Below are 72,089 nucleotides of genomic sequence, written 5' to 3'. Positions count from 1 at the left end.
GATAGTTTAGCTCAATGTGAAAAATGTCATGATCTAGAAACTCTCCAAAAGGAAAACTTGCTACTTAAGGACACCTTGAAGAAATTTGAGGTTGGTAGCAAGTCTTTGAACATGATCCTTGCAAAAAAGGATCACATTCCCAAAAGAAGTGGAATCGGATTTGTGAGAAGTCCTCACCAAAATCTAACCACCTTCATAAAAGGCCCCATCTTACATGTTCGACACCAAAACAAATGCAACTTTTGTTGCAAACATGGACACAAAATGCATTAGTGTCCATTCAAGAAAATTAGTCCAAACAAATTAATTTGGGTTCCTAAAGGAACCATGATAAACTCTATGCAACATGATAAACAATGTAGATCAGTTTTTGAGGCACCCAAAAGCAAATGGGTACCTAAAAATTATCCTTTCTTGTAGAGACATTCACCATCACAAGCTAGGAGCAAGAGATGGTACCTTGATAGTGGATGCTCAAGGCATATGACCGGAGATCCATCTCAATTCTCTATACTCACTAGCATAGACGAAGGCTATGTCACCTTCGGAGACAACAACAAGGGTAAAATCATTGGCAAAGGAACTATAGGTAACAAATCCAACTTCTTTATTGAAGATGTTTTATTAGTTAATAGTTTAAAGCATAACCTCTTAAGCATTAGTCAATTATGTGATAAATGATATATCATCAAATTCGAATTTAATGCTTGCATCATTGAAAAACCACACAAAAATACATCTATGATTGCATTAAAACATAATAACGTATACACCATTGACATCAATGATCTTTGCAATGAAATGTGTTTCTCGGTTTTGAATGAGGATGCTTGGCTTTGGCATAGGAGATTAGGTCATGCTAGCATGAAACTAATCACTCAAATATCATCCAAAGAACTTGTACGAGGAATTCCTCGTATCAAGTTCATCAAAGATAATGTGTGTGATGCTTGTCAATTAGGAAAACAAATTAAGAGTAGTTCAAATCTAAGAGTCAAATAAGCACCTCTAGGCCCTTACAATTGATCCATATGGACTTGTTCGGACCAATCTCTACATCAAGCCTAGGAGGTAGCAAATACGCCTTTGTCATTGTAGATGACTATAGTAGATACACGTGGACTTATTTCTTGAAACACAAAAATGAATGCTTTAGATATTTTACCAAGTTTTGTAAACTTGTTCAAAATGAAAAGGGTTTTATGATTTCATCTATTCGAAGTGATCACGGTGGTGAATTTCAAAACCGTGATTTCCAAGAATTTTGTGAATCTAATGGATATAACCACAACTTCTCTACTCTAAGAAATCCTCAACAAAATGGAGTAGTAGAAAGAAAGAATAGAAATTTATAAGAAATGGCAAGAACCATGTTGAATGAACATAGCATACCCAAATATTTTTGGGCCAAAGCCATAAACACTACATGCTATATTTTGAATAGAGTTCTAGTAAGACTCTTACTCACCAAAACTCCCTATGAGTTATGGAATAATAAAAAACCCAATGTTTCATATTTTAAAGTTTTTGGGTGTAAGTGTTTTATCTTGAATGAAAAAGATGCCTTAGGAAAATTTGATGCTAAATTTGATGAAGGAATTTTTCTTGGTTATTCTTCGGTTTCTAAAGCTTTTCGTATCTTCAATAAAAGAACTTTAATTATAGAAGAATCCATTCATGTTGTTTTCAATGAGATTTCCGAAATGAAAAAAAATGATTTTGATGATGATGTTAACTTCGATTCTTTGAAATTAAATGAAACCCCTTCCCCAACTAGCAACTTGGATGCATCCACTTCCGAAACATCCTTACCCAAGGATTGGAAGTATGTAGATGCTCATCCTAAGGAGCTAATCCTAGGAGACACATCTAAGGGGGTTCAAACACGTTCTTCTTTTAAAAATTTTTATGCTAACGCTGCTTTTCTCTCCTAAATTGAACCTAAATGTATTGACGAAGCCATAAAAGATAATTCATGGATTATCGCAATGCAAGATGAGTTAAATCAATTTGAGAGAAATGAGGTGTGGAAGCTTGTTCCTAGGCCAAATGACCATTTAGTTATTGGTACTAAATGGGTCTTTAGAAACAAGCAAGATGAATATGGTATCATGGTTAGAAACAAGGCTAGATTAGTGGCCAAAGGTTTCAACCAAGAAGAAGGTATCGATTACGAAGAAACCTTCACTCCTATGGCTAGATTAGAAGCCATAAGGATGCTCCTTGCCTATGCTAGTAATAATAATTTTAAGTTGTTTCAAATGGATGTTAAAAGCGCTTTTCTTAATGGCTTTATTTCTGAAGAAGTTTATGTTGAACAACCTCCCGGATTTGAAAATAATAGCCTCCCTAATCATGTATTTAAATTAACCAAAGCTCTCTATGGTTTAAAACAAGCCCCAAGGGCTTGGTATGATAGACTAAGTACTTTTTTTATTGAAAATAATTTCACAAAAGGCAAGGTTGATACTATATTGTTTATCAAGAATTTTAAAAATAATTTTCTCATTGTTCAGATTTATGTTGATGATATTATTTTTGGTTCTACGAATGAATCTCTTTGTGAATCTTTTGCTAAAACCATAAGTCTCGAATTTGAAATGAGTTTGATGGGAGAATTAACCTTTTTCTTAGGCTTACAAATTAAGCAACTAAGCAATGACATCTTTATTAGTCAAACTAAATATGCTTTAGATCTACTGAAAAGATTTAATATGGATAGCTCAAAAGCTATTAACACTCCTATGAGCACCTCCACTAAGTTAGAAGTTGATGAAAGTGGAGAAAGCTTCGATCAAAAAACTTATAGGGGTATGATAGGAAGTTTACTTTACCTCACTGCAACTAGACCAGACATCATATTCAGTGTAGGACTTTGTGCTAGGTTTCAATCGAACCCTAAGATATCTCATCTCAAAGCGGTTAAAAGAATATTTAGATATCTTAAAGGTCCACAAATCTAGGATTATGGTATCCAAAATTCGAGAATTTTGAGTTAATTGCTTATGCTGATGCGGATTTTGCTGGGTGTAGACTAGATAGAAAAGCACATTAGGAATATGTCAATTTTTGGGACATTCCCTTGTTTCCTAGTCATCTAAGAAACAAAACTCGGTTGCACTATCAACAACCGAAGCTGAGTATATTGTAGCTAGTGTATGCTGTGCACAAGTTGTGTGGATGAAAAACACCTTAGAAGATTATAAAGTCCATCTTAAAAACATTCCTATTAAATGTGATAACACAAGTGCAATATATTTAACAAAGAATCTCATGCAACACTCAAGAACAAAACATATTGATATTAGACATCATTTTATACGAGATTATGCCACTAATCATGATGTAATCATAGAGGTCATTGATACTAAGCATCAACTAGTTGATATTTTTACAAAACCTCTAAGTGAAGAACAATTTGATTTCATAAGAAGAGAATTAGGAATGTTCATGTGTCCGAATGCATAAACTTATTTTTCGGACGTTATTGATTGAATGATCAAATCACTTGATTGCCATTACATGCCTAAACTTACATGTTGGAAATTATGTGTTTTGGATACAAAAATTTCATGATTGTATTTGAAAATCTATAGTATAGTCTTGTCCGAATGCATGAAAGTGTTAATTTCATTTTCGGATTCTCTTAACTAGTGGTATCCTAACAATCAGATTTTCTCGATACATTATTCTCTTCCGAACTTAATAAGCATATATCATATCGAGTTTGATTCTTATCATTGATTTTTGACATATAAAATCGACTAGCAAATATATCTCTCGTACACTCATCATGTGAAAAATATTTTTTGAGAAATGGATTTGATGAAATGATTCTTGCTTGTAAATTCCTTCTTGAAATATGGATGATAGTGTTTTTACTTGCAAGGATTTGTTTCACATACATATCTTGATCCTTGTAAAAATGAAGTATGATTTAATCTCTCATCGATTTTAACTTCATTCAAAGTAAATTCACAAATAGCTGGTAGCCTTCCTCCTTCATGCAAAAAGATAATAACAAATAAAAAGAAAGAAGAATTCAAAGCTATCTCCATATCATGTTTTCCTTGAGAGTTTGCATAATTGGTATCCTATCACTCACTGTTGGAAAATGACATGAACCTAGTTATGGCATAATTACCACACTTATGCTTAAAATTTGCTTATATCCTTCTCCTTTTTGTTGATGATAAAGGAGGAGAAATATATGAATTAATGCTATGAGTGCCATATTTGAATGAGAAATATATGAATTGATGCTATGAGTGTCATATTTGCATTATGTTATTGCCATATTTACACTATATTATTGCCATATCATGATAAAATATCAAGAACTTGCATAGCATCTTTACTTATTGATATCTTGCCATGTGATGCTACGATTGCTAAACACTTGAAATGTTTGCTTTACGTTAAGATATCAAAAGCTTAAATTGTAAATTTACATGTTGATATCTTATGTTGAACTGCTACCATCATTCATATTTAAAATATAAAACTTGAGAATGGATGTCAAGTCTTGACATCATTTTCAGTAAGATACATCATGATAGGAATCATGATGGGAGTAATTGATAAGGTTAAGAGTTCTTAACTTATCAATAAGTCTATTGAATTCAAAGGCCTTGAATTCAAGAATGACTTATCTCAAGTATAGCATATAGATAGGGGGAGTTAAAGTTAACTCCATTATCAATTGATTGTCATCATAAAAAAGGAGGAGATTGTTGAATCTCAGATTTTGATGATGAAATCAATTGTCATTTGTTATCTAATCCATATATTGAGATAAGTGTGCAGGATTAACTACGATGAAAGTAAGACATGCAGCAGGAGTTGTGTCGGAGTCAAGACTATGATCACGTTGGGAGTTCGAGAGTTCGACGGAAGTCCGGACGGTCGTCGGAGGTTCTGCGGGAACAAATCCGAGAAGTCCAGGAGCTTACCAAAAGAAGCTCGTTGGAACTCGCCAAGTGGATCGTCGCAAGTCTAGGAGTTTGCCGGAAGTCCGTAGGAGCATCACCGAAGGTTCATCGGATGATCGACGGAAGTTCGCCGGAAGAAGCGATTGACGCACCGGAGTAAGTTGCAGTAAATATCTTAAGAAATATCGTAGTTAGCATGATGATTAAGTTAGAAATGGGAGGTGATCCCGTTAACTTAATCTTGGGGCAATTGGGCCCTTGACAGACCCAAATTGGGTCGAATGGATCAGCCCATTCGGACCCAAATTTCTTGGCCAGCGGTGGCACCGCCTGGGGCTCAGTCTCCGAGCTAGGCTGGGCAGTGCAACCGCCCCTGATAGGCGGTGGAACCGCTTGAGCTCGGTCTCCGAGCTCTGCCAAGCGGTGCAACCGCCCTAGTCAGGCGGTGGCACCGCCTGGGCTCAGTCTCCGAGTGAGACTGGGCGGTGCAACCACCCCTGTCAAGCGGTGGCACCGCCCAAAGGCTCAGTCTCCGAGCTACCAAGCGGTTGTACCACCCTAGTCATGAGGTAGTACCGTCAGGACCTCGAAAATCCGAGAAATGATATTTTTGAGCTCCAAATTCAAACCAGTTTGGGGCCTATATATACCCCACCCTTTCCTACATGAAAGGGCACCAAAAATCCAATCTTACTCTGTGATTTTTAGAGCTCAAAAGTGTTGTATGAGTTAAAAATTCTCCTTCCTCTTTTCTTCCAAGTTTTGATCTGTCAAGAGAGGAAAGAAAATTCTATAAGGGTTGTCTCCTAAGCCCGTCAAAAGGAGTGAAACTGTAAAAGGGTGGTTGGCCTTCGCCTATTGAAGGAAGGCCTCTAGTGGACGTCGGTGACCTCGTCGGAAGAGGAAGCCAAAAGTGGATGTAGGTCAAGATTGATCGAACCACTCTAAAATTACGGTGCTCTTTGGTTTGCATTTATTCTTGCTGCTTACCTTACTGCAAACCTCCATATGTGCTTTACTTCCTCTTTACTTTTGCTACACTCCTTTACGAACTCGCTTTCAAGTTAAGTTTCCAAAAACGGTTTTACGTCAGAAACGATTTCATCGTACGAACGCAGTTTTAAACGTCGAAAGTTTTTCGCTGCACTAATTCACCCCCCCTCTTAGTGCTCTTGATCCTAACGGTGGCACCGCTTGGAACCAACCTCCCATGTTGTCTGGGCGATGGTACCATCCAGACATAGTCTTCAAGAGTGTGTTAGCTGGTGGTACCATTAGATTAGGTGATGGTACCGCCTAGTGTTAGACTAACTAATTGTAGTACCTCTAGTTATCAATCTATCAAGCGATGGTACCGCCTAGTACTGGCGATAGTATTGTCGATACCTCGAAAACCTGGGATAAGATGGTTTTGGCTCTAAATTTAAATTCATTTGAAGCCTATAAAAACCCCACTCATCTCTGCTCAATAAACACATGAATTGAGAACATAAATTGGGGAAAACACTATTGTATCTTGAGAGTTCCCCTCCTCTACTCTAAGAGTGTAATTTCTGTTTAAGGGAGGGTTGAGTGGTTATAAAGGTTATCTCCTAAACCTATGAAATGGAGAAAAGAGTTGTAAGAGGGTAGTTGGTCTTCACCCATTGAAGGAAGACCATTAGTGGACGTCGGTGGCCTCAACGAATGAGGAATCGGAAGTGGACATAGATCACGACAATTGAACCACTATAAACCCGGTGTACTCAATTTGCATTTCTATTCTGCTTTTTATTCTCATATTGCAAACTAATTTACTTGCTTACTACTCTCAGTATGCTTACGAACACACTTTCGAGTTAAACTCTTTTCGATATCGGTTTTCATTGAATGAGAATTTTAAAACCGTCGTTTTTATCGTAAGCACTAATTCACCCCCTCTCCTAGTGTCGATTCACGATCCTAACAGACCCTTCCTGATGAGCTCTTCGATCTAGTATCTTAGATCTCAATACTCTTTTGTATTGTGTCTGTAGTCCTAGTGGAAAATACAGTACTTGGATTTGTTCCTCTGCTTCGAAGACCCTCTCATGAGTCTGGGCTCCTTTAGGAGTGTTGAATCTCGGATTTTGATGATGAAGTCAATTGTCATTTGTTGTCTAATCTATGTGTTGAGATAAGTGTGCAGGATTAACTACGATAAAAGTTAGACAAGCAGCAGGAGTTGCGCCGGAGTCAAGTTCATGATCACGTTGGGAGTTCGAGAGTTCGACGGAAGTTCAGACGGTCGTCGGAGGTTCTGCGAGAACAGATCCGAGAAGTCCAGAAGCTTGCCAAGCGAAGCTCGTCGGAACTTGCCAAGTGGATCATCGCAAAGTCCAGGAGTTTGCCGGAAGTCCACAGGAGCATCACCGAGGGTTCATCGGATGATCGACGGAAGTTCGCTAGAAACTCGCCGGAAGAAGCGATTGACGCACCGAAGCAAAGCTGCAGAAATTGTCTTAGATCTAATCGTAGTTAGCACGTTGATTAAGTTGAAAAATGGGAGGTGATCCCATTAGCTTAATCTTGGGGCAATTGGGCCCCTGAAAGATTGAAATTGGGCCGAATGGAGCTAACCATTCGGACCCTGATTGCACCAGGAGGTGCAACCGCCTAGGCCAGGAGGTGGCACCGCCTGGGCTAAGCCTCCCAGCGAGATTGGGCGGTGCAACCTCCCCAGCTAGGAGGTGGCACCGCCTGAGCTCAGTCTTCGAGCAAGACTGGGCGGTGCAACCTCCCTGACAGAGAGGTGGCACCGCCTGAGCTCGGTCTTCGAGCTCTGGTAGAGAGGTGCAACCGCCTCAGTCAAGAGGTGGCACCGCCTGAGCTCAGTCTTCGAGCAAGACTGGGCGGTGCAACCTCCCTGACAGAGAGGTGGCACCACCTGAGCTCGGTCTTTGAGCTCTGGCAGAGAGGTGCAACCGCCTCAGTCAAGAGGTGGCACCGCCTGAGCTTAGTCTTCGAGCTCTGCCAGGCGGTGCAACCTCTCCAGTCAGGAGGTGCAACCGCCTGATCCCGGAATTCCGGGATTTGATCGTTTTGAGCTCCAAATTTGAATTGGGTTGGGGCCTATAAATACCCCACCCATTCAGCACTGAAAAGATACAGACCTACACCGAATTCTTGATCTTTTCTGTGATTCTAAGAGCTCAAATTTGTGTAAAGTCCTAAAGTTCTCCTCTTTCTGTTCTTCAAGTCTTGAGTTGTAAAGAGAGGAGAGAAAGGTCCTGTAAGGGTTGTCTCCTGAGCCCATCAAAAGGAGTGAATCTGTAAAAGGGCAGTTGGCCTTCGCCTATTGAAGGAAGGACTCTAGTTGACGTCGGTGACCTCGTCGGTGGAGGAAGCCAAAAGTGGAGTAGGTCAAAACTGACCGAACCACTCTAAATCTCTGGTTTGCGTTTACTTTGAGCACTTTATCATTACTGCAAACCTCCTACATAGCTACTGCTCTCTGCGCCTTTACGAACAAGTTTCTAAGTGCTGATCTTTCCGAATCTGCATTCAGACGTAAATCGGTGTTTTCATACATTACAGTTTACGATTACGTTTTGTAACTGCAAACTGTCTTCTGCGCTTTTATGAACGAGTTTCTTTGCAGTTTACATTTACATTTTAATTCTATTTATAACTGCAAACTGTCTTCTGCAATTTTACGAACGAGTTTCAACATTTAGACGTAAAACTGCATTTAGACGTAAATCGGCTTTCCTCGCACAATCATCAGATTTCAGTTTACGTTTACGTCTTGATTTCAATTGCATACTGCCTTCTGCGAGTCTACAAACGAGTTTCAAAGTTCAGACGTAAATCTACGTTTAGACGTAAATCTGCGTTTAGACGTAAATCTGCTTTTTGCAGATTACTTTTTGAGCTGTACAATAGCAGCACACTGTCTTTATATTTCTGCTTAAACTGCGCTTAGACGCAAACTGTGTTTAGACACAAACTGTGTTTAGACGCAAACTGCGCTTAGACGCAATCTGCGCTTAGACGCAAACTGCGCTTAGACGTAATCTGAGCTTAGACGCAATCTGTATTTAGACGCAAACTGTGTTTAGACGTAAACTGCACTTAATCATAAGTAATCTTAGAATCAGCTTTCACATCAAAATAGTTTTTATCGAACGAACGCAGCTTTCATTTTTAATCGCTGAAAGATTTCCGCTGCACTAATTCCCCCCCCCCCTCTTAGTGCTCTCGATCCTAACAAGGAGGCCCTTCTCTTTTATTTGGAGAAAAATCTTCATCCTCGTCATGTTATAGGCGAGCAACCCCATTCTCTCTCGTCGATTGTCTATTCGGGAACGTCTTCTCCGAGGCGACTACGGGGCTAGGACGCAAGGTTTATGGCACAGCCTCCTATTGCCCTCCTCTCGGCAACCCGAGATTATGGCTTCAGCTTATATGTAATGGTTAGCCCTTTGGAGCATCTCTAGGATGGTCGTGGGAGGCCTCTTGACCAATGACTAGAAAAAGCGAGCAGGCCTCAAGCCCATCATGAAGGCTTGGATTATTAATGAGGTGTCAACATCCTGAATCCCTCGAATCTCCCCGACGAACCGAGTGACAAAGCCGGATAGGGGCTCATCCTCACTTTGCCTAAACCTAAGCAAGATAGTGGCCAAGGGCTTTAGTTACACATTAGCAAGGAAATGAAGCTTGAACTCTTTGGCGAGTTGTGAAAAAGAAGAAATTGAAAAGGGCTTGAAGTGATTGTACCATTCTCTACTAGTCATAGGTGCCCTGCAAGCCAATCACATGTGTGATGACATGTATGACATAATATGCACTCTTTTTTCTTATTATTTATTTGATATTTTTTTTACTTTATTTTATCTATTATATATTTTGTGATGTCCATGGATTTGTGCAATAGGAATCAGATCATAATGAGATCATGATAATAAGACTGATTCGCCTTTAAACACAAACCCTAAATAATCCCGGTCATAGGTTACTCGAGAGATATATTAAGATAACTGGAAAGACTAGTGTGTTGTATACCCATTCATATGATGGAGGTAGCTAATATTATAGTTGCTCATATGGGGATACTAGGGATACAGTGCAAGTGCTCATCGGAGAATGAGTTCATTGATTGATCCACTCATGGAATGCTGGATGGTTGATGATACCTCATTGTTAAATAGTGACTCTATTATCCTAGTGATATATTTGATCCTTAGACTTGAGATACTAAGGATGTCCTATTGAATCTCGTATTTTGATGATGAAACCAATTGATAGTGTTTATGATTTAATCTGTGTTTTGAGTGACGTAGGATACTTCGATCAAGATGAGACAATTAAAGCATGAAAAATCATGTTGGGCCGGAGGAAAACATGTCATAAGATTAGACGTCGGGCTAGAGGATCGGTCGATGTATCGATAGAAGGCTTCGAGCCATGGATTCGGGCATCAGGCCAAGAAGAGCGGATATTGCGCTAAGGATATCGGAGTTGCGGAGTCAACTGGCCGATTGGGCAATAGGCTGCAAGAGAGGACGATGTGATGAAGAATCAGACAAAGTGTCGATGGACCAATGACATGCCGGACAACATGATTCAAACTTAGTAATAATTATCTAGATCGAAGTATGTTTTTATATTTGCAGGATTAACTACGATAGCAAAGCAAAAAGCAAAATAAAGTCCCGGAGTCAAGAACGCGATTTCGTTGGGAGTTCGAGAGTTCATCGGAAGTCCAGACGTTCATCGAAAGTTCTGCAGGAACCAGCCGAGAAGTCTCGGAGCTTGCTAGAGAAGCACGTCAGAACTCACCAAGAAGATCATCGTGAAGTCCAAGAGCTTGCCAGGAGTCTGCTAGAACATTATCGAGAGATCGTTGGAAGTTCGCCGAAAGATCACCGGAAGAAACTAGACTTACAGACTTGTTTAATTTAAGAAATATCTTAGAATTCGTAGTTAGCACGTAATTGGGATTAGATTTGGGCCAACCCAATTAGGGACTAGTTAGGCCCATGTAAGGATTGTGTTGGGCCTAATGAAATGCCCAAACAATGACCCAAGAAGTGGCATCGTCGTGGCATAGTCTTTAAGACTATGTCAGGCGATGGTACCGCCTAGTGGCCCAGTGCCAGGCAGTGGTACCACCCAGTGCAATGTTAGTGTCAAACTGACACTGGCGGTGGTACCACCCGAACCCAAGAAACCCGGGATGAGATATTTTTAGGCTCCAAGTTTGAATCAACTTGAGGCCTATAAATACCCTCTCATCCCTAGTTAACACACACAAGCACAGAGAGTTTAAAAGTAAAGAAACGCTATTACAATCCCTTGAGAAATCCCCTCCTCTAGTCTAAGTCTAGAATTATGTTTAAGAGGAGTGTTTGTGCTTGTAAAGGTTATCTCCTAAACCTGTGAAAAGGAGAAGAAGGGTGTAAAAAGGTGGTTGGTCTTTGCCTATTGAAGGAAGATCAATAGTGGATGCCGATGGCCTCGACGGAAGAGGAATCGGCAAAGTGGATGTAGGTTACGACAACCGAACCACTCTAAAATTTGGTTGGCATTTCATCTTGAGCAATTTACTTTACTGCAAACTATTTTACTTGCTTATTGCCTTCAATATATTTACGAACATGCTTTCAAGTTAAGCATTTTTTAGTTCGGCTTTTATCGTATGAAAAGTTTTCGGAACCGATGTATTTTACCAATGCACTAATTCACCCCCCGTTCTTCGTGCCGCTCTTGATCCTAACAGTTGGTATCAGAGTCTTATTTTTCATATTTGGTTTAACACCCAAATAGAAATGACTCTTTTCAGCTTTCAAGAGTGTCACTCTCTCATTCGTCCTCCCTTGTTCAATGGGATGGACTACACATATTGGAAAACTCGAATGAGAGTTTTCTTGCTTTCCTTGGATTTAAATTTATGGAATATTATTGAAAACGATTTTCGAATATCTTCTCTTCCAATGAACCATTGGAATGATTTGGAGAAGAAGAGCTATGAATGCTCTATTTTGTGCCTTAGACAAAAACGAATCCAATCAGGTTTCTTTGTGCAAAACAACTTTCGATATTTGGCACATTCTCAAAATCACACACGAAGGCACGAATAGAGTTAAAGAGTCTAAAGTCAATCTTTTATTGCATGATTTTAAACTTTTTCGAATGAAGCCTAGCGAAACCATTGTTGACATGTATACCCGTTTTACGGATGTAGTCAATGGTTTAAAAGCCCTTGGCAAATGTTTTTCAAAATTTAAATTTATCAATAAAGTTTTACGCTCACTTTCTAAAACTTGGGACTCTAAAGTAATGACTATACAAGAGGCCAAGGATTTGAACCGTTTTCCACTCGAAGAACTAATAGGGTCTTTAAAGACTATGAAATGAGTTTTATGGCACATGTTGAACATAATGAACTTGAGAATCACCTTCCAAAGAATATGAAGGATTTGACACATCGAATAAAAGAAGACCACTCGACTGAAAACTCAAATGATGATGAACTTGAACTTTTCACAATAAAACTTAAAAAGTACTTAAAGCAAGAATAAAAAAATAAAAACAAATTGAAGAACAAGTGCTTTGGGATGAAACGAGCTCCTTCGAAGATGATGAGAAAATCAATAAAGGCAAGGTGGCAAACTACACCTTAATGGCTTTCGACGATGAGGTAATCAAAATGCCTTTAGTTTATTTCGAAATTACATGATGCTTTTCATGAGTTATTTTTAATTTAGGAAAAAAATATAAAAAAATTACATGTTTAATAAATGAAAATGCAAAAAATTAGGAATCATGCTTATCTAGCAATTTTAAAAATAGTCATGAAAATTACATGCCTTATGATAAAGGAACAAAATGTTAGACTTAAATTATGCTATATGTTTTAATAATAATGTGTATCTTAATGATTTTCGTATTATTGAAAACACTTTATGAAATAATGCTTGATGAAATAATATAATGATGCATAATGATCATGCTTAATAAATTTATCTTTTTAAATTATGCATGATGATTTTAAGTAATGATGATTTTTGGGTGATTTATGCCTTATTGATATATATCGTAATAAATCTTGTACTTTCGGTTTTAAACATGATACATATTTTTATTTGGCATAAATGAAATAAAATCGTACGAATTGAAACAACTAAAAAGAGGAAAATATTTTTCTTGAAAATTATTTTTCTCTATCTTATTGATTTTGATGAATCCATTTGTATCATTTTTATGAATCTCTTGGATTTTGAAAATAATTTTGATGATTTAAATTTAAATAATTTTTTATCCAAATCATGATATAGATTCCTTGATATTTATAAATTAAGATTTATTATGAATCAAGATTTTTCATTAATCGTTCTCTTACTATTCTTCTTGGTATCTTATTTAAAGAAGAGATTAACTATATGAATCACGTCTTTTGATATTTAAGTGGTCTTATTTTTTATGACATGATTTCTTTTATTTATGACACGAATGCATTGAAATATTTTACACTATTATGTTCTTCCCTTATTCTTTCTTATTTACAATGATAAAAGGGAGAAAAGTTATGATCATAGTAGGATGTGATTTGATAAATTGATATAATCATGTGAAATATTTATGATTGAAAATGATACATGAAATACTTATGTTTTTTGTTATGATGATGTATGTGATGTATTAGATATGATGATTAAATTACTTTTTGATTTGAATTGAAGATTTATCATAATTATGATATTTTGAAATAAGAATGAATTCTTTACCTTTGTCAAAATTTTGAAAATTATTGTAAAGAAAAAAAATTACAAACATTCATCACGCGTGGGCCTCTTTGCCCTGGTCATAAGTGGGTCCCTGCTCTTTTCTTAAATCGGGTAAGGAACCGGAAAGGGATCCCTCCCCAATTGTGCTTCCTGTGTGTTCACGAAAACCCTCGAAACCACCCTCGCCTTCTTCGTCTTCTCTTCCATCTGAATCTAGCGACCAAGACACTACCAGGAATGGCGGAGCCTGGCGAGGTCTGCAACTTCTTCCGCAAGCCCACCAAGAACAAGAACATTCGCAAGCGCAAAACCACCGGTTCCGATGACGAAGACGGCGCCGCCGATGATGCTCCATCCACCGGCCCCGCCATCGTTAAATCCAGGAAATCGATCGCCGACAACAAGCTCATGTTCTCCTCTTCATCTTCCAAACCCTCCTCCAAGCCCTCCGCGGACAGCGGCGGTGCCGGAGACCCCGACGAGGACGCGGGGGAGCGCGGCTCCGGCGCCCTCTTCCAGTTCGAGTCTTCGAAGGAGATCCAGGTCCAGCACGACAGTCGCGCCACGGCGGTCCTCGAGACGGAGACCGAATTCTCCAAGGACGCCCGGGCCATCCGCGAGCGGGTCCTGAAGCAGGCAGGGGAGGTCCTCAAGGGGAAGTCCAAAGCTGGCGGCGGTGACGACAAATTATACAAGGGGATCCACGGGTATACCGACTACAAGGCCGGGTTCCGGCGGGAGCAGACGGTGGCAGGCGAGAAGGCCGGTGGCGCCCACGGCCCGCTACGGGCTTCTGCGCACATCCGGCTGTCGGCGAGGTTCGATTACCAGCCGGACATCTGTAAGGACTATAAGGAGACGGGGTACTGCGGGTACGGAGATTCCTGCAAATTTATGCACGATAGGGGGGATTACAAGCCGGGGTGGCAGCTGGAGAAGGAGTGGGAGGAGGCTGAGAAGGCGAGGAAGAGGGGACTCGCGGCTGGGGGTGGTGGAGGAGACGGGGATGATGGTGATCAAGAGGATGATGATGACGATGATGATTCTTTGCCCTTTGCGTGCTATATATGCAGACAACCGTTTGAGGATCCAGTGGTAACCAAGTGCAAGCACTATTTTTGTGAGCATTGTGCCCTAAAGGTATGAAATATCTTTTTTGCCGTTTATTTTGTTTATTTTGCTTTTTGGTGGTCCATGAATCCGTCAAGCTTGCTTTGCTCTTATTTGAATTACTCCAAGTTAATTTATTCATTGCATTGTAATTGGTGATATCGCCAAAAATACATTCTCCAACATTCTTTTATACTTATCTTGATGTTGTGCTGGTTCTCATGCTCTTAGTAGTTTTAAGCTATATTTTCTCTCTTTCCAAAAGACAACCCTGCAAAATTTGGCTGTTATTTGGGTTACGTAGTGTGAAGATGGCAATCAGATAGGACCCTTTCTTTTATATTTAGAAGAACTAGTGAATATGTTGGCGGTAATGACAGGAGGCGCTTGAGTGATGCAAGGTGATACTCAAGAGCTTTGATGGGCCTTGGGCAGCATCTCAGTTCAGGCGCTAGGCCTCACAGCACTCGCCTGGACTGACCCTGGCAACCCAAACCCCTCAAATTGGTTCAAACTGAGTCTCTTCTCTCTTGCTCTGCAGCCAATACTGACTATTGTTGCTTCCTCTGTCCTCTTCTCCCTCTTCTTTTTCCCCTTCTCTCTCCGTTCTTTGCAACTAAGATTTTTTTTTTGCCTCCCTCTTCCCTCCCATTGCTTCCCTTTCCATCTTCTCTCCCGTTGCGCTTCCCTCTGTCTTCTTCTTCTTCCTTCTGCCTCCTCTTCACAGCTTAATTAATCAATTTAACATGACAGTTCATATTACATCTCAAGTACATCAGTAACTGTAGATGCATTAGAGGAAATATTTTTAAAACTATTGTGGAACTATATGCCGTGGCTTGGGAGTCGGTGTGGCTGGGTCCTATGCTGAGAGTGTAAGGTCATCCATGTGGAGAGGACGCCGGAGTGAGATCGGATCGGCAGGTTGTGGCCTAGGCTTCCGCTACCCCATCGTAGCTGACCTGAGGTCTGCTTAATCGGCTTCATTCGCGTCGTGATCCTGCACAACAGGTCAACGTTGGGAGGGGGATTCTCGACTCAACCCCTCCGATGTTTTAATCAGTAAGTGGATTTTGTGGTGTCCAAGGTTCTTTTCATTTCCAAATTGTGGGGTCGGTATTTATACTTGTGGAGGCGAGTTGGTCGTACGCTGGCCGTTAATGGCCATCGACCCTTCGTTCGGCGTGGCAATGCAGCACCGACTCATGCAGTCCAGATGGCACGGGTCGGCTTGTATGGTTCCCTGCCATGCGACGCCGACCCGTACGGCTCCGGATGCCGCGGGGTCGGTTGTATGCCTTCCTCCACATCGGCTATGCTATCATGCATTGGGCTGTTCCACATTGGCTCCTTGGTGGATGCCAGCTGTCAATATTGGGTGGGGCCAGATTATTCCCTATCAAATACCATTGAAAAAGATTTATGATGGAAGTTCATTTAGTTAAATGATTCATAAGATCTATTGCTACCATTTGCATGTTCCTTTGACAAAACCACTAAAGGTGGAATATTCTGGGCAAGACAACACCAAGTTCTTATTTTGGAGTATGACATAAAACTCATGTTTTATTTGAAATTTTTTATTTTAATGACAATTTATATTCTTAATTATATTTTTTAATAAAATTTTTTGATGTGAGCACCTTGTGTTGTTTGGGCAAGCACCTAGCTCCTCAGGTAGTATGGGGCCATGGTGCCTTGTAGCTCTTAGTTCTTTTGACAACATTGTGTATTAATTAGTATGTAGTTCTGTTGCCATTTGATAAAACTCTTAGTTCAAGAAAGACTGTTTTGCTAGATCTTTTTGCAACAAATTCAAGTAATAGGATGTGAAGGTTATTTATCTCAAAGTAAGTACTTTGATACTGAAAGATAATGCACAAGTTGCTCATAGTATTTGTAGTCTCGAATCATTAGAGTGGTGTAATGTAGAATTCGTACTTCAAAATTCAAGGACTCTTAAGATTTGATATCATCCATTGTATTAGTTCAAACAATTCAAACAAGGTGACATAAGAATGTTAGGGTGGATAAGATTTGATTTTTTCACTTTGTAGATTTTACTTGTTAGAGTTGACACCTCTTAAAATGTCAGGCAGAGCTATTTCATTTGAATTGTGAAGGATTTGGAAGAAGCACATACTTTGGGATGAAATCTGTGCCTGAGGAGTTAATTGAACTCTTATATTTTGCTAATTGTATATAACTGAAGCAAGACTTCAAAAATTTTCATGCTCTCCCAAAGGAAATATTTAAGTACACTCTTCGAATTATTTGAAATTTTTGTTCTGCGTCAAGCTAAAGCTATGGGTGAGGTGGAATATTTCTACTATAACAAAATTCTGCATTTCTGGATTATTTTACTTCTTTTCATTTCCTTGGGATATTGGTGGATCAGGCCTTGGCTGTATAAGCATAATAACATGATGTATTATCATCTTTGCTGATTTAATATGTTTTGAATGTATTTTTTTGGGGATTTTGATGACTAATCATGGTAGCTGACACTTGGTGTTTATGCCTTCCATATTTTACTGTTATTAATTGGGTAAGATTCGTGAGTGATTCTTTTCAATCTCTTCATATAATTGCTTAAACCTTAAGCTTTTGGCCATATTTACAATCTAGTAAGGTTTTCTGTGCTTTTCATGTTGACAGCATCATGCAAAGAACAAGAAGTGTTTTGTTTGCAATAAACCAACACTCGGCATCTTTAATACTGCTCGTGAAATACGGAAAAAGATGGTCCAGGAGAAATAAAAGGTACTTTTGGTATTTTATGTGTTTTCCTTTCTTTTGATTTGCTCCCAAATGCAATGGGTTGATGCAATTTTTTATTGTACTGTTTAATCCTCTAATGAAGTGGAATAGCCAGAATACATGCTTTTTTAACTTTATGAACATGGTCTTGAAAAAACATGTATTAGTACATGACTTGAAGGTAAATTGCTGTCAACCCTAAGACATGAGACAAATTTGTATACATATATGTCCAAGAATAGACAAATTGATCTTAGTTCGTCCTAATCATTCATGTTTGTGTGCAAGAGTATTCACCCATAGGTAGTTTTTCTAATTATTTTTTAAATTGAAGTTAAATTTTTTATTATTTCTCATCCGATACACTGCAATGTCTCAATGAGTTGGGTTCAACATTTCAACATATTTGTTGACTGTCCAGATAGTTTACTTAGAGATTTCAATGTTGGATGATGGAGCTGGTTACTGAAGGTCTGAAGTTTGTTTAGACAATTATGTGATACCTTTCGTTTGATGGTTTCCCATTGAAATTGTTTGATAGTTATCCATTTGTATCCTTTGTAAATAATAGAGTGCCTTCCTGAGATCATGCAAAAGAAGAGGTTCACATATTTTCCTTGATTAAATTTAGATGCTCACTATCCTATCCTTAATGAAGTATATAAATGCGTAAAGCAAATTGACATCTGTGGCACATTCATCAAATCTATTTTTCTGTCTTTTTTGTCATAGTTGGCCAAGAGAGATCATTAGAATTTAGCTGTTAAAATCACAATTCAGTCCATAGTATCACATAGATTAAATGGGATATAGTGACCAAATTACTAACCAATTGATAAATCAGATGCCACAGCGGGCTAGGGTGAACTTGTGAGTCAACTCAGGAAAGTCAGTCAGGTGACCATTTCACCCACACCAAATATCTGGTTGTTTGCCCTTGTTGCTATTGTTTTCGAGTTGTGTCATGTTAGCTGTTGTTGGCCCAAATATCCACTCTACATTCGTTCATCTTGTCCTCTTTTCACCCATCTCCTCTCCTCTCTCTGCTACTACTTTCCTCCCTTCTCTTATCCCCCTTTTCGACTTTCTTTTTTCTCCCTTTCTCCCCTTTCTTTGTAGCCACAAAATGTTATAAAAGCCTGATCACTTTCCTCCAGTTCAATCTCTACTTTATACTCCAGTATTCTTCCTCTCTTCATGACTGTTCTCTTCTATTACTTTTTCCCTATATGATAATGTAAAATGCAAATTTCATGAAAAAAATATTTAGATGTTTTTTTATCGATTCAAGCATCATTGTATTAAAAAATGATGTTGTAAATGGAATAGAAGCATTGGGAAAATTCATGTAGTTGTCAACAAAAGAGAAATTAAGGAAAATTGATTAAATTGAGGGCGACTATAAGAAGGATGAAGAAATTATGTGAGAAAGGAAAGGAAAGAATATAAAAACATAACAGTTCTTTTGGTTTCAGATCCCAAGGATATAGCATGTCAACAAATTTCTAGATTTTTTTACAAAGTATCATCCCTATTATTTGTGTGAAAAGTCCAAAAGTCGTAATAATAAAATTAATTACATGGTTTGACTGTGTAGAAAACCTCTCATCATGAGACTAAGGAGATATTTATCAAAGAAAAGAAAAATAAACTTCAAATTACTTGAGTATAAAACTGAGTGGGAAAAACTGGTTATTCAATTATTTCTGATTGATGATTAGATGTGAAAGATGTTTGAGATACAGTTTTCTGATGAATAGTGAGACCACTTTGTATAATCGGTTAATACATTTTATGTCTAAAAGAAGTAAAAAAAATCATGCTTGTTTTAGTGTTAACACTCTGTTAAAAGATAGGATTGACCAGATCAATCATGACTTGGATTGCAATTGCATATTTGTTTTTGGGGTATTTTATTGATATAACAAGTACCTAAATGTTTATGTTAACATTCATCCAATGTTTGAAAATAATCCAGATTAGACCAAATCTTGTTACCAAGAGATGCAAAACTTTCTTTTGATATTTCTCGTGTGCTTGTGTTTGGTTAGGCTTTCAAAAAAGTATTAGGTCCTTTTTTATCAAGTAGCAATAAATTGTTAGCAGTATATAAACCATGGATTGCTGTACCACCTAAAATGGTATAGTATGGGCGGTATGAATCGGTTCAATCATGGGCCGATATGCAAACCACCCCCGTTTTGGGTGGTCCATTTAAAATATTAAAAAATAGAAAAGTAGTGGACCCCTGCCCAACTCAGCATTAAAAAATAAAAAACAAATTAGGGCTTGCAAACACGAGCCCTCTTCTCGTGTACGATGTTGTTGCCTTCGCCGCCACTATCGTTGCCGCTTCCGTTGCTGTTGTTGCTTCCGCTTCGCCACTATCGCTTTGTCATTGTTGTTGCTTCCCAAGTTCTCTTCTTTTTCTTCCTTCTTCCTCCATCGCTTCCTCTTCTTCCTTATTCTTCTGTTCCTCCGTCGCCCCTTTCTCTTCATCCTCGTTAAGACACCAATACACATCGGCATACCGTGTGTTAAGACATTGGTATAGACTAGTACGTACCGGTCTGATAGATTGTTGAAACGGGTCTGTACTTGGAAAGACAATCCTTGATATAAACTGCATCTTTTTTAAGAGGCATAATGGATTTTCGTTTTTTGGTTGGAGTTGGATGAACCTACATTATTTATGGATAATAACTGCATCAATATTTCTTGTCCCTTGCATGCCTGACTATCAAAAGTGCATATGCTGAACTCATTTCTGATGTTACTCGTTTTATGATCTTTTATCTTATATTGGGTCCTAGCATTTGTGGGTACCTATCATCATGTTCTGCACAATTTATGTGGTTGTCATCTAATTTGGTGCTAGTTCATTGTGTTATGGACTTCAAATCCATACCTTTGTTTATGTAGGAAAAAGTTAAGAGTTTAGTTTGATTTAAGTTATGGACGATTGTTTCTTTTTTCCTCCCAACATTTTTGTTCAATCATTCTTATGAATTCAGTGTGTGGCCCTTGGGAATTTTATACTTGACAGAGGTTGTCATTCTGTAGAGCCATTTTTGCCAAATAAGCTTGCTTGAGCACTATGACTATATATATATGTATATATATACATGTATATGTATGTATATGTATGTATATGTATATACATACATATATATATACATGTATATATATATATATATATACATGTATATATATATATATATATATACATGTATATATATATATATATATATACATGTATATATATATATATATATATACATGTATATATATATATATATATATACATGTATATATATATATATATATATATATGTATACTCTAACTTAGCTTAATAAACAAGAGAATGGGTCAAAAACACACAAGAAAAATAAGTTTGTTTGATCTCCATTGGCTTGTGTAACTAGTGGACATTTATGGTCTCTCCCTTTGGTCCAATATGTAAAAAATCCTAAGATCAAGAAATATGTTAATAACAATCAAAGCCTAGGTTCGGGTTTGGCTCACCTGGGTTTAATAAATTTGAATTACTTGGTTCAGTTGCACCAACTAAGGTCTCCCACTTCACCCACACCTTTGTGTGTGTGAAAGAGAAACCCTATGCTGCCATTGTTCATCGTACACTATTGACTGCTCTCTTCCTCCATACGTCGGCGACTTTAGCCTACCTTCGCCCTATGCACCACTATAGCTTCATTCAGAGGCCAACTAGATTTCCATCCCTTCAATGTTTGTTGTTTAGACAGTTTTAAACAAATGATTGAAGCTATTGGAAGATATGATCTTAAATTTAAACTTTCAAGCTATCATGAGTTGAGAGTTCCATCACTAAAAAGAAGTTGAGAGTCTCGTTATTGAAAAAAAAGTTGGATTATATAAATGATTTGTTGAAGAGTCATAAGGATGTATGAGTAGAACATGGTTGCTCCATTATGTTAGATACATGAACCAGTTGGAGAGAAAGGAGCATAATCAATTTTATGATTAGTTCTTTAAAAATCATGTATGTGAAATCGATAGATTTATCTTCCTTCATGAAATCTAAAAAAAAAATATATTTGAGTTACTTGACAAGTTTATAAAAGAAATTGGAGAGCAAAATATGGAACATGTAATTATAGATAATGGAAGCAATCATGTCTTAGCTAGTAAGATTTTTCCTTTAAATGTTTTAAATTTTTTAATTTCTCCAATTTAAATTAAAGCAATTATGTTTTATCAAATTAGTGGTATAAGGAGAGATAAAGGAAAACCTAAAAAGATTTTAATAGAAACTATAAATAAAGATTTAAGTATTTTGAATTTAACTAAACATATGATTTTTTACAGATCTTAGTTGCAGCAAAAGATCTATGTAATTGATCCCACATAGCTGCGACTCATAGCGTTGTTGTTGTTTTTTACATAAATTACGGAAGCATAACGGTCGTATTTATGTTGGACTCCATGTGCAATGCATTAAATTATTTAATGTTAGAGGATATTGAAAAAATTATAGGCATTAAAAAGACTTTGAGGAAGGTGATTTTGTTGCTGGGTTTATATATGATCTCACTAGAGCACTAAACATGGAGATAATTTATAAGTAATAAAAAATTGGTAAGATATGATGTCATACGATTTGCCACTTCATTTTTGACATTGTAAAGTGTGCATAGACAAAAGCACAACCTTAGAAATATGTTTACCTCGGCGAGAAGTGGGTGACAAGTAAATGGATAAAAGATGCAAACAGTAAGGAATAAGTGATATCATCTTGGTACCATCCTTTTGGAATCATATGGTTTATTAAAAATTATAGGCTCTCTTGTTAGAGTTTTTCGACTTGTAGATAATGAGAAAAAACTGACAATGGGATATATAGATATATATATATATATATATGTATATATATATATATGTATATATATGTATATATATATATATGTATATATATGTATATATATATATATGTATATATATGTATATATTATATATATGTATATATATATAGAGCCAAGGAAACACTCTAAAAATCTTCTAGTAGGAGCGAGGAAAAAGTATATGTACATCTAAATAAAAGATGAGAATGTTGTCTTCATCATTCACTACATGTTGTGGGTATTATTTAAATCCAAAATTCTTTTATAAGTCTATTGAGCTTGATGCACAAGTTTTATCATATAAAATTTTAAACTATTATTGTTAATAGTTATGTATAAATCTGCAGCTGAATGGTAGAGTTTATTTAGAAATTCCACACCAAACTTGTATTAATTAGGTATAAAGATTCTGAATTCCGCACCAAACTTCTAGAAATTAGGTATAAAAATTTTGAGTTTGACTTGTAGTGTCATAGGTTATGACTGAAATTTAAGTGTCTTTGAGAAGGTAAGTATATAAGAATAAAGAATATTTTAGATATTGATGCATTTAATTATATTTTTAATTTGTATGACATAACAGATTCATAGAAAGAAAAGAAATTAGTTAGAGCATCAACGACTACATAATCTTGTTTACATAAAGTATAATCAAGCACTTAGGCTTGTTATTTGTGAGATAGCATTGGTCCCATTACGTTAATGATATTGATAAACGAATGAAAGAAATGAGTGATGGTAACTTGCAAATCCCAATAATGATTTTGTTTTAGATTATGATAGTTTGACATGGGGAGATATAGCAAGAGTTTTAAATGTTGGAGAAATGAGAACATACATAAGACAACTCGCGAGAACAAATTTCAATGCAAAAGCCTTAATTTCACGGCCTGCAAATGTCGAAGAGGAAACTTATTTTAATGAAGATGAATATGAAGTTCAGGGATACAAATCAGTTGAAGAGGAGGATGAAGTGGATTTTGATCATCATTAATGTTAATATTGTTTTGGTTGTCATATTTGTTATTAAATTTGGACAATGTAATTTGGTATCTTAAATGAATACAATTTGATGGATCATTTTTGTTTTAGTGATCGTATTTCTCAATAATTATATCTTTTTAACTTTTAATATTTGTGAGTGTCTCGCTTCGTTGGGGTGAGCAGCTAACACCTTGGGTGTTTTGGCACCTTGTGCCTACCGTCTTCCTCTTCCATAACTACATTACTCTTTCGAGCAGATTTCCCATTCAGCAAAATTCTTTGCACCCATTTTTTAGTCTCCAATACCTGCCTTATGGAGATATTGGATGGTGAGTTCTAGGAATTGTAATTCTTTGTTATTTCTTCACTTTGACCAGCTACATCGTGCTGGCTGACGACTACATCCTGATGTTCCTGCATGAGAACATTGATGCTAGATGTCATTTCTCTCTTGTTATTTGGCCTCAAAAGTATTGTTCACAAAATCTTGTACCAAAACATCTCTGAGGGAGGAAGCATGTGCCAGCATGGATGGGAAAATAACTACTGGTATAACACTTATTCAGACAAATTAAGATTCATATAGTTGGATGATCTCTTTCTGGCTGTGATTAACAAATGTGATATTAATTTAAGCAACTTCATCTTTTCTTCTCACCTAGTTGGCACTTGGGCTAAGCGAGGTGAGCACCGAGCACCTTAAAGTATGTCAAGCAAGGTGCTTTTGCTTGGGCACCACCTAGGAGAGCGCAAAAGCTAGGTGTTGGGTGTCTGAGGAGTTCATCCTAAGTGCAACAAGCCAACCTGTTGTGCAAGCTGATTTGATGAGCCAAGCCCGACTCAAACCTGAGCTTGGCTCCTGCAATTCAATTTAAGATAGATTGACGAGCCAAACCCAACTCGAACCTAAGCCAGACCAGAGCTTAGTCTTCTACAAAGTGAGCCTGATTTAAGATGGATTGATGAGCCAAACTTAACTCGGACATTAGCCAGATCCAAGTGGAACTAATCAAGTACATTGAGTTTTGTTAATATCCCCCATCTCCCGACCTAGAGCCGAGCCAAACTAGGCCTTGATTTGGCTGCATAACAGTGTGCCCCATCTCGCCTCCTGCCGTGTGCGCACCCAAGCAGAACGGTTTCTCTACCCTAATCCCCTTATTTGCTTCTCCAGCTTCCCCTTCTCCATCACCAGTGACTTGGCCACCTCCTTTGCATCGCTCTCCTCTGCCATGCTCCCCACTCCACTTGACAGCACTCTCCATCACGCTCTCCCTCTCTGCCTACATCTTCTCCTTTCAGCAACTATAACTTGGATATTTTGTTGTCAGAATTGTTGTGGTAACTAATGACTCTTTGATCGTTTTTTTTTCCTTCTTTGGATTTGTATAAGCTGCAGCTGATGAAACATATCTGAAATCTGAATGAACACAGCCAAAGATCTATTTTTTGTATAAAAGTTTGGTATTGGATTGGTAAATTGAAAATTTTTATATTTCTAATGGTGCCTTTATCCTCAATTAATTTTTTATAATTTTTATATTAGCGAGCACCTCTCGGGGTATTTTTTTGGTATTTCTAATGCTCTACAATTAGGGTAATTCAACTATTAAAACTCCTAAAGCTTACCAAGTTTTCTCCACTTTGTCAAATGGAGGATTTTAGATTCAGAAGGCAGTGTTTAGAGCTTCTGACTCGGTGCCATTGGCATTTTAGATTCAGAAGTTTTCTCTAAATTTGTCTACTATCTGTAGCATTTCATTACCTTGTTCAAGTTGGAGCTTCCACTGATCGATGATCATTAAACATGTTACTGCTGAAAGAGAAAAAAAAAAACTGAACGCCGCCGATGAAAATGCTTGGAGTGAAATCCTTATTTATACAAAAGTTTCTTAATTTTCTTTTCCAGCTTTCAAGTTCTCTTTTCTGTTGAAGACAATCTTCTGCATTAATTTGTTGATTCACCTGACTGGTACCTACAATGGGATGTGCAGCAATTCATACGAGGACACAATGAAGAAGCCGATTTTGGAAGATGCAACTCAATTCGGGCTTCGGAAGTTAAAGGTATTTTGGAGCTGGAAGCTTCCCCAAGAAACTGTAGATAGCGAGGAACAGTGTAATTTGGCATTAGTGGAGGATGGAGCATGAGCTGCAATTAAGACTCGCTTGTCCGTGGTGCATCTGTAACTTTGCATGATGCCATGCAATCTTTGTGTACTTGTGGATCATTAGGGCTGAAACAGCTGGTGTAAGTTGATTTTAATTACTTGTCAAGTAGGTTGATATATCATCGGACATGATTCTCAACCCTCTACCAACTAGAGCTCCTGTGCCTCTCATCGGTAAGGTGATGGGCAATTTATTTACTGAGTTGATCGGTTATGACACGAGTGATTTATTTGCCTCTCATCGGTGGTCAAACAGAATGCATCGGATCGGCCAATATGCTTTGGTTTGATTGTGAATGGCGCATCGTTGCATGTGCTGTGAATTGTTTATTTATTAATCGAAATCAATTGTTTATTGAGTTGCAGTCGTCGGTTGCTACTGATCTGCTAACTAAAGCGAGCAGTTCATTTCGTAAAGCATGCACAAATTATTCAATTTTTTTCTTAAAAAAAATACTAACTAATTCTTTTTTCTTAAAAAAAAATACTAACTAGCAAGCAAAGCATGCGCAAATTATTCATTCTTATTTCTTAAAAGAAAATACTAACTAGCAAAGCATGCACAAATAGATCATTATTTATCCTTATTTGGAAAAGCTTTTTAAATTTGTGAGTGATGCTCTCGTTCGTGCATGCACAAGCACGCGCACACGTGTACATGCGCCCACACGCTCGCACGCGCGCAAAGCAACATCAAATTTCAAAACGTTCAACCGTAAGAATTTTCCCCGTCAAATACATATTATCAAACACACAACAACATCAGATTTCAAAACAACCACCTAAGAGCTTTCCTCGTCATATGGTAAAAATACATGCGTACACACATGCACAGACAACACGCACACATCAGTGCATGCACGCACACAGCAACATCAAATTTCAACACATCAACCCTAATTTGCCACTGCAAGAATTTTCCTAGTCATATGGTAAAAACACATTCCTTCCGAGTTCACATGAATACTAAAATTGAATGGTAACACTTGGTATGACTAGATTGTCGAGTAAGCTACATTGATGTACAATTAAATCGTGTGAATATTTTGACATATGGTACTGTCAAGACTGACAATACAACGCAAATCAATAGTGAAATGAATGAAACAAAGGTCTTGACAAAAAAAATTAAAAGATACCATCCCGCATTCCGCTGATACTCCATCAGACGTCAAGCCTGAATAACCCTATAACTGAAGTTGAGAAATGTCATATTTAATTGCTCTTAATTTCAACATTTCTGAACATCAGCGAGCAATGAAAACAAATGGCCGAATTAACTATGACCTCTTGACCACTGCCATGGCAAAATGTGGGTGGTGAGTGAACTCAAATGAGACCCTGAGGGATGGGTCATCAGCACCGACTTGGTTTATGACATTTAAAGCTATCCGGTTGTGCTCTGCGACTTGCTCAAGTTGCTGCAGCTCTAGCATCCTGTTGGGATCACCAGCAAAACTTCCCTTTAGTGATGATGTGATCCTCTGGGCTTCTCGAAAGTAGTTGTGTTTCACAACACCCTGGAATGCATAAATATGCACCCATTACAGCGACCAAGAGAAAATTAATTAAAATAAACATCCTCACAAGCTTTAAACACTCACAGATATGCGTGCATGAACTGTCGACTCTTTGAAAAGGTAGTAGGAAACATGGTCGGGAACATGAGCCTTCTGTAGGAGATCAAAGTGCTGACTGAATCTCTGATTAGAGGATGTGTAACAATGATTAGTTTCCGATTTCACAAAATTATTCTGTAGAATATAGCATAAATGAGTACCTCCTCTTCACCATTGAAAGGACTCCGCATCTGGAAGGCCTTAGATTCATTATGCAGAGCTGCCAGCATCTATGATAGCAGAGAATAATAAACAGTTTTCAGAATCCATTTCATATCTTCTAAATATTTGAGAGAAAAGCTCACCATGGCCAACCCTTCGCAGAGGCAAATGTAGCAGTGGATTAATAAACTAGAGGATGACAAAGAACCATCTCTTGCTGGATCCTTGGCATGATCCTTTTTTTTTTTCCCTCTTCTTTGGGCTGATTGGTCAAACACAAACATCACGTTGAAATCCAATATAAAGATACCCGAGTAATCAATTTTGGTTAATTGACAAAATTCACATTAGACTCATTTGTACACAAACATTTGCACACTTGAGCAGTTGTTAGGCCCATTTAAATGTGGTATGTTATACAAAATAACATCAATATGTATCTTTAAAAAACTGAAATAATCTAAAAAGCTCAACAAGAACTCTAATATAACCAACTCTGTAATCAAAGTGATCCAAAGGTTTGAAGTGGGTGAGTTGTGGAGTTGTCACTTCCAAAAAGGTAGTATCTATAATCATATTTAACCATCCGATGCAAGTTACCCATTACCTATGGTGTTAAATAAAAGTGGGAATGTCTTGTTGAAAGAACTTGGAAAAACATACTCCTGAAAGGTTTCTTCCATTAAAAGTAAATACAAGTAAATGGTTTGCAGGAAAGAAAAGAGAAGTAGTTCTAGTCTTCTCTTGTTTTTGGGAGTAAAAGAAACTTAAATTTATTGATTTTTGGAAAGATGAATTAATAAAATAATGCAAAGTATGGTTTGGAAAACCATTTCACTTTCCAGAGAATAAAGGAAAAAAGAAAAGCTAAAATTTCCTAGGAAGTTAGAGACAACTTCCAATTCTAATGGTAGGGAGGAGAAAAGGAAGTTGAACCTTATATTTACATCATTTATTATAGATAGGAAACTGAAATGTCCAGAGACTTTCACATGGCTGATAAGAAGAAATATAATGTTATTATTCAAAGTTTTTATAATTATAGTCCGCAATTTTTAATATATATTGGCTTGATATAGGTTATGCCTTGGATCTGTATATCAATTCGGTATAATCTTACCACTGATGATAACCTCTTACTGACACTTTGGATTGTCATCACTTGACTAGAATCAAGCACCTCAAATGTGAGTGAGATCACTCGTGAGCTAAATGAAATTAATGAATCATTATACCAAGTAATCTAACACAGTAGGTGTGAACAGTTGACTTAAGTTACTTTAGGGACATTTACTTCAAGGGGATTATGGCATCTTTAGCAAGAACACTGACATTGACTACCGAAATAGCATCGATCTTAGTAACACAATTAACAAGTACAGTTTGTGCTTCATTCGGCTCTAATCAGAACTATAAAGTAACCTAATTTACAGCTGATTAGCAACTATGATATGGAGGATCACCATCTCACTTGAAGAAAAGAGTAAATTGCATCATAGACCACAGTATCCAATGATTAAATGTAACAGTCCACATTCTCATTGTTTCTCATTGTTACACACCAAAGTTTGCATATGATTATCGTTGAAACACCATGAGAAGTTGGTGTAGATTCACTTTAATATGCATCTACGATTATGCAGCCATGAGCCAGATAAACAAACAGAGCACAAAACAGATACATTTACTCTAAGAGTTTTGCATGATTCAATATGAAGATAAATAAGTACACACAGGAGAGAAACAATGAGAATGTAGATAACATCAATGAGCAATAAGTCTGTTCGGATGAAGAAACATCTCCATCAAACATATGATAATGAGAAGAAAATGTGTTTATACCAATGACAGCGGCTAGCACCAGGGATCTTACATTCTCAGTAAGTAGGCATAGAGGTGACGTGTGGACTGAGGAACAGTATTTCACTACCAATCAACATGATCATGAAACACATGGATTCACCCCATTGGTTTATGGACAGAAAGACCAGGACAAAAGGAAGACAGTGATATCGGGGAGTTGAGATAAGGAATTCCAAGTATTTATGGTTTCTACCAACACAATTCTCATGACTAGTATATCATGGAATGTGTTGGTTCTTTTCCTCAAAATCTGATACATCATATGGCTGAAAATGTTAATACAGTGATAACAGTCAAGAGTCTATAGTTGGAGCAACTGTACTTACCATAGTCATACTTTGACTCAACAACCTACTACAATAGCTTTGTGATGACAATACCACTACTACATCAGATGCATACTGTCAATTAATATCAGACCAGATGCAGTGGCAGCATTCTCTGGCATGGATTCTTGAATGTATAATATTGACTTAGAACTACCTTCCTTTGAATCATCCGTTTGGTGGTCATGGATTATTTACAATGTATGACATTTCATTTTTGGTCATATGTTCATAATACATGAATCATATGTTCATTCATCAGTCTAGTTCTCTGCCAAACTGATCATATTGGTCAGTATCAGCCCATACTGACACATGATATGGGTAGACATTCATATTGTACCAAACCGTTTGAGTACTAGTATCCATACGTAACTGAGATATAATCCTTGTTGTAAATAATCAAGAAAAATAATTAGGCTTGGAGTAGTGTAGTCCAATCCACACTTGGTGGAAGAATAAAGAGGCCTACATATATTGTATTGAAGTTCTAAAATATGATGACCTCCAATAAGTTAATCAAATCCCCAATCCAGAAACAAATTGTTTATACAAAGTAGGTTATGTTCTAAGCAAGGTTCTCAATTTTGAGTATCGAACTTGTGTTGGTCTGTATGGGTAAGACCCGTTCGACGTATCTATACAAGGCATGCTGGAACATCAAGTGGTACAAATAAGGGGAAGAGGAGGGAGGGGAGGATGACGTGGAAGAGAAATAGAAGTAGAACAGGAGGACAAAGAGGAGAAATAGAAGAGGAGGAGGTGAAGAAGAGAATGGGAGGATGCAACAAAAGGAAGAGCAAAGTAGGCAGCGAAGATGTAGAGGACAAGGAGGCAGTGAATGATGGAGAAGAAGACATGGCAAGGGTGACAAAGAAGGATGAATATAGATTCAGTAAGGCTTGGGGCGGCATGAGAGTGGGCAGATGATGCAAGGAGAATGGTGCACGAGAGAGAGGTGCATGCAGTTTCTTTAAGTCATCGTGCTTGTATTCTTAGCAAAAAAATCAAGTAGATGGGAGATAGAAGAAACCATCTTTGATTCTTATAGATGATGTTGCTCTTAATAATAAAGAAACCCTTAACGCTCGTCTCTGGAAAATTTTCCACTAAAACTAGAGATAGCTTAAGATGTCAATGCCTATTTAAAACCACTATTAAGACACCAAAGTTCACACGAAAAAAGAGTATCCAGAAAGCAAAGATCCTTTGAGCCCATTAAGAGGCATACACCAATTATTATCCAATGTAATTGTAGAACTAAGTCCAACAACTCCACTAGCTTTAGCAGCATATCCAGGAAGTTGGCCCAACTCCTTGGCCATCTGATCACAGTTCCAACTTCCAAGATCGTTGCTGGGATATGATTGTCCAAGGATAACGTGTTCGAAATCATAGAGAATCAAAATCGGTCAATAAAATGTTTTAGAAGTAAACAAAAAGTTTAGAAGTTATAAAAGCTAGTAAAACATGAAAACTACAAATTAAAATTAGTGAAAATCAAAATATTATATGCTAAAAGATTTTTTCATCTTCATATTTCATAAAATATTTATCTTCTCAAGAAAACCAATGAAACCACAATATAAAAAATAAAAATATTGTATAAGAATAACATGAAAAGTATAAGTGAATCATTATCGTAAATAATAAAAGTTTATTAGAAAATTAATAATAACACTAAAAATAAAAAATATCATAATAAATAAGTATTAAATATCATACAAAAGATTTTAAAAGTTTCAATTTACAGAACTGAAGATAATTGAAGATCACAATTCAGCCTTGTGTTGCTCTAAACATTATGCAAGTGTAGATTAATGCAGAAGCAGATAAAGAAAGAAAAAGTTCAGGACTAAATCGTAAGCCTATCGCATCTTCATTGTCCTTGTATTATCCCTATTTAATGCAGAAGCAGATAAACAAAGAAAAAGTTCAGGACTAAATCGTAAGCCTATCGCATCTTCATTGTCCTTGTAGTATCCCTATTTTCTTGAAAGGTTGAGGTCTATTCTCTGTTGTTCACTTTTCTCACTCCGTTCTCTCTATTATTTTATGTGACAGTAGATGACAATTATTGCAACTAAGGTATGCAATTTCGAATGGTACCGCCTGGTACAAGCGGTATGTACCGGTCCAACGGCATACCGGTACGCGGACCGCCCGCTACCGGGTGGAACGTTTAAAAGCGCCCCGTATCAGATGATACGGGGTAATATCGGGCGGCAACGATCGAAATTTCGATCGTTACCGCCCGGCACAACTCGGTAACGATCGAAATCGACCGTTACCGCACTGTAATAGTGCTACAATGCTCCAACGGTCAAATTGACCATTGAAGCCCTTTCTCATAGTATTTAAACCCTTCTTCTCCCCTATTTCACTCCATTACATTTTCATACTCTCTTAAACTATCTCAAACTCTTTTTTTCTCACATTTGTGCTTTCCTACATTCTACAAAACAACGATTTGTGAATTTAATCGAGGATAATTTGGAAAGATTAAGAGGAAGAACTTTCTAATCAAGAGGTATGTATTCCCTTTCTTTAATTAGAGAGTAATTAAGATCTTTAATATTATGATTAGTGTGTTTAATATTGATTAATTCGAAATTAGATACTTAATAGGTCAAATATTTATATTTCATGCATATTAAATATTGAAAAATATTTATGATAGTAAAATAAGTTTAATTAGGTTTTATTAAAGTTATTGAATGCTACGATTAGTCATTTTAATGATGATTTAATCAAAATTTGTTCGATTTTATGTCAATTCAATGTGTTTAATACCTATTAGAGTATTTGCCAGGTTTATAGTGTTGAAAGAGAAGTAATTAGTTAGAAATTAACTATGTTAATCATGTAATTAGTGTATCTAATGATGATTTTATCATAATTTGAATTATATTTGATCAAAATTACATATCTAATTTTTTTTGTGTTTGACATATATATGATGGTAAAATATGTTTAATTAAGTTTTATTAAAGTTATTTAATGCTGTAATTAGTCATTTTAATGATAATTTAATCGAAATTTGATCGATTTTATGTCAATTCAATGTGTTTGATACCTGTTAAGGTGTTTGTCATGTTTATAATGTTGAAAGAGAAGTAATTAGTGGAAAATTAACTATGTTAATCAGGTGATATGTGTATCTAATGATGATTTTATCATAATTTGAATAATATTGGATCAAAATTATGTATTTAATGCTTCTTTTATATATGTAACATATTTATGATAATAAAATATGATTAGTTATGTTTTAATAAAATTATTTAATGCTATGATTATTATTTTTTTATTAATATTTGGTCAATTCAATATGTTTATACTTTATAGTTTATTTGATTTAAATTTGGTAGGATTATGACACCAAAAGAACAACCACATGATGATGCATAGATTCATGCCCGAAAGATAGATAGGAACCGTCATCATTGGCAATATATTTATTGTGAATACATTGGCAAGGGTGGAGGAATAACACGGGTGAAAATGTATTTGGCTAACGGATATCCTGATGTTGCAAAATGCAAGAAGGTTCCGACGGAGATACGTAAATTATTTCAAAACAAGCTACAACAAGCAAAGGAAGATACATTAAAACAAAGGCAAGAGTTGAGGAAGAATATTATAGAGCTACACAGGAATCGGTTTATGATCAGTATGAGGGTTGCGGCGATCAAGTCAACCCGGATCTCACACCTGAGATTCGTGCATCATTGGAGCATCAGTATACGATCGATGAAGCAATGAGGCATCGACGACCTGACTCACAGTTGGAGCATGACAGTAGTAGTGGAATCCAAAGGTCGACCAGCATGAGGCAGCCAACTGCTCCTTCTCAGTTAGGCCGAACTAGTAGCATGAGGTATGGTGGACTCCGTGGTTTTATAAGAGGTCTTGGCAGGTGATCTGCACCATATATTGTTGATATTGATCCGCAAGCCTATCCCCCACAAACAACAAAACAAACACGGATTGACGATGCATACACAAAAGAAAAAAAACGGGATATTAGGAAGGCAATCTCAAAATGGTTCAACTTCCATAGGATCCCAACCAACACAGCCCAAGATCCGTATTATCAGAGCATGGTCTCTTCTATTCAAAAGTCTAGCACGGGGATCTAACCTCGAACACCGAAGGAGATTTACGACGTGTACTTAGATGAAGAGGTAGCAGAACTAAAGGATTTGATCAAATCTTTCAAAAGGCAATGGGACGAATATGGGGTGACACTGATGTGTGACAGCTGGACAGGACCAACAAGAATGAGTATCATCAACTTTCTTGTTTATTGCAACAAAAGAGTGGTGTTTCATAAGTCCATTAATGCTTCTGAAAAGATCCAAGATGCAAACTACATTGAGAGCTTGATTGACACTATAGTAGAGGAGATTGGACCACAATATGTTGTCCAAATAATAACCGACAATGGAGCGAATTTCAGAAAGGCCGATTTGCAATTGATGGAATAAAGAAAAACTTTGTTTTGGACTCCATGTGCAGCTCATTGCATAAATCTAATGCTGAAGGATATTGGTGAGTTGGATTCGGTCAAGAATTATGTAGCTCGAGCACAATTAATTACAAAGTTTATATTTAATCATCATTAGGCCCATGCTTTAATGTAAAAGTATGTAAACGGTGAGATACTCCAACCTGGAAGATGCAAACTACATTGAGAGCTTGATTGACACTATAGTAGAGGAGATTGGACCACAATATGTTGTCCAAATAATAACCGACAATGGAGCGAATTTCAGAAAGGCCGATTTGCAATTGATGGAATAAAGAAAAACTTTGTTTTGGACTCCATGTGCAGCTCATTGCATAAATCTAATGCTGAAGGATATTGGTGAGTTGGATCCGGTCAAGAATTATGTAGCTCGAGCACAATTAATTACAAAGTTTATATTTAATCATCATTGGGTCTATTCTTTAATGTAAAAGTATGTAAACGGTGAGATACTCCAACCTGGAATTACTCGGTTTGCTGCCAATTTTATTGCATTAAAGTCATTTCAACAAAAAAGGCATGGCTTGAAGGCAATGGTCACCTCACAAGAGTGGTCTGAATCCAGATATACGAGATTAAGCGATGGAAAGAAGATATAAAAGTCCATTCTTTCCTCTAGATTTTGGGAGACTACGACAGAAATTATAAAAGGTGTGGAACCACTTTATATTGTCCTCCGTAAGGTCGATATGAACAAGCATCCTTAGATGTCGTATCTTAAAAATATACTGATTTCAGTAAGAGAGGAGGTCAAGAAAACATTCAAAGATGATTTTAAGGTCGACCAATACGTACAGATCATTGATCGTTGGACCGAAGTTCATATGGATCAAGATATCCATAATGCAGGTAAATTCATATTCAGAATAATTTAATTTATTATTTTTTAGATAATAAAAAATCATACTAACAAAATTATGTCTTGCAGCATATTATCTAAACCCGACAATTCAATATTGATATGCTCTCGGAACGCAAAATGATTTACTAACGATACTATGAAATGTTATATATCGGCTCTTGCCAAACACTACTGATGCAGCCGATGCTCTTACGAAGAGTCGATTATTTCGAGAAACAGTTGGTTCATTCTCCGACGTTGTAGCTGTATCGTGTCGTTACACTATGGATCCTGGTGAGAAAAAGTTACACATATTGATTATCAATTATATTTAATGTTAATTATTTGTTATGCTAATAAAATCTTATTTATATCTTTTTGCAGTCGAGTGGTGGCTACAATTTGGAAGGGATGCACCACATTTAAGGAAGGTTGTCGTTTGTGTACTTTTATAAACAACATCTAGTGGTTGCGAACGTAATTGGTCATCGTTTGCATTGATTCACACAAAGGTCCGTAATAAACTCTCCTACAGACGATTAGAGAAACTAGTATATGTCCATTATAACATGCGACTAAGATTGCGATGTGCTGAGTTGGAGAAAGAGCCAGAGGAACCAGATATTGATCCCATTGACCTCCAATTCTACAACGAAGATTCAAAGCCAATGTTAGATTGGGTTGAAGTAGCAGAGAACCAAGAGGATCCTTTATTTGATGAGGCGGGAGATCCTCAACGTCCTTCACGTTTTATCACTGAGACAATAGAAGAAGAAGAAGCACAACCCCAACAGATGAAAAATCCCCCTCGATCGTGGCAGGAGTCAAACAACATCGAGTCAAACTACTCGAGGAACTACAGACACCTAACGGTCATAGTCGTCCGCCCAGCTTGCAAAGGCAAAGGGGAAGGCAGTAGCATCAATTGCATCGTTGGAAAGAATCGAGTTGGGCGATGAGACACCTTCACAATCACATTCAGCAACTCGCTTGGTCCAAAGATATGACAGCAACATAGACAGTAGTGCCTTGACGGATGATGGTGGTGATGCCGGGCAGTCGTTGGTCTCGTCTACACAACTTGAGGGTGGTGCATGGACTAAGGAGCAATATTTTACACATGCCACCCAAGATTCAGATCATGGAACTCGACAAGGTACTGCTCAAGTTTATGCACGGAAAGGGGAAGGGGAAGGGGAAGGTAGTGGATAAATTCGAGTAGATGCGACAGAGCCTACATGATATAGACACAAAAAACAGCTCATCGTATTCACAGCCATCTTATTATGGAGAATCATATGGGCAACAACAGTATGGTGATAGTTGGTCATCCTTCTCTAAGCAACAGCATGATACAGAGCAGCAGATCAGTAGCGAAAGTAGAAACTTTGACATTCACCAATATATGCCTCAAGAGTTGCCTCGGACAAATATGATTCATGACGATCAGCCTACGATCAGCACCACATTGATGCATCAATGGCATACGATGTATCAATACACTATGTCATGAGATCAATTTAATGATTGGGTCCAACAAACATATCATATTGATATGCAGATGTATAGGATCGAGGACCTCGATCCACCACCCGTGGAGGCCCGTCATTCGTTTTGGTAGTAGAATCAACAATCAAATATATCTACATATGTGATTATTTAATTCATTTGAATTTTAGAGCTCATATTGTAACAAAATAGTCTGACAATTCAAATGATTTTTCGGTAGATATTTCAATATTTACATAAAGATAATCCGTAATGGACTGAAATATGAACCTTGCACAAGATATTCTTCAAAGCCCGAAAAAGATATGTGATATTATTCTTACCTAATTTACATTGATTTTGCTAAACTTATGCAATTACTATATTTATTTCTAACTTAAAAATCCTATCCTAACTTTTTTTTAATTTCAGGTATTTTCGAAAGGTTTTACACCTAAATTAGGTGTACCGCTCGGTATGCCCTAGCGTATCGCTCGGTACACGATACCGTACCATACCGAGCCAACCTCGAAACACCGGTACGATACGGTATTGCATACCTTGATTGCAACAATGTCAGTGATAATAGTTGTCTCTCAATAACCTTTCTCTCAATTATTGCTTCATTTGGCTTCTCTTTCCTTCTCCTTCACCTCATACTTCTTTTTCTTGTAAGGCTATGAATTCAACCAAAATTGACCAAAACCAACTAACTCTAGTTGAAATCATGTATTGGAAATCGACTGATACCTTAAATTATGCATCTAATACATGAAGTGACAATGACCTAGAAAATGGAATAATTACTGAGAACTCCATAATAACAAAGCAATCAATATTTTGTGAGTAGAATCAAAACTCATGTTGTTTGCAATTTATCATGGATGGGGTTGTAATGATAGGAGTCTAGGAGAACCGAAGAAATCACAATGAAATTACCAACTTGATAAGGATTCTAGAAGGAAAGATTGTTTTGTCAACTTGCCATCCAATAAACTCAGGCCAACAACAAAAAGAGACAAGAGCTGGAGAGATTGCTTAAGCTGATGAAGCTAGAGATTCTGCATAATTATTAGTCTTTGGTGACTAGAATTTAGATACATGAGGTACCAAAATACCTTTCAAAAGTAACCTAAGAATTTTGAGCATACCATGCCTTCTTACTATTGGGGACACTTAGATTTCTTGATCACTGTTTGGCACTTTGATCATATGATCACTGTACAGAACTTTGATTATATGATCAAAGTACACACTTCTTTAAAAAGCTAAACTTTGCTAGGGAGACAAACCTAGCAAAATCTACTAACGTATTTGTTCATGGCACCATCCATATTTACTGATACCATGCAAATCAAAGCAATAACTAATGTACTTGAGAACACCATCAAAGTTATAGAGAAATAAAAGATGGTTTAAAATTTAAATAAGTCCACCTAAGACCTAAAAGATAAAGAAAACACTAAGACAAAAGCATGTAAGCCATGTTCCCATCCATTCCCATCCAAGTACAGCATATCATGTCAAGGAATTTCTGCTGGTTATTTGACATAATATATTGACCTAATCAGAATATAGGATAGATTATTTGATCTTCTTGCCCATGCAATACAACATATTCCAGATGCAATGAGCTCCAATTTGGATAAAATGGAGGAACATCCAAAAAGATATAATTTATAAAATTAAAAGATCAAACAATTTACATTCGAGGTAAGAAAATAAGTGCCATTTTGATAAAGATTCAGGCCAGCTATCACAAGAATGTCATTCAAAAGTTAGATAAGACTTACATGTTTCACTATTGATGGCTATCCGCATCTGCATCTTCTCCATAAGCCTCATTAGAACAACATACATATACCAATAGACCATGCAGTATTCATTAGGAGAATATAGCTCCAATTCAAAACCCAACGTAAGAAACCGAGAAGCAATCCAGTAAGTATGCTCATCCGTCCATATAAGGAGACGTCTTGAGACTTTCATGCACATATTCTGTACAACAATTTGAAATCTACTGAAATGTGGATAAGACAGTATGATCAAATAAAAGAAAATTCAAGAAATACTATAAACACAATCTACCTCATCAACCATGACATTCAACCTGTCTCCAAACTCTCTTTTGAAGGCCATCTCCAACTGTGGAACAAAATCCATCTAGTCAGTGATTTTTCCCCTATGCATGTGAACTAAACAAAAACATACATAAATACAATATGCATCTTTGTCTAATAAATACTTACTTGAAATGAAAGATATCTACATGAGAAAGAGTATGCTACTAAACTGATCAATAGTATAAGAACCTTGAAGCAACTAATGAGATAACATGAGGTAAGTTTTTTACATGAAAACCTTTGCTATTAGAACATTAAGGCCTTGGGAATTGGAATCATGCAGTATTGTCATCATCAGCTCACTCTCTCTCTCTCATTCCTCACTTCCCTCATGACTCCCAGTCTCCGGTTTATCCACCAACCCGATACTCCTCTGCTTCCTGGGCTTCTCCTTTTCCTCCTCCACGCTTCTTGGTACTACAGCATGTACTGGCATACGAGTACAAACTAGACTTCAGACCTTGGTTGCATGGTATGCAACACAATCTAATACAGTACGGTATGGTACGAGAAGTATTCACCATTCCAACAGAGAACTGGTATAGGAAGCATGGGATACTGGCTGGTACAGGGACAGTATACATGGCATCGGCTGGTGCCAGGCTAACCATACTCGGAGGTGACGCTACCCAACTAGACATGGGTAACCGTTGGCAGGCTTTCAGGAAGCTATAAAATGGCCCCAAAACCCCCCAAACCTGCCTTCAGTCTCACTCTCTCACTCCCTCTCTTTCACATTCCCAATTTCTCTGTAATCTCTCTCAAAATTTACTTAATTCTCTCTTAACCCCTTTCCATTAATTGAAGATCATTAGCAAGATGAAATTTTGATTCTGATTTTTAACTCATTTTGTAGGAAATTATATGATTGAGCCAACAATTCAGCTAGAATTGCAATTATTGTCAATCTCGATATGGCCCATCTTGATCCAGGTTAGTCGGATGGGTAGATAATGATTGATTCGGCAAAACCTTGACAAGTACCATTTTTCTCCCTCGGTTACCAACAAACAAGACCTTAAGAATTATATGACCTAGAATCACATTACATGACAATAGATAGGTGTTCTCAATTTACGAATATCCATCAAGCATCTTTCCACTTATCACCTTCACCTCCTAAAATTAGGCATGTCTCAAAAGCCAGTCTTCCTCTAGATTGCACCACCTCTTGTACTCATGCAATTATTTATAGTTTGCTGATGATGATGTTAGCAGGCAATTGCCCCTGCTGACACCTATTGCTTGCCGTTACCACATTATCCCTGTAGATGAATCATCATTAACAAGTAACAATAAACTGATCTCTCCTGTATAAACCTAGTTCCTCTTTTTTTTCGTACTTCGTACTTCATAGTATCTCTTTCGACCTAGGTGTGATATCAACCTTCTTTTTCCTAATTTCTTTTTTTTTACTATAAATATCATCTCCAGCCTCATATTACTTTTCAAATTTTCACTTTGAATTAATATCATGATGAAGTGTTAATTCAAACTACAACTAACAGAGTGATACTATCTTAACAAATCTTTCTTTCCCAAAAGACATCTGCAAGAAATGCCAATATTCCAAATAGATCAGATAATCATGTAGTTCACATAAATGGAAACAAGAAACACAATAATTAATTGCAATGAACTGAAAAATAAATTGTCTAATACAGAAAAGATATCTTTTCTAAACAGACTGGCTCAACAAATTTAGAAGGTACTAGTAGTGTTGATCATAATATATGTATTACCAGAACCTCAATCAGTGAAGTAGGATGTTCATGGTCAAATAAATAAACAAGTCAGATTCTCATTGGCAATAGAAGATATTCAAATTATTCGCAACATAAATATTTCCATGAAATATAGGAGCCTAAGATGCAGCATGGTTGAGGTTGGTTCTGGGTATTTAGCAAAAGGAATCTGTAGTTAAAGAGAATAAACTATGTTCTTTATACTCAGACAAACCTGTAACGAAAGAACACCCCAGTCCTGTAAGATCTTTCCAAGCTTGCGACGTTGCCATGCAATGTTTGTGCAAAGTATTTTAAGCAAACTGACAATCAACTGTATGTTTGCAAAGAATAGCAATCAAATTAAATGACCATAGATTTGTAAGGGCTTTTTAATAGATAATTCACAACACGAACATGACTTGAGGTAAATTCAATTCTCACCTGACCAAGTTGCACTATGAATTCATTTTTCTGAAATTCTTTGTCCGCTGTAAGTTCTGGTAGTGCTAAGGCCCTTGATATTACATCATGAAAGGAATCCTTTCCGCAAAGCTTCCCATCTTGGACCAATAAAATCTGGAAGAAGTTCAGAACGAGAAGGAAAAGATAAATCATAAGGAAAAAAGGAAGACAGTATTACTTTATTACCAAGGTAAAAGTAAATCGACTTACAACAAAGCAAATAAGTATAAACAAGAAAATGAAGCACAATACTAAATTATTTCTCAAAAATTAAAGTAACAATAAACAGGCAAAGCAAAGGACTGATAGCAAGCAGATTATCTATGCTGTTGAACCCTTCTGTTACATCATGTAAGGCAATGTGAAGATACTGTTTTATAGAGAAAATTATCCACACACACACACACGATTTTCACAGGCTTATTAATGAGTATAAGACAGCAGTTTTACCAGCAAGTTAGGGACTGAAGTTTGAGAGAAATCATTTGCATTGGCTAAAGGGAAAAAAGACCACAGATTTAAGTAACTGTTGCATCAAAGAGAAAGATAAAGGGTTCTCCTAAAAGATAATAACCCAGGTAGCATCAGCAGTTGGTGCATTAATTTCTATAGCCATCAAAAGGAAATGAAATGGATTTTTCTCTGAAGTTACTGTTATGATGACACTCATATTTAGGGTTAAACATACTCAAGCTTGATCAGAGATTCAGAGCTTCTTTAAAAAAGCCTAATGTATCTTTTGTCACATGTTGGACCACTAAATGAGCTTGTCACAAATATCGAGTCTAATAATTGTTTCAATTTAATATGATCTACATAATTTATAAGAAGACTTCAAGGGGCAAGCCACTGAACTTATGGCTCAGCTCTTGCCATAATATAAGCCTAATGCATCACCTTAAGCCTTGATCTTTCCCAAAGGTCATATATTACATCAACGCATACATAGATGAGCTGCATCAAAACAAACTGATAACAATCATCACATTATATTAAAATCCAAGAAACACCTGCAGATGAGTCCTAGCAACCAGATCAGGTTGCAGTTTTTGGAACTGGACAACATAGTGTAGCACATCTTCAAGCACTGGCTCCATGTTGAATGAACATACAAAATCCAAATCATGTAAAAGCTTTTGAAAATATCCCACAGCCTGGAAAATCAGATTGAAGGATTAAACTTGTAAAAATACAAAAAACAATAACTTCAAATATACCTTTAAGTCTTAATAAACAGGTTTTTGGACTTGAATGGAATGACAGAAACATGAACTTTCATAGGGTGTTAGAATTCGCACTTTTTTCCAGCTCAGAATATGAGTTGCACGTGGTGGACCTGGAGCAGAGAGTGTGCTATTTAAGCTAGCATCAAAGCCAATGGGCTTGCAACCCGAGGCAGTGGTGCTACTTTCAATGTCATCTTGGAAAGATCCATATGGCAAGGATCTGAGGAATTCAAGTGACTTAGACATGTAAGATAACTCAGACAAGCATAATGCCACATGTTTCCGAGCCAACTCCAATCCTTTTCCATGGGGTTTCCTCATGCACATGAAAACATGGAAATAGTGCTGAAAAAGGTTATGTAAATTAGTAACAGAGTCCAACAGGTAGATAAAGAATGTATAACATTGCAGCAAATTAGAAATGCATAAAAATATAAATTAATAGCACTAGAAATCAAGGTTTGCCATACCATGACATATTGCCCGGCATAGGCGGTATGTACTGGTCTGATAGGAGACCTGTATGGGTGGTATATGCTAATTTGTAGATATACTCCATCATATCATGTGTTGGAACAATGGTACGATTTGATACATACAATATCAATAGTCGATTGATATATCGGTACGGACCGGCAAGGCGAACTATGCTAGAAATAATGAGTTGATCAAAGATTACATCATGTACAAAGAAAATGCTCTCCACAAACAAAGAGAAACATAGCATACCAAGAGTTCAAAACACCACAAATTACTAGAACTTCAGACCAAACTAATCTCCTCCCCAAATGATAGGGACCCTACTGACCTCTTCAAGATCAGAAACCAGTGAAAACAATTCTAGCATAATTCATGGCTTTTGTGGAATTTTTTTGCTCTGTTACCATTTTTTCCTTTAGTAAAATTTTACCCTATATTTATGGCTTTTGTGATATGCTGCAAGAAACACCACAAAACACATATGATTACCCTATTCAAGTCCAGAGGGTGAAATATAACATGGTAGCAAAATGTTTGGTTCAACAGATTAGGACAATGTTCTAATTTACAAATCGGATTCAAGGGGATAATTAAGAAAACACTACAGCAAAAGAAAACTTGTTACCCACGAGAAATAACTACATGTAAGGCTATTCCCTTTAGCAACATAGGGGAATAATATACTATCACATAAAACAACAAGGTCACCATTACGTCTCACAATAAATAACCTTGGATTTCTTAACTAGATTGAGTGACACAAACCTTGGACTACTTACCTATATAAAGGAGAGACAGACCTTAGACTTGCAACTAAAGGTGTGTATTCATGGTCATATATATGCTTCTATGATCCATGTTATGCTAGATATATTCCAGACTCGTACTTCTGGATCATGATATCCATATCAAAACTATCATCTGTAACCCATATATCTGACAATACACAATGGCTAAAATATCAGCCCATACCTATGGAACAGATACTTAATTATCAGATTGAATTAGTTTCTTTTGAATTACTTCTACAAGCTAAAATAGAAAATGTGCTTAAAATAGGTTAATTAAATGAACTCCATATATATGGTAATAAAGACATGTAGCAAATTAAACAGGGAATCTCAACTGGATAGAACAGTTATAAGCTGCTTCTTTCACCTAATCATGATAGCTGGATGACACATACTATCACCAACAGATATAATAAATTCAAAAGCAACTTAAATCAAAGTTGATTTTCACATAGATTAAACAAGAAAGACTAAAGCATTTAAATACTTAATCCAATCAAGTAATTAACTCAATTACAATTCAGGAAACATGGGCTAAGACCTTACGAAAACGTAAGCGGCATAAAAGAGCTCTGCAATAACCCTCTTCCAAATCAGGATTTCTCTGTAGAGGCTCAATATCTACAATAAACAAAATCAGCATTAGGCCATGCAAGTTCAGTGCATCTACCGTTGTAACTGTTACCAAAGAACTAAACAGATGAATTTAGCAAATTGAGAAATTTACTTCACATTTTGCAAGTTCACCAGAACTAATATGCACAAACATATGCATAATGCCTTACCTTTTACTCTTTTTTCATGTACTAATTTTAGCATTTTCTCCCCAGTTCACATATTTGTAGTTAATATCTTTTAATTTTCTCATTTACTATCATAAACAGATTAATTTATCCACTAAACAAATTACAAGTTAGACCCTACGCCTAAAATGTTTGAACTTGTATTGCACCATTCTACAGACCAAGGAATTCAATTTTATACCAGTCCAGGCTCAGACTATTACAGGTTTGGTACAAACAGGTGCAATACATTGGAATGCTGGTACGCATCATAGTACAGAAAAAGGCCAAAGAACAAAAAGAACTATTAAGGATTCTGTCATTTTTCTTGGCAAATACAATCAATATTGATAATAATAAAATGATTTCAATGTAGATAAAAATAAATACTAAATCAAAACATATCTCAGATAAGGACCATAACCCGTATACAAAGAATATATGTACATAGAAAAGAGCAAGACGAGATGCAAGACTAAAACATAAACCTACTTCTACCACCAAAATTGTCAATGTGAGTCCATGGCAGGTGGACCGGGGCCCTCATACTGTGGATCAATATGGTAAGTCCACCAGGACCAATGCATGAAACTGCTCCCAGGGTGCATGTGATACCCATAAACAGTGTTAGAAGGCAATAATATGGTAGTAGTCATCTCATCATCATGAACCACCCGCATGCTAGATCCATTTAAATCCAGTCTGAATCCATATAAATTTAGAATAGATCTAGATCCAGAATAGATCAAGGATCAAAGCTAGATCCACTCATATATAGGCTATATCTGACCAAGAATCTAGATTCGAGTATCAAGCCATGATCCTCATGGATCTAGCTTAAATATAAAAGAATCAAGGATTATATTTGTAAATCAAACCCTACATGAGGTCTAAATAGAAGAGATCTAGGCTAAGCTTGGAAGAGAAAGCATAAATCCTAAAACGGTGTATAAAATTATCTTAGATGTTCATGTACGATTTTAGAAGCAAGTTGAGAGATCTAAGAGAAATTCAAGAGAGAATAAGAGTGGGTAAGAGAGGGTGTGTGAAAGGGAGAATAAAGAAGAGGAAAGGAACATGATAAAGGTGGTCTCTTTGGCTGAGGTCACCACCAGGTGGGGTTACTGCCCTATAGTAAACCTAAACCACTTAAATGGCTTCACCTATGTCTCAACCTCCAATCAGATTGACGAGTACCATCTGGACCGGTACAAGAAAGAGAGAAGATAAAGGTGGCCTGTTTGGCTGGGGCCACAACTGGGTGGGTGGGGTTACCCTATATCAGATGTAAACTGCCCAATTTGTGGGTAGGGTTACCCTGTATCGGACCTAAACCCACCAATTGGGCTTAATCCATGTCCCAACTGCAGGTCAGATCAGTAAATACCACCAACGCCTGTGCATTCGACATCACAAAATTAGTGCCATCTCTTGGCTTTAGCTATTTGTGTTTTCTTTTACTTTCATCCTCTTGCAAATATGTCACTAAATTAATGAAATGAATATGTAGTCTACAGTTTTGAGTGAAAAGATTAAAACAGTCCGATACTGTATGATTACGATTACAAGAGTTGATATGTTCATCTAGGATATAGACAATAAAGCATGCCAACGATTCCATCTTGTGGGCTAACAGCATATTGACATCAAGTGCTACTATTTGCCATGCTTGTGAGTTGTGCCTACATGTCAATCGTGGGCATCATATGTATACATGGCAATGACATGACATAGAGCCATGTCATAGTTTTGCGAATGTTAGTGTAGCTTGGTAAAGACAGCACAAGTACAAAACTAGATGTCATGACAAGAAATTAGACAAGATAATAAAGTTTAAGTAAAACACCACTATGTCAATGAGAAGAAGATAAAACATGAATGGGTCGTTCGACTACCTTCTAATGATTTCTTTCTAGATGATTGGGCCCTGCAAGCTCGAAGCTGGCGAGAAATTGTTTCTTCGACTGAATTTAGAATTGATAAGCATTTTTCATCACCTTCTCCTTTCAAAGGCAATGCATAAGCCATTGCGAAAAGGTCTTCTTCCTATCAATCAAGCATTTAAAATAAAATTTTTTTCAAAACATTGATGCCTGTAAAGGAAAAAATAGATTCATATAACAAGTAATTTATAAAATTAAAGCAAATTTTTATTATTAATTGATCTAGATGTCGAATAAAGTCCATATCTATAGTTCTAAATCCAGAAAGAAGGAACCAGAAGGAAGACAAACTAAATCAGAAATGAGGAACGAGGTTAAGCACCAGTACATGAAAAACTAATTTGGAACTTCATGACATCTTTAAAATGTGTCAACCAATAAAAAATAAATATAGGTGTGCTTCCCTTTCTGTGTCCAAATGGGCCTCAAATTAGTGCATACAGAGGAAATTTTCAGGGTACCCATTACTGTCTGTGGTTTATGTTGTTCTAACATTATAAGTCTCTACCCTTAGGTCAGATGATCCATTTACCTCCCTGACCGAAATTCTCTCACCTTTGTTGTTGCAGCTCTTAAAATACAAAGTAAAAATATTAAGCAAAATATTTTATTTTATCTAAATGGAGATCAATAATCTTTTAGACTCCATTGTCAAAAAGATGTAGAACAGGTTCATAGTTCATCAGACTCGATGACTGAAGTGGTGCAATACAAACTGCAAAGAGCTTGTACATACTTTGCTCTGCTTATTGAATTTCAGCTTTAGCAATTGCACTAGAGAGGTTACATCAAGATTTATCACTGAAAAATTGACCAACATAACTGGTCCAATGGTCAAAATCCATTTAGAAGATATATATGTCAAGGGCAAAGTTGTCCTTGCACATCCTTTGCAGAGCATGGTAGTCAAACACAACTTTAGTCACACAAGTACTGTAAAAGCTGAAATAAAATATTCTTCTCAAAACAATACTCCTTTAGAAGACCCAGTATATTACCTTTCAAACAAAAGCTCAGATAAAAAATCTTATGACCCACTATATTCATAATTGATAGGGCTCCCAGATGACAGGAAGAGTCAAAATTCCCAAGAACTTCCTTTAACATACATGAAGGATATGATAGTCATTTTACTCAAGGAAGTCCATTTTGCTTGAACCAGTATGAAATTGATGGAATACCTATCCGAGCATTGATCGGTATACAGATTGCATCCCATTTCAGACGGTCTGGTCCAACCAAATATAAAAACAAAAAAAAGCCTTAAAACATCAATTAGGGCCCATGAATGTGAGCCCTCTTCTCATGAGAAGCATGGAACCAATGCCACCACCGTTGTCACTTCCATTTGCCACAAATGTTGTCTGCCACTTCCTACCTCCCCATACGCTTCCTCCTCCCTCTCTGATACAAATAGCCTTGGCGATGGTTTTTATTCTATAAAAAAAACATGGGCAATATGGACCTTCATTTATTCATATTATGTTTGTGCCTGGAATTGATATTCTAGCATCTGGTGTGCAAAATCCTAGAGTGAATGAGAAATTCTTGAAGTCTTCTTGTTGTTGAAGGAAAATGTACATACTTCACCTCAATAAAATTATGATAATGGTTTTAACATATCAAGACAAAACAAAATGTTCAGCCTAATTATGCGCCAATGAAGGCTCATTTCCTTCCTGATTCATACAATAAGACTAGAGGATTCTTAGAAATTTTAGTACATGGAACCAAGGTTTGAAATTTTGTACCATACCAGTGTATCGAGCTTTGGTCGGTACGGTACATTGTACCGAGCGGTATGCCTTTTATATATATATATATATATATATATATATATATATATATATATATATATATATATATATATATATATATAATTTTAAAAACGGCATACGTAGCCTCGGCGACATCACCTCCTCTTCTCCTCGTCGCTTCGTTTATGGCATTCGATGAAGAAGGCGATGAAGACCAAGGATTTTAATTTCAAATGATACCGCCCGATACGACCTGGCTGCGACAAAGGAACAAGAAACATCGAGGGAGAAGAGGGAGAACGCGCTCAAAGAAGAGGAAGAATCGGGAGAACCTCAACGCTTCCTGATCCGACACCGCCCTCCCTCAACGATCCCGATCTAGGAGGTAACGAAGAGGCGACGATTCGGCTTCTTCTTCGTCGAAGGTCGAAGATGCCTGCGACCTTCACCACGTTCTTCGTCGGAGACCAGAGACATATGCGGCCTTCGACGTCTTTGCCAAACACCGCAGATGAGGCCAAAGACGTCTGCGGCCTTCGACGTCTTCGCCGAACGTCACTGATGAGGAGAAGACACAATCTTCTCCTTATCTAATGCGACGAGGAGAAGAAAAAGGAGGCAACATCGCCAAGGTAGCAGTACACCCTAGCATACCGCTCGGTACGCCCGTACCATACCATATCGAGCAATGCTCGAAACTCCGGTACGATACAAAATTACGAACCTTGACAAAGACGTCGAAGGTTGCAGACATCTCCGACCTTTGGCGAAGAACGTGACGAAGGCCGCAAACATCTCCGGCTTTCGACAAAGAACGCGACGAAAAAAAAGGCCGCAGAATCACAGACGAGGCAATGAAGGAGACCACCTCTTCCGCTGCTCTAGCCGCCGCCTCCCATGATCCCCGCGCCTCTAGATCTTCGTCTTTACAACTCTCCTCGTCGTTACCTCCTGGATCAGAGTCGTCGAGGGAGGGCGACGCTATATCAGGATCGAGAAAGGGCGTGAAAACAAGTTCGCGCCGAGGTTTGAGATAATGAGCATTTTTTATAGCATACATGTCCTACCCTCCACTTAAGACCACTGACAGATGGCAATGGCATATCCACAATATTCATGACACATGAACTTGATAAGACAAAACGAAATACTTGTCATCCTCAACAAAACGTGAATGATTGTATTAAAAAATTATCTCCACTTTGATCCAAATGAATGCCAACTCAATAAAAGGTCAGTAGATGTGGATATACCTCATTGGTGCGTGCATCAGAAACAACAGAGACAAGAGCATTACAAATAGCCCGCATGATTCTGCAATAGGAATGCAGTAAAGAATGTGGAGATGTTCGTTCTATCCTCAAGAGATATATGCATGAAAATACTGTCTGTGCCAATGAATGACCTTTGTGCCAAGTGGCCTGTCAAAATGAACTATGTTAAATGTAAAAAAACATGGGATACTCAAAATAAATATGCAGGGATGTACAACTCATTGCACCTCACAAGAAAAAAGATGATCAATGACATCCAAAATGCATTGAACATCAAGGGTAGAATCCAAACTGAGAGGAACTGGAGCAATATTGTTTTCTATAGCTTCCTCTATAGAGTGATAGCCACTATTTTCAATTCCAGAATCCATCTTTGGGTCCATTATCTGTAACAATGAAACAGTTTTCACAACTCAAGAAGAAGCCTTAAAAAGAATATTGCAAATGCATCAGAACATACAGGCATAAAACATTAGATACCCAATTCTACCAGCTTCTCTCCATTTTGATTTCCAGAAAGGCCAGTGCCAGTTAGTATGTCATAAATAAATTATGTGATGTTATGTATATTAAATGTAGAAATATATGCCTAATGACCAACAAAATTTAAGAAATTGATCATAAAGCAGCAATACACAAACCAATAACAGTATATTAACAAGCCTCAAGCAATCTTGGCCTTAAATAATTTTTCAAAAACAAGAGCCCCTCATGTAAAAAAATAAACAATTAAATATTACTAATGAAAAAACTTTTCTGCCAAGGTCATGGAAGTAGTATGTCAATCATGGATGGAACTTTAGATCCTGTATGAAGGACTGATGATTGTAGAAATGAATATTCAAGAGATTTAGGTACATTCTAGAAGATTAAAATGAGTTTATACGTCTAAGAAGCATGACAGAAAATTTTATCAAATCAAATGACAACCATGCCTTTGAAAAAATTGTTTCATTAATCAAGCATCCAAAGATTTATTTATTATTTTTTACTGAACAGTGACAAATGCTAACAAGCTCATGCCAGGTAAGCCAAGATCAATTTTACCAAAATGAATAGATAGAGTGTTCGATCGAGAATCAACTTAATGATCAAATCTCTGCATACATAATAGTATAGATCTATAGATGATAGATATCTAAGAAAGTGCCCTGTCTCTAAGAACTTACCACTTGTTTATTGACAACAAAATATTGCAAGTTGTAAGTGACTTTTGGTGCAGAAGGTGATGAAAGAAACAGACACTGAAATTTTGGTGTTTGTGCTATTCTCAGGTTCCATATATACCTATATACTCCTTTAGACCTCAAATTTGCCTATAGCCACTCAAAATGGTAGCTTTTTGTATACTCTTTTCCTGCAAGCTTCAATTCTGCCCTAAGAGTAAAACATCACTCGTTTGTTGCACCTGACACAATTCTTATCCAAGATTTGAATCCATCTATTAGAAGTTCAAATCTGAAATTCATCTGAAATAAGTTTTTGCGGCTTAGTTATTTGTGATACAAATGATATAAAATTGTTGTACATAAAACTGTCTTTTGCATCACTAACACATCATCTGTCAGATATCCCGATTATGACTAACAAAAGAAAACAGAATGGAATATATGAATCAGACCTCCAAAGCAGACATAGCAGCAAAAAGACTGAAATTCTCCGCATGGATAAGTTCACCATCTTGAAGCTCTGAACCAAGTACAAGAGAAACATAAGTTTACAAAATTTTGCCAATATAGTGGATATAAGAGTAGAAAGATAGCCAAAAATGATTAACAAGAAATAACCGACTGTGATAGTTTGCCTTTATTTACACCAAACAATGGCTCAACAGCAATAATACCTCTCACAATTCTGTGCACCTGAATCTGAACAAAGGCCTCAACCACTGCAGATGTTACTCTTACATCAAGTTAGCATATGCACCATTTTGAGTTTTATCATTTATTTATTTGAAAATATGCAAGATAAAATTTCTCTTTTTCTTTAGGGAGTTTAAAAGATTTTAATACCAGAAAAGATAGGATTGTATCCTTATCTGCAGTGTGTGTTTTAGTTCCTTTTGTCTACAAATAAATTCTTGCATCGCTCAGATATGGCTGGCAAACACATGATGAACCTTTAATAAAATAACAGAAGCTTCTTTAGGCCAAGTGGCCTTAGTTATCTTCCTCCCCTCTCTAATAAGTTATCTTCTATCTTCAAATCCTCTTCTTCCTTAGCTTTAATTCCCTCACCTTTTCAGCTCCTATAAATTTAGTTATATTCAATAATCCATTGCATTGCTTGATGTACCACACGAAACGGTATGACGGGGATACATCCAGTGCACTAGCTGACTGGTACACGGATCAACCCATTTCAAGTGGTATGTAGGAAGGATGTTAGGTATCTCCCAGTCAAGTGATGTATCAGCCAATACAGTGGAAATTCATATTATATCGAACAATATGGATTGGTACCAATCGGAATTTGATTGATGCCAACCCAAATTGAGTCAAATTTGTACCTCTTCTGGGGCTTTAAATCCCCTCTTTTATCCACTCTCACTGACTCTCTTTCTCACTCTTTCTCACACTCTTGTGATTATAATTCCTAATGGGCAATTAGTGATATTCAAGCTATTGATTTGGATAAAAGATAAATCCATGTTCATTTATGCCTCATATACACTCTATTCTTATTTAAATATAATAAAATTACTATTAAATTACGATAAAAACCCAAAACATGGTTTTTTGTGAATTTTACCAATACCACCATTTGGCACAGTACCACAGTCCATGATTCATTGCATCAGTTTGAACCCTAGCTTTTGAGGAATGCAACTTCAAATTAGAGCGTGGTTTTGGCCTGCCACACTTCTTTGTTTTGTATGATTTGGTCGCAGAGTAAGTTTGGAAATCCTTGGAAAAAAGACTATTATCTTCTGCCTATTTCTTTCTACTTTGATATTTACTCTTGATCTTCGACCTTTCATCATCCTTACAACTTTTCCCTTGTAATCCAGATATGTTCTTCACTTAGATTACAAAAATATTCTTCCCTGGTAATCCAGATATGTTCTCAACTTTCAAATGATTGCAATTGGGAAAATAATCTGCAACAAGATCCACACTGAGCATCAAGCCAAGACAAAACTGAAGATCAAGAACTATGCTACTCCACGTGATCTCAAGAACAAGCACTTAAAGCAAATTGATGCATCCCAATCCAAGACAAGAGGTTCTACGTTTATTTTAGTTTGAATGAATCTAAATTAGATTTCTTTTAACTTTTCATGGATTTTCTAAGTTTCTATTGCATTCATATTCAATTTTTTTCTTCTAATGTATAAGCCTTTAATATCACTTGGGTTGTACCTTTTGATCAATTGATATGAAGAAAAGGAAAAAGACTCCATCTTATCTTTAGGGAGATACAATGAGTTCAAACTAGGCACGATAAGATAGAATCCCTATCCTTAGTAGAAGTTGATTGTCTTACCTAGTCCATAAACAAAGCCTTGAAGACTGAAATATGTGCATCATGACATGATAAGATTTTGATGAAAAAATTAGTGGTTCTTGAGGCAGATTGTCCTTAGTTGTCTTCCACATTTCTATAATGGATTCTTCTTCCAAAATTCAATTCTTTTACTATGTTTCTGCAGCTTCTATGACTTGACTCCTATAATCTCACTTATCTTAGTTATTTGTTACCTTATTTGCTGCCCTAGAACATTGGTTTTGGTTACCACACGTTTGTTCTACATCAACTGAGGGGGAATAGCATGCAAATGAGACATTTGCAAACTAACATATTAGCTGCTCTAGAGTATAGGTTTGTCTTATCACACCTTTGTTCTACATCAATAGTGGAGGAATAGTGTGCAGATGAGACAGTTGTGAACTAACATGTTATATATGTAATATTGAGATTCATAGTACTTTAAATCTATCGTATAATTGAACAAAGCAGTTGAGACTTGTCTAAAAAGCTTGCTTTTGAGTTATGTTAATGGCAAATTTTCTATAAAGCAAGAATATAAAGAAGAGAGAAAACACGAGTCGATAATAAAAATCAGAGGCAAGGAATCAAGTACCAATCCGACTGCACTTACCATTTGGTATTTATCATTGGACCAAGAACGGTGTCTCGACCAAGGTATACCTGATGTACTATTTATACTGATCTTACCAATGTATAAACCTAAAATACGGAGCTTATTGCCCAATTTTTGCATTATATTAGGTCGTACCAAACAAAAAGCCTGTCATCTAAAAGACAATTGAGAACTAACACATCACATAACATGCAAATCCATAGTACTATATACCTATCATATAGTTGGATGAAGCAGTTTCGTTAAAACTTGTTTAAATATTTTACTTTAAAGTTACATTGATGACAAAATATTATCTATAAACCAAGAATAAGTAGAGCAAAGAAGATAGGAGTAGATATTAAGTATCAAAGGCAAGGAATCAAATAACAACATGAGTGGCACACACCATTGAGCATATCAAGTCCAACTATGAGACAGCATGTATACTAGGGTATACATAACTATACCTACCGATACTGGTCTTGCTGGAAGCTTAAAATAGTATGTTTACAAGTATTGTCAAATGCATCGATCATTAAAAGGCACCAAGATTCCAAAACACCCGAAGCGCTAGGCGCTGACCTACGCACCTCCCCAGTCGAAGCAAGGCCCTCACTAATGTAAAAAATTATGAAAAAAATATAATTAAGAATAAATATAAGAGGAAAGGGAGACCGACTATTGATTTTAGACCAACCATATAAAATGAAATGGGGAGAGGTATAGTGCAATGCCTTTAGTAACAGATAGCGTGGATGAGAGGATAGTGGATTTCCGACGATGAAGAGCAAGGGGCTGGAGAAGAGCAGAGAAGAGATTGGGAGGGTGACGAACACCCAATGGTGAAGAGAAAGTGGCGAAGACTCGTGATGGAGTGCTGAGAGGAAACTAAGAGGGGATTGAGAAGGAAATGGATAAATGAGAGAAGAGACGGAGAGACCACCAAGCAGAAGAGAGACTAAGGAGGAGAGATCGACTATGAAGAGTTGAGAGGAGACTGAGGAAGAACTCAGAGTGTAGAGAGGAGCCCAAAGGAGAGACTTAAATTTAGACTAGCAAGCGGAGAAGAGACCGACGAAGGAGTCCAAGAGGCAGAGCAACGACACCAACATAGAATAAGAGACTACCATCGGGTTATGGCTTGGAAACAAATGAAGCACAAGGAGAGGTAAACATGCGGGTAGAGGGGGGACTTGGATATGGTTCGTCAGATCTGGCTTGGGTCTAGTCTAGTTGAATGGATCAGAGCCCAATGTGCCTAGGACAACCAACATCTAGGCATCGCCCAAGCCAAATCTCGTCACCTGGTTAATTTGAGGTGCTCAGGTGTGGCCTAAGCTAGTGTCAAAGTGCTTATTGATAATGCTAAGACTTACAACCCAATATTTGGATGATATAATAGCCACACCAAGCAATAAACCTCCCAACTGATCAAAAACTCAGCCAAAACATTTCAAATTCTACCAACATTTGTTAAAGCTCAAGAGCCCTCTTTCACTCCCTATTTCAAGCCTACCTCTTCCATTTTAAAGCTATTTGGTCTAAATCTCAAGCAAGGAAAACATCCTTACCAAATTAAGTTCAAAACTAAATTTCTTGTTCTAGTCATTATTTTCTTTTTCATGCAATATTTTCTAGCTTCATTGTTATTTTGTTGCATTTAGACAACATTTTAGTCGTGTTAATTGAGGTCAAACTTACATAGCAGGTCGGCTTTATGTATCAATCTAGATCAAATTAGTGTGTTATCAAGCCAAGGCTCATCTTACTGGTCCGTACCAAGGTATACTGATGTACCATATGTCGGTACATCTAGGTGTACCAACGATACGATAAAATTACCAAAAATAGCTCTAAAAATTTCTATAAAAAATAGGATTAAGGTTTTTAAGTAGGAAATAAATATAAATTTAGTATAATTTTAGCAAAAATAATCTAAATTAAAAAAGAACAGTGACCGATATCTTTTTCAAACTTTACGAAAGAACTTTATGATACGTTACAGACCTTCCTTTTGTTAATATTGAATTATTTACAAAGAAATTATTTGAATTGTTAAATTATTTTTTAAGCAACTTAAATTTTAAGATTCAAATGAATCAAGTAATCAATCGATGGACATACTTGATGCTACCACCAAAAAGAATGATAGGACTCCATGGGCGTTGGATTAGGGTCCTCGATCTTATGTATATTTATATCAATTTGATATGTTTGTCAGACCCAATCCTAAAAATGATCACACGACATTATATACTGATACATCATATACCATTGGTACATCAATGTGGTGATGATTGTAGTTTGATCGTTGTGAACCACATTTGTTCGAGACAGCTCCTAAGTCAAGGATAATTGTAGTATGTATTGGTGCGAAGCATGAAGAATGTTAGAACTTTTACTTTTGTCACTGATGTGCTACTCCATATCATAAGATTGATTATCGTACTACTGCTCGGAGAAGTATGACCAACTATCACTATATTACTGTTGGCCGTAAGATTCTCCATAATACGACGATTGCGAATACGATGAGCTTCGCTTTGTGTCTACATCGTACAGGCTCTATCACATCTACCCAAAAACATCCACTACCTTCTCTTTCCCCTTCCCCTTCCATGTATAAACTTGACCAGTACCTCGTCAAGCTCCATTATCTAAATTTTGGGTGGCGTGGCATGTATAAAATACTACTCCTCGATCCATGCACCACTCTTTAATTGTGTAGACGGGACCATCGACTCTCCGACATCGTCGTCATCATTGGTTGAGGCATTGTCGTCCACATCGTTGCCATGTCTCTGAACCAAGCGGGTTGTTGAATGTGATTGATAAGATGTCTCATCGCTTGACTTGATTCTTTACAACCTTTGCCATTACATGCTGAGAGGACAAGCATGGTGAAGCAAAGGGTTTAAAAACTCGTTATCGACCAGTACAAACCCCATATTACCCGATACGAGGTCATGTAACGGGTACCACCCAGTAGAGGACGGTCTGCATATTAGTCCCCTGTCAAACCGGTACATTCCGCCCATATCAAGCGATATAGGTCAGTACGACGAACTTGACTATCTACCATGCGTGGATCCAAACCAACCCACGTGGATCTAACCTGGTTGTTTGTGGATCTTGGGCAAAGGCAAGCTAATATATACTAGATTTGTGCAGATGTAACCAAAAACACACAAGTCTAGGTTAAATCCACACTGATCCAGCTTATCTTGATCCTATCAACAAATCACATGCAACCCAAGCTAACACAGATAAGGTTAGTCTATATCGATGTTGATCCTACCAATAAATTAAATTGCTGAAATTTTCTTAAGCCATAGAAATTAATCACAATGAAATAAACTTTCACTGATCTGATTAGTGCCACCTTGAGCAACCTTATCCCCTTAGACCAATAATGCCTTCAAAGATTGAGTTTGTATAAGTAGCTTAAAATAGGCAAATGCATCATTAAGCCAATCGCTTATAACCCTATGTATGATCTAGACGTTACAACATGGACAATTAATACTAATTCAGGATCAACATTTTTTAGTAAAAGTCAACTTCATCTACACAAAATATATATGGAAGTATATTCCAAGCAGTGATTTAAAAAGCGCTAGGCGCCAAAAGGCGCCAAGGTCCAAAAACGCCCGAGGCGCTAGGCGCTCGCCCAGGCGCTCGCCCGAGCGAAGCGAGGCGCTAAAATATAAAAATATAAAATATAATTAATAAATATAATTATTTAAAATTTTAAATAAAAATATAAAAATATATAATATAATTAATAAATATAATCACATTAACAGTATAAACCTGCTGACGGAGAAACGACGAAGCATCGGTGAGCAGCGGCAGCAGCGGCGGCGAGCGGCGGCAGCAGTGGCGGCAGCAGCAGCGGCAGCAGCAGCGGCGGCAGCGGCAGTGGGAAAAGGAAAGGGAGCGGAAGGCGCGAGTAGCGGGAAGGCTCGCGGGAGGGCTCGAAGGAGGCGAGAGGGCTCGCGGGAGGCGTGAGCAGCGGGAGGGCTCGAGGGAGGCGCGAGCAGCGAGAAGGCTCGCGGGAGGGCTCGCAGGAGACGCGAGCAGCGAGAGGGCTCGCGGGAGGCGCGAGCAGCAGGAGGGCTCGCAGGAGGCGCGAGCAGCGAGAGGGCTCGCGGGAGGCGCGAGCAGCGACAGCGGCGAGCAGCGGCAGCGAGCGACGAGATCGCGATCGGGATCGGGATCGGGATCGGCAGCGGCAACAGGTTAGTGTTGGGTTAGGGTTAGGGTTAGGGTTGGGGTTATATTGGTTTAGTTGGTTCGATTGAACCAACTAACAACCGAACCAGGACCGAACCAGACCTAAAATTCTGGTTCGGTTTACCCAGGCGCTCGCCCGAAGCGCCCAGCGCCTGGTCTCGGGCGAGCGCCCAGGCGGCGCCTGATTGAAGCGCGCCGCCTGGGACATTAGCGAGGCGCTCGGGCCTCGCCTCGCCTTGCCCGAGCGCCTAGGCGAGCGCCCGAGCGCCTTTTGCAATCACTGATTCCAAGTATCTACCTTTTATTTAAAAAATTAAAAGCCAATATCCATCATGTTTTTTATGATAGTCGAGTTAGATGGAGCTCAAAAGGAAGGGCCTATGCTTCAACCATGATGCTGACGAAGATGACAAAAAAGCTGAAGTAGAAAAGCATCTCACTTGCAATTAGTTCCACTACCAAAGAAATATACCAAAGTTTTTGCACATATATCCAATCACTACGCTAGTTGACATTAGTTTAACCCACAGCTCTGAACTCCTTCAGAGAGTGAAAATTAAGATGCAATCAATTATATCATTTGGTGTCTTGGTTGACAGATGGCAAATTGCATGTTAGAAATGATGCAAGCAAATCCCACTAGAAAATTTAAGTTAATAGTTCCATGTAAATATTTCATCCACTTAAGGACATTGACATCATCTTGGGCATGTTGTGGCTTGTTGATCAAATTAAAGCTGTCATTTGGATTTTCCTGTAAAGCATGAAAAACTTCAAGCACAAAGGAAAGCAAGTCATTTTTTAGGCTAAAGACATTGAGACTTCCATAATTCCTAATAAAGCATGATAAACTACAAGCACAAAGGAAAGCAAGTCAAGCACAACGTCGAAGACAATGAGACTACCATTATGAGTACTTTCTCAACCCCTTTGATAATAACTGCAGCTACTTACGGCATGTTCCGACACTTATCTGATATGTCCCTGATCGATATTTATTTATTGGTCTAACCAAGGACTGATATAAGACCATCTGGTTTGGTACTAATCATTATCCTTCTTTTTCTTTGTTATTCTTTAAATGACACCAGATGGTACAAATTGGTATATAAGATCCTAGAATGAATTGAAACCTATATTGGACTAGCATTTAAACCATGGTTTATGGTTATACGATGGAGTTCTTTCTAGACAAGGTGAATCTGTGGAAGAAATTAGCTACAAAGCCACAATAACTCCACCCCTTCCACGTATTAGGTATTGTTTGTGCAATCTCATGTTCCACTTTGCTCATGAGACATGAATCTACCCCATGCAATTCGTGCAATTTGCACATCCTAGCATGCATCTAAATTTTTATTTAATATGAAGCCCCCAACAAGGCAATTGCCTATTATAGCAATTTGTTGTCCGCAGGACACAGTAGCCCAACTTCAAGGACAAAGAAGAGTCTAACTAACTTCTTATCTGATGTCTGAAGGACTCAAAGACTCCTTCCCAGTGGCATGTCAAACTCGAGGATACTTAAGCATCTAAAAGTCCTTATGAGAATGAGTGATAAGGAGAAAAAGAACAAACAAGAGTATCAATCACACGCATTTTAATAATAATCAATTAAACAGGATCAAGTCGTAATATCTTATAAATGAGGGAGACTATGAGACCAAAAACCCTATCAAGACTAATCTTTGTAACTTCTACTTTTCAGAAATAAAATCCTTATGTTTTCTGAACATAATGTTCTGAAAATCTTAAATATCAGGACACTTCTTATATTAGCATCTTATCTGATATTGGAATAGAATAATTAAAATCACAATAAATGCCTAATTCATGGATACACGTACACATATGTGACACAGTAAGGGTATGGGCAAAAGAGTCCATACGGCTAGTTAATTTATGCTGGGTGACAGTGATGATATCGCATGCCAACTAAAACTACCTGGTTATGTTTAGAATTTAAGAGTAAATTCATGCAGTAATTCAGTCACTTCAACCATGACCACAAATATGGTTCATCAGATTACGAGAATGGCAGGTTCCTTCACAAATCAGCTAGCTTTCGCCATGTTTTATTAACATTTACTTTTCAGCATCTTAATATGTCATTTCTCAAGGAACCATAAAACCAAGTAAAAGAGCAGGGAACTCATTACTGGGACCATGCCCTCTCCAATGCATTGACCGACCACATCGTCAGCCTCCACAACTGACCGTCATATCCTCGCGCATGATGTAGGCGCAAACATCATCATTCAAGAAAACAGATTTACTCGAAGAGTACATATATCAAGAGAATACCATAAGAACAAGCAACAGATGATGATCAAAGATCACACACGCATCGAACACCATCATGCAAAAAACTAGCAAAATAACAATCGTGAAGAATGTCAGATCAAGAGAAAAACAGATGAGAATACAAGATTAGAGGGCGAAGAAAACAGAGAGGAGGAAGATTACCACTGCAGGCGGCCACGATGAGAGGACCGGCATCAGCCCAGACGGTCTGGTCGCCAGCGGGGATTGGAGGAGGCAGCGATGCGTGGCCGATGAGTCCTCCGGCTCCTCCTCCTCCTCCTCCTTGATGGTTGGCCATCGGTGGTCCGGAGGTTTAGGGTTTTGGAAGGAGAAAAGAAGAGATATTTGGACGAGAGCTGACGGCGGGTGACGGTGATCGCTACGGTGGGTGTCTGGGGCACTGTGCTTTTGGAATCGGATACGCCCCTCGACGGTCGTCGGATGTGTGGCGTTCCACTTTTGACCCAGAATTTTGACATCGGTCCGATCCGGCCCGGCCCGGCCCGGATGTGAGGAGCGCGATGCTTGACATGAATGTAATGGGCCTATCGGGCCTCACGGTTGACCAAGTGTCTACTTGTCCTCCACGTGGATTTCACCAGACACTTGGTGCTCCTGTCACGCCTATGTGTCATCGACATGGACATCGCAAGGGCGTTACTTATGTCCGTGTCATGAAGCATGAGTGGCGTGATATCCGTTTATTTGTTGAGAAACCGCCCACCAATTTGTAACCTTTTCCTGGTATAATCAATCCGTTTGTCTGATTTTTGGTTTAATTTACTGAAATTTCATGTCTTATTTTCCATATTATAAGCATTACATGAAATCAAATGAAAAATATCCGAAGAATATTTTTAATTCAATAAATATTGCTATGGCCGCTCATGATCTTTCGCTAAGGATATTTCTAGATATATTATTATTAATTTCATTTCGATTGTTCGACACTTTTAAAGACTTGGATCTAACATAGATGCAACTTTCTAAGTTTGCTACATATTTGATGTTTGGGAGACAAGGCATTTCACGGATAATACTTCAAAAACTACACAAGAGACAAAGATCTCTTTGATTCTTGGACTAGTAGCAATTTAGTGTATTCCTAAAAAGTACGAGAGAATTCTTCTCATGTTGAGTCAAAGATACACCACTTAAAGGTTTTCATAGTGCGACGAAAGAAGCATTAAATTGAAATAAGCAGACATCAATTCATGGGATGTTTATGCAAAATTATTGGTAATTATTAGTAGTAAAGATTATGAAACGTTGTGATCATCATGTGATGGTTACGATGCATTTGACATTGCCATATTTATTGTCAGGTTAAGTTGCATTATGGTTAGGGAATACTTTGTGACCAAGTTCGATATCGTCATCAAGCAATACATTGCTTGGTGGACGGGTTTAGTTACATTGTGGTTGATATGCCCCATGGCTAGGTTCCATCTCATCATCATCAATAATGCTTCATCGTCATATTCGTATTTAATTGCATTGTCATTGAACCGATGATTCATATTCGATTTAGTATATCATAGTTGATAAATGCTTAATGATAAGTTCGATTACATATCAGAAACGAAATCATTTGTATTAGGAAGAGAGAAGAGAAAAATCAAAAACGAAAAAGGAAATCCACTAAATATCAACAATCAAAATAACATATCAGAAATTGATGCAAGACTTAACGTGGTCTGAGAAAGTCTGTGTATCTTCATAGAAAAAATTAAATTCTTCAATATATGATATTAATTATAAGGCCCTTAATTTTTACTCAGGTACAACTCCTATAGTACACCTCTCACAAAAATATTTTTCTCTTAGCCCTCTATGAAAACCCTAGAAATCACCCTTAAGGACCCTCTCTCTCACTAGAACCTTGAGAATTAAAATATATTTATAGGAGCAAACCTTAATTCACTAAAAAGTTTTAATTTAACTAAGACTCTCTTAACTAATTTAAATATAATTAGGACTTACAAAAATACTTTTTAATCCTAAAAACATTCATCTTGATGAATATTTTCTCACTTTATGTCTCTTGTAGAAATTGAACTATTGGCTTAAAGAATTTTTACAACTATACAAATCGAATTAGTTCATAATAAAAAAAAAATATTTGATTCCAAAAAAGAAGTTAACGAATGAATCCTGTATAGTTAGAACCAAATCAATACTTGATTTCAAAGAGAATCATATTCATCTCTTTAATATTCTTATTAAGCCCTATTGAATAAGAAGATCATTTACCCTCCTAAGGATAGGAGAAAAACTAAAAACCAAAAGAGAAATCTACTAGAGATTAACAATCAAAAAATTATACTAAAAGTTGATGCAAGAATTAACGTGTTTTGATAAATTCTGTTTATCTCTATGAAGAAAATCAAATTCTTCAATATATAATATCAATATAATGCCCTTGAGTTATCCCGACTTAGGTACAACTCTCTTTGTATACCTCTAACATAAACCTGAAGAATTTTTCTCTCAATCATCTCTAAAAACCTTAAAGATCATCCTTAGAAGAAGCACTAAAAGTGTCTTAACTCTCTCTCTCTCACTCACTAAAATCTTGAGACACAAGATGTATTTAAAGAAATAAATCCTAACTTACTAAGGAGTTTTAATTTAAGTAGGCTTTCTTAACTAATTTAAATATTATTATGACTCCTAAAAATACTTACCAACCCTAATAGGTTATATCATGGTCAGGCCTCATGTGAGCCACATATGTCATTGTCCTTTATTGTTGAGTTCCTATTTATGTAATAGGCACTAAGATAGTCTAGATTTGCTCATCTATCACTATCATTTTATATCTTTACAAGTGTAACTATCATGGGTTGTATTGATGATAGTATTTGATCTAATTTGATTTTGTTTCTAGCGATTCATAATCAATTTTTAATGGTTGGTTTTTTATGGGCTAATTGGAGGGCTCCACATGATACTCAACGAAACTGTCGATGATCCACGGAGATCACGATCCTAATGGTTGATCTTCAATAATCAATATATTATCATCACTCCATTCTCCGATTAAACCATTAGTCAAATGAAGGAATTGATATCAAAACACAAGGGTTACTCAACCCCTTTATAAGTGGGGCACCCAACCTTCATTTCTTCATGCCTTCACTTTTGAGCATTAGAATGTCTCAATGAACTTTCGAATCCCTCTTTCTTTGAAGTATAGGATGTCTTGTTCTTCCTCTTTATTCTTTTTAGGTTCAAGCCAATCACTTAGGGACTAGTTCTCTCCCCTCCTTCAATACCCATCAACCTCTCTTTCTCCTTTGATGAAAATCGTCAGAGTTGCTATGCCTAGGGAGGTTGTCCTCTTAGGGACTAATCCCTCAAATAGTTGAGCCCAATAGTTTACAATTGACTCTTTTGACTTTGACTCTAGTATCAATGATGAGGACTCAAACCATATTTAGTATGAGTGTCTCATTTCACTCAAGTTTGAGCTTATAGTTGCATACAAGTGATCAATCTTATATATCAAATCACTATTTTTGCACTTACATAGATATAGTTAGAGTAGGACTTTGGTTTTCCCTTTATTCTTTCTTTAGTAAGGTCTTCCAGAATGTGGATATTGCCCTCTCAAATAGTATCAAATACATGACACTATCTTGCAACATTTGTCGGGGAGTGTCACAATCTCAACTTTATCTAATGCTATATTTCATACATGCCATAATATATACTATATGACTTATTTCCTTTCAATTTGAAGTGGTTGTATGGCTTGAGCATCTTGAGCACAAATAATGGTCGAAAAGAAATTATTTTTTTATATTTCTTCGAGAAGGGGTAACCATTTAGTCTTGCTTGAACCATCCGAAAGTTTACATATCTCCCCCTTGAAGCTAGTCGAGATTGAGAAAGAATAATTTACTTGAATATCTTGAGCTATCATTAAGATGAGTACATGGTGGGTCATAAATACCAAACTCATGCTCAAGGTCGATAATTGAGGTTCCTCATATTCAGTTTTTAACCTTGATTTTCTTTTTAATTTTTCTTTTATAGATAAACATGGATCTTAATAGAAGGCTTTACCATGCCTATGATAAAAAAGGCAAAAAGAAGTCAAGAGACTCCTCTCCAATGGTGGAGAAGCAGCAACACAATGGAAGCAAAAGCAATAGTGAAAGCAACTAAGGGTATTATCAAGCACTTAGGTTGTCCACCACTCATCGTAAAAAAGAATTGATACATCTTGACATTGGCCCTTGACAAGCGGCTAGTTGATTTAAAAGTTCTCCCAAGGGAGCAAGGGAGGATAATGATAAATACCCTAGCTCCCAAGGTGAGGTGAAATAGACCCTCCTCATGTCCTTGAGGGGAGTAATAACAAGATGACCTAAAACCCTTGGGCCATCAGAGTGATACCAAACACCCTGCTCGGTTTAAGAAAGTGCCCTAGCTCATTTGTTTATATATGAACTATGTCTTATCAATTGGGAGAGGTTCATGTGTGATATTTGGAGTCATTAGTCTAAGCTCACAAAGGGCTCCCTTATGCCGACATGGGGGCTATTGACAGATTGTCACCCATGGAAGATTTCATTGCAAACCATATAGTTAAATTGGAGGGTGACACATCCTAGGCTCAAATTAGTGCTTTCGAAAAGTTGAAATGATTCAAAAAAATTCATTCGATCAAACCTGTATCAGAAATATATTTAATTTGGAATGTGAGTAAAAGTAGTGAGTAACTAAATCAATAAGCAATAAGAATGAAAAACATAAAGGAAATGCATATTATATTTATAGTGGTTCGATCATCATGACTTATGTCCACTCCCGATTCTTCCTTTGTCGAGGCCATCGATTTTTACTAATGATTTTTATAGGCCCCAAATGACTTCAAAAATAGATCTAAAAACTTTCATCCTTGGGTTTTTGGGGTATTGATGGTACTATTATTAGTGTTAGGCGATACCACCACCTGTAGCACTTAGCATTGGCGGTACCACCACTAGTTTGGGTTGTACTATCACTTGACATAGTCTCGAAGATTGTGTTCTGGTGATACCACCACTAGTCTGGGTGGTACCACCGCTTAACATTGGTGGTACTATCGCCAAGTCTTTCGGAAACGTATACTTCGTACATTCTAGCTCATAGGCAGTTTTGCGACCTGGTCTGGTGGTGCCACCGCCTGACCCAATTGTAGGTACTGAATAGGCCTTTCACTAAGCTCAAATCAGTCTCGATTTAGGCTCAATGAGCCCCTAATTGAGTTGGCATGGTTACACAAAAAACTAACTCGATTAAAATCTAAACAACGGTGATCAAGGCAAAAATGATTACACAATATGAATATTATGGTATCCAGTATGTCATTGGTTCATCCAAACTCCCAATGTGTCGTGCTTTCCTTTGGTGTATTGTCCAATCCATGGACATGTTGACTCTTACAATATCTGATCTTAGCGCAATGTTTGATTCTTCTGGCCCGATGCCTGATTTCTTACTCCAGCCCAACGTATGATCCTCCTACTTCAATCGATTTATTTTTTCATGATCAAAGTTAGTCCTACATCACTTTTCTCAAATGTTGATCATATCATAAACTCATCAATTGATTTTATTATTAAAATCCAAAATTCAACAGTCTCCTCTTTTTTTATGATGACAACTAATTGATGATAGAGTTTTAACTAAACTCCCCCTATCTATATACTATATCGAAATAAACTTGAATTTAAAAAATTATAACCTTCTAATTATAATATCTTTGAATTCAAGTCGAAATAATTTTATTCATAAATCATAGTGATTATATGCAACACATCATATTAAAGTTATCATTACTTTATATGCATATCATTGTATACATCATCATCATAATTTCAAAGTATGAGTAAAGATTCCAAATCATTAAGCATAATTCCAAAACATAAAAATTTTAAATCATCATAACTTTGGGCATAACTTCAAATCATCATTACTTCTCCCCCTTTGTCATCAACAAAAAGGAGAAAAGTGCAACTAGCAAATTTTTGAAACATGCAAGCTAGTAAGTTAGTAAGTTTTACTTCTCTTTGAAATGTATAAGCTAGCAATTCTTGCTTCTCTTTTGAGATATACAAGCTAGCAAGTTTTTTGCTTCCTTTTTTAGATACACAAGCTAGCAATTTTTACTTCTAGATGTGCAAGCTAGCAATTTTTGCTTCTCTTAATATATGCAAGCTAGCAATTTTTGCTTCTCTTAATATATGCAAGCTAGCAATTTTTTGCTTCTCTTTTGATATGTGCAAGCTAGCACTTCTCTTTCTTCCCTTTGTCATTATAAAAAAAAAAAAGAGAAGGGAAGGATATAATGGTGCAAAAATTTATATTTATGTTTCAAATATCACATCAAAAATAAATTTAAATCATGAAAGATCAAGTTATGAATACCAAAATATTAATATTTATTTTGACAAATCTGTTCTTTTGTAAATGGTGAAAAGAGAGATTCATAGTAAATGATCTTAATTTAAAAGAAAACTGAAGTCATGAAAATCGAGAAATCAAGATAATGATCCATAAAAAATATGAGAAGACTTTATGCGTTTAGAAGATTCAACATGCTTAATTCTCTTCTAATAAAATCAAATTATTCCTCATTCAATGGCTTAATAAAAATATCTATTAATTGATTTTTATATTAATAAAATCTAAAGATATATCATGATTATTAACATGATCCCTAATAAAATGATATTTAATATCAATGTGTTTAGTTCTAGAGTGTTGAATGTGATTATTTGTTAAACAAATTACACTAGTATTATCACATTTTATAGTGATGTTTTTTAAGTAAAGTCCATAGTCTTTTAAAGTATTTTTCATTTAAATAACTTGTGCACAACATGCACCTGCTACTATATATTCAGCCTCAGCTGTAGATAATGTAATAGAATTTTATTTTTTAGAAAACCAAGAAACAAGTACATGACCTAGGAGTTAACATGTTCTAGACGTATTTTTTCTATCTATACTACATCCAATAAAGTCAGCATTAGCATATGCAATCATATCAAAATTTAAAATTTTGGATACCATAATCCTAGATTACAAGTTTCTTTTAAGTATCTAAAAATCCTTTTAACTAGTTTATAATCAGATTATTTAGGATTAGATTGAAATCTAGCACAAAGTCTAACACTAAATATAATATTAGGTCTAGTTGTTGTGAGGTGTAGTAAACTACCTATCATAATCCTATAAGTCTTTTGATAAAAGCATTCTCTTTCAATGTCCATATCTAATTTTGTAGAAATATTCATTGGTATGTTAATGGCCTTAGCACTATCTATGTGAAATCATTTTAATAAATCTAAAGTATACTTAGTTTGACTAATAAAAGTTTCATTACTTAGTTACTTAATTTGTAATCCTAAGAAAAATATCAATTCACCCATTAAACTCATTACAAATTCTTAGCTCATACTAGCAAAAGATTCATACAAAGATTCATTTGTAGAACTAAAAATAATATCATCAACATAAATTTGAACAATAAAAAAATTATTTTTAAAATATTTAACAAATAATTTAGTATTGACCTTGCCTTTAAAAAAATTATTCTTAATAAGAAATGAGCTAAGTCTCTCCTACCAAGCCATTGGGGCTTGTTTCAATCCATAGAGAGCCTTAGATAACTTAAAAACATGGTTCGGAAAAAGAACATTCTAAAATTCGGGTAGTTGCTCAACATAAACTTCTTCGAAAATAAAACCATTAAGAAAAATATTTTTGACATCCATTTGAAATAACTTAAAATTATTCCAACATGCATAAGCAAGGAGTATCCTTATTGCTTCAAATCTTGCCATAGGAGTGAAGGTTTTTTCATAGTTGATACATTCTTCTTGATTAAAACCTTTGGCTACTAATCTAGCCTTGTGAACTACGATACTAAGTTTATCTTGCTTATTCCTAAAAACCAATTTAGTGTCAATTACAAGATGATCACTAAGTCTAGGAATAAGCGTCCATACCTTATTTCTCTTAAATTGATTTAATTCTTTATATATTGCAAAGACCCATGAGTCATCTTTTATATTATCGTCAATGCATTTAGGTTCAATTTAAGATAAAAAGATAGAATTTGCATAAAACTTTTTAAAATAAAGAATAAGTTTGAACACATTTTGATGAATCTCCAATAATTAGCTCCTTAGGATGTGTATTTATAGAAGTAGATATATCTAGGTTGCTTGGGAGAGAAGAATTCTCATTCAAATTCAAACTATCAAAATCATTTTTCTTAAATTCAAGAGACACATTAAAAACAATATGGATAGATTCCTTAATAATTAAAGTTTTTTTATTAAAAACTTGATAAGCTTTACAAATAGAGGAATATCTAAGAAAAATATCTTCATCGAATTTTGCATCAAATTTACCTAAGGCATATTTTTTATTTAAAATAAAATATTTACAACCAAAAACTTAAAAATATGAAATATTAGATTTTTTATTATTTCATAATTCATAAGGAATTTTAGATAATAGTGATCTTATGAGAACTTTGTTCATGACATAGCATATCATTTTATGACTTTGGCCAAAAAATATTTGATAGACTATATTCATTAAGCATGGTTCTTGCCATCTCTTATAAACTCCTATTTTTTCTCTCAACAAATCCATTTTGTTATGGATTTCTTGGAGTAGAGAAATTATGATCATACCCATTTGAATCACAAAAATTTTAAAAATTATGGTTTTTAAATTCACCACCATGATTACTATGAATAGAGATAATTATAAAACTCTTTTCATTTTGAACTTATCTATAAAACTTTGTAAAATATTTAAAGCAATCACTTTTATGTGCCAAGAAGTATATTCAAGTATATCTACAATAATCATCAACAATCACAAAAGCATATTTACTACCTCCTAGACTTGTGATATCAATTGGTCCAAATAAATCTATATAAATTAGTTGAAGTGGTCTAGAGGTACTTATTTGATTTTTAAATTTAAAGTTACTCTTTATTTATTTACCTAGTTGGCAAGCATTACAAACTTTATCTTTGATAAATTTAATTTTAAGCATACCTCTTACAAGTTCTTTAGTCATAATTTATGAAATTAATTTTATACATGCATGACCTAATCTCCTATGCCAAAGCAATGCATCATCATTTGAAACAAAAAAATAAGTTTCATCATAAAAATCATCAAGATCAATAATATACACATTATTAGTCCTTAAGGCAATCATTGATATATTTTTGTATAGTATCTCTATAATGTAAGTATTAGATTCAAATTTAATATTATATCTCTTATCACACAATTGATTAATGCTTAGTAAGATATATTTTAAACAATCGACTAATAAAACATCTTCAATCAAATCAAGAGGTTTGATTTATTACATATATTTCCTTTACCAATAATTTTTCCTTTAATATTATAACCTTCGTCTTGGCTAGTGAGTTTAAAGAAATGTGTTGAATCTTCGGTCATGTGCCTTGAGTATCCACTATCAAAATATCATCTTTTGCTCCTAGCTTTTAATTGTAGATATATCTACAAAAAAATGAGGGTTTGCTTTAGGTACCAATTTAACTTTGGGTCCCTTATAATTAAATCTACCTATTTTTACTATTGACATTAAGTTATTTATGATTTTTTTATGAACTCAAATTAATTTATACAAGCTATATTTTTTAAATAAATATTTATAGACATAATGACCACTTCTACCATAAAAATTATATTTAATTTTAGAGGAAACATGCAATGTGGGTCATTTAACAAATATAGTCGGCTTTTGTTGAATATTACTACTCACAAAGCTGATTTTTTCTTTTGTACATGATTTTTGTTAGTAAGAATCATGTTTAATGATTTGTTTCTAATTTTAAAATTTTCTAATATTTGTTGTAATAATATATTTTCCTTTTTGATTGAGTCTAACTATTCATATTTAGTACAAGAAATTAACATGCAATTATCACACTCATTTTTAAATTTTTTAAATTTACTAGAGTGAGAAGTATGATCCTTTTTTAGCAATTTATATTTCTTACCAACTAATTTAAATTCATCATATAAATCATGAAATACATTAAGTAATTTATCATAAGATAAAGGGGTTTCCATTGAGTCGTATACCTCATTTTTGAGAGCCATCAATGCATAGTTCGCTACCTCATCTTCATTGGTTTGCTCTTCACCTCCTGATGCACTTCATTCGTCCCAAGTCGCTTTGAGTGTTTTTTTCTTCGTTTGTGCTAGCATCTTCTTCTTCAATTATGGATACTCACTTTTGAAGTATCCTGACTTCTTATATTCATAGCAGATGATTGTATCATTTTTTAGTTTTTTTTTTCTTAGAGTCTTGTTTTATAAGATTTGTTTTGTTTCTTTTTATGAATTTTTAAATTTTCTTATGAGGAGTGCTAAGTCATCGTTATTACTTGAGCTTTCACTCAAGTGGTCTTCTTTGGTTCTAAGTATCATATCCTTCCTATTCTTTGGAAGGTTGTTTTCGTGTTCATCATGTGCCTTGCTAGCCATTTCATAGGTCATTAATGTTCCTATGAGTTCTTCAAGATGAGTTACCTTGCTTCTTGAATAGTAATTACCTTTGAATCCTAATTTTTTGAAAGAGATTATATAATTTTATTAGCAAGTTTAAGATTAGTATAACTTTTCCCAAGAGCTTTCAAACCATTGACAACATTAGTAAAATGAGTTTACATATCACCAATAGTTTTGCTTGGCTTTATTCTGAATAATTCATAACTGTGTACTAAAAGATTAATCTTAGATTCTTTAACTCTACTTATGCCTTCATGTGTAACTTCAAGTGTGTGTCAAATATTGTGTGCAGTTTCATATATAGAAACACAATTAAACTCAATCTTGTCTAAAACACAAAACAAAGCATTTATAGCTTTAGCATTTAAATAAAATATTTTCTTCTCTAGACTATTCTATTCATTCATAAGTCCAGAGAATTTTTGAAAATCACATTCAATGATATTCCATAAATCAAAATTCATAGAAATAAAAAAAATCTGCATTCGTATTTTCCAATAAGTGTAGTCTGTTCCATTGAACATAGGAGAACAAGTGATAGAGTGAACCTTTTGATTACTAGAAAAAGTCATTTAATCTCTCTTGGGTGTTAAACAAACTGAGAGAACCAGGCTCTGATACCAACTATTATGATCATAAAGGCACTAAGAGTAGGGGGGGGGGGTGGGTTGTGTGTGTGAATTATTGCTTTCGAAAAGTTAGAACGATTCAAAAAAATTTGTTCGATCAAACCCGTATCAAAAATACATTTAACTTAGAATGTGGGTAAAAGCAGCGAGCAACTAAATCAGTAAGCAATAAGAATGAAAAACACAAAGGAAATGCACACCGAATATATAGTGATTCGGTCGCCATGACCTATGTCCACTCTTGATTCCTCCTTCATCGAGGCCACCGGCTTTAACTAACGATCTTCTTTCAATAGACGAAGATCAACCACCCTTGTAATAACTTTTTTATCATTTCTACGGGTTTAAGAGAGAACCTTTACAACTCTTTTTACAAGTAGTCCTCACAACTCTCTTAGAATGACTTAGAAGATTGAGGAGGAAGGAACTCAAGACTTTCAATAGAGTTTGCACACTTAGAATCATAAGTTTTTCATGCTCTTTTCTTACTGCATCAAGTAAGAATGAGTGGGGTATTTATAGGCCTCAAATGACTTTAAAAATGGAGCCAAAAAGTCTCATCATCAGATTTTTGGGTATTAGCGGTACTACCGCTAGTGATGAGCGATACCACCGCTTGCAACATTGAGCATTGGTAGTACCACCACTAGTCTTTGTGGTACCATCGCCTAACACTAGTGGTACCACTATCGTGTCTTCTGGAAATATACACTTCATGCATTCTAGCTTATAGGCGGTTCCATCTCCTGGTCTAGCGGTGCCACTACTAGGCATAAGTGCCCTACAAGCCAATCACGTAAGTGATGACATGTGTGACATGACATACACTTTTTTTTACTTATTATGTTATTTAGTATTTTATCACTTTATATTATTTATTGCATGAATATATTGTGATGTTCATAGATCTATGCAATGAGAATCGGATAGTGATGAGATCACGATAATACGATCGATTCACTTTTAAACACAAACCCTAAATAATCTCAATCATATGTTACTCGAGAGAGACATCGAGATAACTGAACATACTAGTGTACTATATACCCATCTATATGATGGAGGCAGTTGGTCTCATAGCAGCTCATGTGGAGACATTAGGGATGCAGTGTAAGTGCTCATTGGAGAATGAGTTCACTGATTGATCTGCTCAAGGAATGCTGGATGGTTGATGATGTCTTATTATCAGACAGTGATTCCATTATCCCAATGGTGTATCTGGTCCTTAGACTTGAGACACAAAAGATGTCTTGTATGAGTACTCCACTCTTTAATACTAGAC

The 72,089-nt window shown here is 36.4% G+C and overlaps 2 protein-coding genes across 2 annotated transcripts; one reads left to right on the top strand and one right to left on the bottom strand.

The window, feature by feature from the left end:
* The first annotated feature begins 13,806 nt into the window (after positions 1–13,806).
* On the top strand, positions 13,807–25,826 carry LOC103994803 (zinc finger CCCH domain-containing protein 15). The gene is made up of 3 exons (XM_009415238.3): positions 13,807–14,821; positions 17,450–17,554; positions 25,411–25,826. Exons 1-2 carry the CDS (start codon positions 13,919–13,921, stop codon positions 17,549–17,551), a joined length of 1,005 nt encoding a protein of 334 aa, XP_009413513.1. The 5' UTR covers positions 13,807–13,918; the 3' UTR covers positions 17,552–17,554; positions 25,411–25,826.
* Positions 25,827–26,503: 677 nt separating this feature from the next.
* Positions 26,504–60,043, bottom strand: LOC103994804 (uncharacterized). Its single transcript, XM_065161471.1, has 16 exons — positions 59,772–60,043; positions 50,604–50,671; positions 49,210–49,368; positions 48,962–49,129; positions 45,904–46,054; positions 43,768–43,847; positions 42,028–42,300; positions 41,740–41,883; positions 40,709–40,843; positions 40,500–40,598; positions 38,506–38,562; positions 38,211–38,415; positions 27,512–27,630; positions 27,368–27,436; positions 27,192–27,290; positions 26,504–27,107 (listed from the first exon to the last, which is right to left on the bottom strand). The coding sequence occupies exons 1-16, from the start codon at positions 59,905–59,907 to the stop codon at positions 26,868–26,870; spliced, it is 2,202 nt and encodes a 733-aa protein (XP_065017543.1). The 5' UTR covers positions 59,908–60,043; the 3' UTR covers positions 26,504–26,867.
* Between the last annotated feature and the right edge of the window lie 12,046 nt (positions 60,044–72,089).

This window comes from Musa acuminata, chromosome BXJ3-8 (assembly GCF_036884655.1).
Source record: "Musa acuminata AAA Group cultivar baxijiao chromosome BXJ3-8, Cavendish_Baxijiao_AAA, whole genome shotgun sequence".
In the NCBI taxonomy this organism is placed as follows: Eukaryota; Viridiplantae; Streptophyta; class Magnoliopsida; order Zingiberales; family Musaceae; genus Musa; species Musa acuminata.
This window is presented reverse-complemented; position numbering and strand designations above follow the sequence as displayed.

Bases quoted from the DNA above. Each gene is read 5' to 3' on its own strand.
- LOC103994803 (XM_009415238.3), top strand. From the start codon at position 13,919: ATGGCGGAGCCTGGCGAGGTCTGCAACTTCTTCCGCAAGCCCACCAAG. The intron at 14,822-17,449 runs GTATGAAATATC...TCATGTTGACAG, and splicing joins GTGAGCATTGTGCCCTAAAG to CATCATGCAAAGAACAAGAA.
- LOC103994804 (XM_065161471.1), bottom strand. From the start codon at position 59,907: ATGGCCAACCATCAAGGAGGAGGAGGAGGAGGAGCCGGAGGACTCATC. The intron at 46,055-48,961 runs GTATATCCACAT...CTTGATTGATAG, and splicing joins CTGATGCACGCACCAATGAG to GAAGAAGACCTTTTCGCAAT. The intron at 38,563-40,499 runs GTTTGTCTGAGT...TTTGTTCCACAG, and splicing joins GGGGTGTTCTTTCGTTACAG to TTGGAGATGGCCTTCAAAAG.